Raw genomic sequence first — 72,089 nt, forward strand, 5'->3', positions numbered from 1 at the left:
TAGACTGCGAATTCACTGTGTTTTCTATTTTCTGTGGGAAAATGGGGAAAAGGTCTCATTTATCACCAGGTAACACTCTATCCCCGTTATGAGGAGATTAGTTGAAAAACCTTTTCGGTGACGGATCATTGACCCAAAAACCCCCCTCCATCCGTGTGAAATAACTCAAGGTGACTCAAAAAACATTATGATATTTTAAACTAGGTCAAAATCACTGTGAAAATAATTTGCTGGCTAACGGACGATAAACCTGTGTTCAGCAGGGCTACACTTACCTTTGGCTCTTTGGATCCCGACGGACATCCGTTTCCCCGTTGCTTTTTCAAGAGAAACGAGCCTGGATGCCTGCAAAAAAAGGGAGTCAACGTGTCATTCTTCAGCAACAGTGAATACATAACTAGGGTTACCATATTTTGTCCCCCAAAAAGGAGGACACATGCCCCATCCCCTTTGACGCCCTTGCTCCACCCCCTGTCACATTTTCCCCTCCCCCCTGTCACACACCCCGTCACTCCCCCTCCCCTTACCTTACTACTGCCCTGGTGGTCTAGTGACCTGTTCGGGGCAGGAAACAGCCCCCTATTTCCTGCCCGGAGCGCTGCCCTGCATGCATCCTTCCTGTTCGTGATCTCGGCGCCGATTCAAAATGGCCACCGAGAATTCAAGGCTCGCGAGGTCACGTCAACTCTTGGTGGCCATTTTGAATTGGCGCCGAGATCACGAACAGGAAGGATGTATGCAGGGCAGCGCTCTGGGCAGGAAAGAGGGGGCTCTTTCCTGCCCCGAAGGAGGAAGAGGTCACTAGACCACCAGGGCAATAGTAAGTAAGGGGAGGGGAGGCTAGCAATCTTCCCGTTTGTCCGGATTTCTGGACAAACGGGTAGGCTGGTGGGCGGGCCGTCCCTATACATAACCAACTGACAAAATCTGAACTCACAGTGGCTTCACTCCCACCTTTGACTCCGAGCAGCCCTTCACTGTTCCTGCTCCCAGGCTGGGATCCCCTATTTCCCACCTGCAGCACCCCTTCTCTCACAGTTAATGCTGGAAATTGCAAAAAAACACCTCTTTGGTCAGCCTTGGTTTCTTGAACCCACCCAGGACTCTCCTTTCTCCTCAAGAGCCCCGGCCGGGGTACAGGCAACAAAAGAACTCATGCACTCCCCAAGAACATTATTTATTTATTTATTTGTGTGTTTGTTTGTTTGTTTGTTGCATTTGTATCCCACATTTTCCCACCTATTTGCAGGCTCAATGTGGCTTACAATGCTCTGCCCTGGCTATTGCCATGGCTGAATAGAAATACGATTAATAATAACTACTACTACTACTACTATTTAGCATTTCTATAGCGCTACAAGGCGTACGCAGCGCTGCACAAACATAGAGGAAAGACAGTCCCTGCTCAAAGAGCTTACAATCTAATAGACAAGAAATAAAGTAATCAAATCAAATCAATTAATGTGTATAGGAAGGAGGAGAGGAGGGTAGGTGGAGGCGAGTGGTTGCGAGTCAAAAGCAATGTTAAAGAGGTGGGCTTTCAGTCTAGATTTAAAGGTGGCCAAGGATGGGGCAAGTCGTAGGGGCTCAGGAAGTTTATTCCAGGCGTAGGGTGCAGCGAGACAGAAGGCGCAAAGTCTGGAGTTGGCAGTAGTGGAGAAGGGAACAGATAAGAAAGATTTATCCAGGGAGCGGTGTGCACGGGAACGGGTGTAGGGAAGGACGAGTGTGGAGAGATACTGGGGAGCAGCAGAGTGAGTACATTTATAGGTTAGTAGAAGTTTGAACAGGATGCGAAAATGGATAGGGAGCCAGTGAAGGGTCTTGAGGAGAGGGGTAGTATGAGTAAAGCAACCCTGGCGGAAGATGAGACGGGCAGCAGAGTTTTGAACCGACTGGAGAGGGGAGAGGTGACTAAGTGGGAGGCCAGCAAGAAGCAGATTGCAGTAGTCTAAACGAGAGGTGACAAGGGTGTGGATGAGGGTTTTGGTAGCGTGCTCGGAAAGAAAGGGGTGGATTTTACGGATGTTGTAAAGAAAGAAACGACAGGTCTTGGCAGTCTGCTGGATATGAGCAGAGAAGGAGAGAGAAGAGTCAAAGATGACCCCAAGGTTTCGAGCTGAGGAGACAGAATATGAGTAACATCTATATATATAAAACTCACCCTCAACGTTCTGAAGACAGTGACGTCAGTGAAGCCAAGCCCTGACTTCCTTCAAAAAGGTTCGAAGGTTTGTGGTGGTGAAGCCACCAAAATCGATCCGGGCCCCGCCCTCGAGGGAGGAGCAATGGCAGAACAACCAAGGGGTTGGCAGGGAGGGAGGGAGGCGGGGGGGGGGGGAAATCGCTACGGGCCCTGCTCTCGCGTCAAACATCATGACATTGAGGGCGGAGCAATGCCACAACAACGAAGGGGTTGACGGGGGGGGGGGGGGGTGTTGCCGATGAAAACCTTGCTAGCGCCCGTTTCATTTGCTCAGAAACGGGCCTCTTTTACTAGTAGTGGAATAAAACATTAGGTATAACAAGATCGATAATGAAATAACAATTAAAACAGTAATGTACTAAAGTTCAGGTGATGGGCCGTTATGATATGTTCTGTTGAAGAGATAGGTCTTCAGTGATTTCCGAAAATGTTTTTCACATCGAGTGGTAATGCATTCCAAAGCTGCATTCCTATGTAAGAAAAGCTGGAGGAATGTATTAACTTATATTTTAGTCATTTGCAGCTCGGGAAGTGAAGGTTTAGGAATGTGCGTGAAGATCTTTTAATATTCCTGGGTGGTAGGTCAATAAGATCTGACACGTAGACCGGGGCATCTTCATTTATCAACTCCTAACTCCTCCCACACTGTCACTCATCAACCAGAAACATTTTTCTCAGCGGTTTATTTCTATGACACTCCCTTCTCTCCCATCCAGGGACACCTCTCTCCTTCCCCCCAGTGACTCCAGGGAAAATCTAACGCCACTCAGTAATCCCCATTATAATGGGGGATTACACTTATATGAGATGTGTAATTAGTTACATAACATACATAGTAACATAGTAGATGACGGCAGAAAAAGACCTGCACGGTCCATCCAGTCTGCCCAACAAGATAAAACTCATATGTGTATACCTTACCTTGATTTGTACCTGTCTTTTTCAGGGCACAGACCGTATAAGTCTGCCCAGCAGTACTTCCCACCTCCCAACCACCAGTCCCGCCTCCCATCACCGGCTCTGGCACAGACCGTATAAGTCTGCCCTCCACTATCCTCGCCTCCCCACCACCAACCCCTCTTCCCCCCACCTGCTCCGCCACCCAATTTCGGCTAAGCTTCTGAGGATCCATTCCTTCTGCACAGGATTCCTTTATGCATATCCCACGCCTTTTTGAATTCCGTTACCATTTTCATCTCCACCACCTCCTGCAGGAGGGCATTCCAAGCATCCACCACCCTCTCCGTGAAAAAATACTTCCTGACATCTTTCCTGAGTCTGCCCCCCTTCAATCTCATTTCATGTCCTCTCGTTCTACTGCCTTCCCATCTCCGGAAAAGATTTGTTTGCAGATTAATACCTTTCAAATATTTGAACGTCTGTATAAGGAAGTAACTCTGATCATAGCATTTCTTGTGGCAGTGAGCAATGAGGTTCCTACTGATAATGGCCATTCATGGGGTTCAGAGACCATATACTGAAACCTCAATCTCGCTCCGGAAGTTCTCTCTGGGTAAAAAGCATGTAATTTGAACAAGCCACAGGTCCTAGCTGTCAGGCACAGATTTATTAGCTTTGCCTTTTGATGACACAGCGGGCCACTTGTCTGTTCTGCTGGGTTTTTTTTTCATATCTCGCTTTCGTTATTAGAGTTATTTCCATCATCTGCCCTCACTTTTTGCTTCCATAAAAAAAGAAAGCCTGCCTGATGCTTGAACCTAAAAGTGGAATGTTATCAAGCCAAAAGAGAACAGACCAAATCAGGGGGTTAATTTGCCTAAAGAGCACCATAACGATAACAGGAGCCTTCTCTCCTATAACTTCAGTAATACGTAAGTGTACAAAAGAAAGGAATATTTTGAGTTACATAAGGGCATAAGCACCGCCATACCGGGAAAAGACCAAGGGTCCATGAAGCCCAGCATCCTGTCTCCAACAGTGGCCAATCCAGGGTTCAAGAACCCGCCCCCCCCCCCCCCCCCAAAAAAAAAAAAAACTTAATTCTTAATAATGTTCAATGGACTTTTCTCTCAGGAATCTGTCCAAACCCCCTTTAAATTCCGTAAGGCCAGCTGCTGTCACTACATTTTCCGGCAATGAGTTCCAGAGTCTAACTACTCGCTGAGTATAAGAAAAACTTTCTCCTATTTGTTTTAAATCTACCATATTCTAGCTTCATCTTGTGTCCCCTGGTTTTGCTGTTGTTTGAAAGTGTAAACAAACGCTTCACATTTGTCCGCTCTAATCCGCTCATTATCTTGTAGACTTCTATCATATCACCCCTCAGCCGCCTTTTCTCCAAGCTGAAGAGCCCTAACCTTCTCAGCCTTTCCTCATAGGGAAGTCGTTCCATTCCCTTTATCATTTTCGTCGCCCTTCTCTGCACCATCTCTCTAATTCCTTTATATCTTTTTTTGAGATGCGGCAACCAGAATTGGACACAATATTCTAGGTACGGTCGCACCATGGAGCGATACAACGGCATTATAACGTCCTTGTGTTTGTTTTCCATCCCTTTCCTAATAATACTCAACATTCTGTGCGCTTTCTTAGCCGCCGTAGCACACTTGTCAACAATGACTCCCAGATCCCTTTCTAGGTCTGTGACTCCTAACACGGAACCTTGCATGACATAGCTGTAATTCGGGTTCCTTTTGGCAGAGAAAAGAATCCTATAAATGTCTACAGTAGTTCAGCTCTAGGCACAAGACGTTTTGGACTGTAAACTGGCAGTAACTTCCAAAATCAAGGGGTGAAACAGATAGGTGAGCAGGTGGTGTTCTTGTCAATCCTCCCTGATGAGAGTAAAGGCCAAGGCAGAGAAGCTTGCATCCTGGAGATGACTGCGTGGCCCCACCAACTCGACAGCTTGCTGCAACACCTCAGTATCAGCCACTTCATGACTAGAGCTATCTGTGGGCTATACAGGAGGGACACGTGTCTCAGGACTCAAGGAAACCCTGTCAGATGAAAAAGAAGTACTCACAGTTGGAGCAGTTGTCACCAAGTGTCTGTTCATTGGCCCTTTACCCTTAGGGGTAGATATAACTTGTTTCTTCATCACACCTTTACACTTCTCCATTCTAGCAACTTCCAAGTTTAACCGGAGATCTTCAAACACCTTCAAAGTACTTTGAAGTGTCCCTTTGGTCATGCCCCTTTGGGCACACCCCAATGGCTACATGCCAATGACTGCATGCCAATGGCCATAGGCCTCAGCATGTAGTCCAGATGTAGCAGAGCAAGGGGGTGGAGCTTGATGGTTCACTAATTGCTAGGGAGCATTTCACCAGCATCCTTTTCCTCCATGCAGCAGTTCCCGTCTTCAAACAGTTTCACTCTCTCCCACGGTAATGTTCTATACTTGGGTTTAAGCTTTTTAAGAACGGTGACATTGACACCTGCTCTGAAACAAGAATACATCTGTGCAAGTTTTTGGAAGCAAACATTAATGCATATGCATGGATTTTATAAAATACTAGTAAAAAAGGCCCGTTTCTGACACAAATGAAACGGGCGCTAGCAAGGTCTTCTTCGGCTCCCCTGCAGCCACCCATGTCCAGCGACCCTCCTCTCCCCCTGCAGCCACCCATGTCCAGTGACCCTCCTCTCCCCCTGCACCCACTGCAGCCACCCATGTCCATTGAACCTCCTCTCTCCCCTGCCCCCCCTCCAGCCACCCATGTCCAGCGACCCCCTGCCCCCCCCCCCTGCAGCCACCCATGTGCAGCGACCCTCCCCTCTCCCCTACCCCCCTCCAGCCACCCATGTCCAGCGACCCTCCTCTGGACATAGTTCAGCTGTGAAGCATGTTTCCCCCCCCCCCCCCCGGGTTCTGAAGTTGACATCATAATGGCTACGGTGATGTCAGCCTGATCTACGGAGCCTAGCAGACCAACTCGGAATGAGCCACGGTCTCAGGCAAATCAGAATGTTGGAGGTGAGAATTATTATATAGGATGTTTACATTTATTTGACTTGATATACGTAGAGGGACATTTTGAAAGAACATCCAAATCAGAATTAGGACATCCTGTTCATACGTCCAAAAAAAATGTCTATCTCGCAGTCATTTTTGAAAATATGTGATAAGGGAAATGGGACTTGATATACTGCCTTTCTGTGGTATTTTGCAACTATCAAAGCAGTTTACATATATACAGGTACTTATTTGTACCTGGACAATGGAGGGTTAAGTGACTTGCCCAGAGTCACAAGGAGCTGCAGTGGGAATTGAACTCAGTTCCCCAGGATCAACGTCTGCTACACTAACCATTAGGCTGCTCCTCCACTTGTATAACTTTCTTGCACTGAAAACATTCAAAGTGAGCAGCCATTTTCCAAAAGTCCAAAATATTAATGCCAAAAAAGAAGGTTGTTATCATTTGTATAAAAAAGTGGCCACACAGATGTCCAGCAGTTGGGAAGTAGGATTGGCGCTAGCTATACACAGCTCCCGGATGGTTAAATCACAGGTTCAGGGTTAACCACTAATTTTTAGCAGCACTTAACCGATTAGTGCGCTGAAAATTTGAAAGTGCCAAACCCCTTCGTGAAAAATTACATTGGCTTCCCATCAAAGAACGCATTGCCTTCAAGGTTTGCACTCTGGTCCACAGGATTATTTACGGCGCAGTTCCTGGATATGTGTTGAACCTACTAAATCTGCCGCCCAGCAACAATACCAGTCTATCCCGAACTTATTTAAATTTACATTATCCGGACTGCAATGATCTTCGATACAAATCAACTTATGCATCCAGCTTCTCTTACATAAGCACACAACTGTGGAACGCACTGCCTAAAACCGTGAAATCAATTCCTAACCATCTTAAAGTCACTGAAAACCACCTTGTTTAAGAAGGCCTACCCCTCAGACCCAACTTAATTTTCTACTTCCTGTGATACAGCAAAACTATGGACCGTATTGGACTTTTTATCATATACTTGTTGCCTTATACTCATGCTATTTATAGATTTAATACTATTTTGTGTATTTGTATTTTACCGAACCGGAGCCTACCTCTACGATATTATGTAAGCCACATTGAGCCTGCAACTAAGTGGGAAAATGTGGGGTATAAATGTGTTAAATAAAATAACCAGTTAGCGCCAAACTCGAAACAGGCTATTTCGGGAGTGTTCCAGAGGTGGAGTATTTCAACTCTTGGACTTTTGCCTGACTTGCACTTGGATATAAAACTCCAATTTCCGAAGTACTCTGTTCTCCCTACCAAGTAGTAACATCCGGCCGATCGCACTGTTGTGTTATGGATGATACATTTGTAGTATTACTGTTGTGATCTTTTAATGGAATGGCAGGGCTAGGTTAACCGCATAAATAGGATTGCATAAAATTCAATGCAGTAACCCATCGCCAGTGAAGTGCTGAATATGGCACTTAATGGCTATGTGTTACCTGGCTCCAGAACCCTGGAAATTCAGTGCCGGTGCCTGGACATGGCTCAGCATTGAATTTCTGGGTTTAACACTGGTGACGGTCACCAAAACGTTAATCATCACCACTGAGTATCAGGCCCATAATGCAGTGGCGTAGCAAGGGCGGAGCAGTGGGGGCGGTCCACCCCGGGTGCACGCTGCTGGAAGGGTGAGCAGCCGCGTGCCTGTCGGCTCCGCTGGTTCCCTCTGCGGACAGGTTACTTCCTGTTCCGGGGCAGGGGAGCCAGCGGAGCTGACAGCCGCGCGGCTGCTCCCAGCAGCTAGAAATGCACCGGGGGAGGGGGTTGATGCGCCGTGGGGCTGTCATTGTGCTGGGGGGGAGTTGATGCGCCAGGGGGGTGTCATTGCACCGTGGGGGGTGTCATTGTGGCGGGTGGGGGTGTCATACTGCACCCTGGGGGGACGAACACCGCTGCACCCGGGGGGGGGGGGGGGGTGCGCAGCGGCGATCCACCCCGGGTGGCAGATGACCTAGGAACGCCACTGCCATAATGTTTAGGGTGGGCAATTTTATAACTGGACACGCCCTGTTAGTTGGCCCAATGCTGCACAAGAAGTGCCTACATTACAATGGCATCTGGGCACCCTGAGTCCTTTATAGAATGCTGGCGTAAACCTACATTGGCATACCAAAAGTTAAGCATGCCAACTTATGCCAGGTCAATGGCAGGTGTAAAAGAGGGCACCTAAGTGGGAGATACAGGAAAATCCAACACAGGAGATGGTGCTTAAAAGACGCTTTGTTTGCTGCTCAGACTGAGGAACCCGACACGGGCCGTGTTTCGGCGTAATAAAAACGCCTGCCTCAGGGGTCACAATAGGCTGAAACACGGACCGTGTCGTGTTTCTCTGTCCAAGCAGCAAATAAAGTGTCTTTATTTGGTGCTTCGGCCAGCCTCTGCTCTTTTTTGATTGTACTGTCTACGTAGAGGTCTTTCCTGCTTGCTGTGCCTAAGTGGGAGACACACCCATGCCCCGCCCATATGTAATACCCCTAATCTGTTATGTGCTGAAGCACCTATACACCCTCTTATACAATCAACCAAAACTGGGATGCAAAGTAAATGTATGATGGATTTATGCAGGACGAGTTCCCTTCAGATATCCAATCAACCTTATAAATATCCTCAAAATCCTGCCAGAAAATAAAGATGAATATGTGGGACAATGAACCTTGACAGTACCGCACTGTGTCCACAAACGCTATGCCGAGACTTACATACTCAAATCGCCATCGGTTCAATACCCACCACCTTCCTATACTGTTGTTTAAACATCCAAACTCATAAATTTAATCAAATGAACTTGCTTAGAGGTCGATAAATGCCAAGCAAACTTTTTAATTTGAGGGTTTTGGAGAGCTCACCATACAGTGTAAGGTGGTAACGATGAAATATGTACCTGGGACCTTTTATGTGAAGTCAACTGCACTGTCCGCTAGGGTGCCCCACTGCTCTCTGGGATGTCTGTGTGGCCAGTTTTATTAAGAACGCTGGTCCCCCAATGGTTTGTTTGTATGCGTTTTTCCCTTGGACATTTGTTTTTTTCAAACATGGTCACAAAATAAAAAGAAAACCTTGAGTATCGCGATCACTTCTGGTTGCCGTATCTCAAAATATATATAGCAGAATTAGAAAAGATTCAAAGAAGAGTGACCAAAATGATAAAGGGGATGGAACTCTTCCCGTATGAAGTAAGGATAAAGAGGTTAGGGCTCTTCACTCGACAGAAACAGCACTCTCTAAAGTCTGTAATGACCTGTTCCTTGCCAAATCCAGAGGCCACTACTCCATCCTCATCCTCCTTGATCTATCCGCCGCTTTTGACACTGTGAATCATGACTTACTTCTTGCCACACTGTCCTCATTTGGGTTCCAGGGCTCTGTCCTCTCCTGGTTCTCCTCCTATCTCTCCCACCGCACCTTCAGAGTTCACTCTCATGGATCTTCCTCCACCCCTATCTGTTGGTGTTCCCCAGAGATCAGTCCTTGGACCCCTTCTCTTCTCAATCTACACCACTTCCCTGGGCGCCCTGATCGCAACTCACGGTTTCCAGTATCATCTCTATGCTGGTGACACCCAGCTATATCTGTCCACACCAGACATCACCGCAGAGACCCAGGCAAAGGTATCAACCTGCCTATCCGACATTGCTGCCTGGATGTCCAACCGCCACCTGAAACTGAACATGTCCAAGACCGAGCTCATCGTCTTTCCACCAAAACCCACGTCTCCTCTTCCTCCACTTTCTATCTCAGTTGATAACACCCTCATCCTCCCCGTCTCATCTGCCAGCAACCTCGGAGTCATCTTTGACTCCTCCCTCTCCTTCTCTGCGCATATCCAGCAGACTGCCAAGACCTGCCGCTTCTTCCTCTTTAACATCAGCAAAATTCGCCCTTTCCTCTCTGAACACACCACCCAAACTCTCGTCCATGCTCTCATTACCTCTCGCCTTGACTACTGCAACTTACTCCTCACTGGCCTCCCACTTAGCCATCTATCCCCCCTTCAATCTGTTCAGAACTCTGCGGCACGTCTCATATTCCGCCAAAACCGATTTACTCATATCACCCCTCTCCTCAGGTCACTTCACTGGCTTCCAATCAGATACTGCATTCAATTCAAGCTTCTCCTTCTTACCTACAAATGCATTCAGTCTGCTGCCCCTCACTACCTCTCCTCCCTCATCTCCCCCTATGTTCCCGCCCGTAACCTCTGTTCACAGGACAAATCCCTCCTCTCTGTACCCTTCTCCAACACCGCCAACTCCAGGCTCCGCTCATTCTGCCTCGCCTCACCCTATGCTTGGAACAACCTTCCTGAGCTCTTACGCCAAGCCCCCTCCCTGCCCATCTTCAAGTCTTAGCTCAAAACCCACCTCTTCAATGCTGCATTCGGCACCTAACTCTTACCGTTCACTAAATCCAGACTGCCCCAATTTGACCACCCCTATCGGACTGTCCGTTCACTTATCTCTTAGATTGTAAGCTCCTTGAGCAGGGACCGTCCCTCTATGTTAAATTGTACAGCGCTGCGTAACCCTAGTAGTGCTTCAGAAATGTTAAGTAGTAGTAGTCTTCAGCTTGGAAAAGAGACAGCTGAGGGGAGATATGATTGAGGTCTATAAAATCCTGAGTGGTGTAGAACAAGTAGAATTGAATCGATTTTTCACTCTTTCAAAATGTACAAAGAGTAGCAGACTATGGACTTTTCCTCCAGGAACTCGTCCAAACCTTTTTTAAACCCAGATGCATTAACCGTTGTTACCACATCCTCCAGCTATGAGCTCCAGAGCTTAACTATTCATCGAGTGAAAAAATATTTCCTCCTGTTTGTTTTTAAAGTATTTCCATGTAAGTTCTTTGAGTGTCCCCTAGTCTTTGTACTTTTTTAAAGGGTAAAAAATCGATTCACTTCTTCTCGTTTGACAGCCCTCAGGATTTTATGTGCAACTTTCTTTAAATTAGTCACCTTATTCTCTAACTCCCCTTACTCTCTTACCTATCTGTGTGTTCCATCTTTGCTCATACCCTTCACTGTCAATTAAAATGTTCTATTACGTTCTATTTTTACAGCTGTAATTGTCTATTGCTCGTGTTTTGATTTATTCTTACTATACACCGCCTTGAGTGAATTCCTTCAAAAAGGTGGTAAATAAATCCTCATAAATAAATACTGGCATTGTACCTGGTTACTGAATTAATACAAAAAGATGAAAGGCTGATTTTGCATGATAAGTGCACGAACGAGTTTTGACAAACAGAGCTTGGCGTTGTAAGCAGTAAAGCCCGTGTATTCGCTGATGTCTTTTATACACGGAGCCTAGTTCGATTCCATGAGTTCCATTGTATTTCACCAGGGACATCATAATCCTAAAGGCAGGGTCAGTTCCTCATAACTGAATAAGTACACCGTTCCGTTGTTTCTTGCAATAAAAACTGTTCCACCTGGATAGCTCTTATTCCAAGAGGGAGATTTAACAGATGTAAAACACAGCCATTGAAACTAATGTTTCATATTCTGACTGGCTGATTTCAACTTTTAGCAAAAATACACATTTTGGCATTAATGCATTTTTTTTAATAGTGGCTAGCTCCAGGTGGTATAGGAACCGAGAGATCCATGGCTCAGAAGGTGCTACCAGAATCTCTCTTCTGCTTTTATGTTTAAATAGTTTTTATTGGAGAAATCACAACAGAACATTTACATATGGAACTTATCTGCTTATTGGTCTAACATTTTGATTTGACGTGTTATGCATAAAACACAGTGCTAATCGCACAACCGCAAGTCTCTCGCGTCTTTCATTTCTCCTGTGGTTTTTGACATTTTCATCCCCTTCTCTCCCCCTTCCCCTTCCCCTCCTTCCTCCCATTCCTTATCACATGCTCTGTTCGCAGTCCTGACACTTCATTTGTATAGGTACACTGTCTATATCACATGTTCATTATGTGCCCCCTGGCGTAGGGCGTTAATGTGCTTTTATTGCCGATCTGCATTTGCTAATAATAGGTAGAAGGAATTCTGAAACGCAGATCGCAGGCTGCGCTAACCCAAAGCTGTTAATTACAGAGGCTATGAAAAACCAGCACCGACTGCCCTGTACGCTTTTACACTGCCATTATAATTAAAGAAAAAAAAAAGTTTTACTATGGTTTTGTATTGTAACAACATCTATCAAATTCCATTTTCTGACGTGCTGCAGAAGTAATACGTTCCGCCTAGGTTATTCCTGGAATTCTATTACTTACTGTAATAGAGTCCTGTCATGTACCTCTATTACATCGAATCTACCTGCCGTGACTGCTGCTGCCAATTCAGTTTCTAGTTTCACAGCCCGTGAAGCGTATACACCAGAGGTTTTCAACCCAGTCCTCGGGGCACACCCAGCCAGTTGGGGTTTTCAATGGGGATATCCTGAAAACCCCAACTGCGACAAAAATGATAAAAGGGATGGGACGACTACCCTATGAGGCGAGGTTAAGACAGCTAGGACTCTTAGCCTGGAGAAAAGGCAGCTGAGGGGTGATATGATAGAGGTTTACAAAATAATGAGCGGGATAGAGCGGACAGATGTGAAGCGTTTGTTTACGCTTTCTAACAATAATAGAACCAGGGGACACAAGATGAAATTAGAATGTGGTAGGTTTAAAACAAATCGGAGAAAGTTTTTCTTTACTCAGCACGTGGTTAGACTCTGGAACTCATTGCTGGAGAAGGTAGTGACGGCAGCTGGCCTTGCTGAGTTTAAAGGGGGTCTGGACAGATTCCTGAAGGAAAAGTCTATTGATCGTTACTAAATTTTGGGTTTTTGCCAGGTTCTTGGGGCCTGGATTGGCCGCTGTCGGAGACGGAGTGCTGGGCTTGGTGGACCATGGGTCTTTTCCCAGCGTGGCGGTGCTTATGTGCCTGAGTGTGCCCTGAGGACTGGGTTGAAAACCTCTGATATACATAGAGGGAATCACTGCCCAAAAATCTCTACTGTCCTTCTATTCTTTCTGTCCAGAAAACAGGAGCGTTATCTCCATGTGTCATGTCCCATTGGGACATCTTTTTCAATCCAGAAAATTTATGTGCTAAAAAGACTGCAAGTGACATGATAGTAACGTTTAAATATCTCAAAGGCATTTATGTACAGGAAGAGAGCCTTTTCCAAATGAAGGAGAGCTCTGGAATGAGGGGGCATACGACAAAGTTAAGAGGGAATAGGCTAAGGAGTAACCCGAGGAAGTATTATTTCACAGAAAGGGTGGTGGAGGCGTGGAATGGCCTCCCGGTGGAGATGGTAGAGTCGAGGACTGTTCCAGAATTTAAAAAGGCATGGAATAAGCATGTGGGATCGCTTAGGAAAAGGAAGAGTTAGGGGTTACAGAGGATGGGCAGACTGGATGGGTCATATGGCCTTAATCTGCTGTCATGTTTCTATGTTTCTATGTTAAATTTCTGTGGCGTAATGTCAACATAATGGGCTAGATTCTATAACTGATACCTACAAAATTGGCACTGGAAAAACTTGCATAAACGGTATACTCTAAGCCGTGCCTAAAATTCAGTGCAGTTTATAGAATTAGCACTTAAGCGGAGAGGTCGCACGTAAATTTAGGCGCGGCCATTTTGCACCAATGAAAACATGGTGCAAATGCCTGCGCCTAAATTTACGCGTGGAGCACCGTTATTCTACAATTACACGCGTAACTCAAAACCACACACACACACACACACCCCCATCCATCCTGAAATGTCCATGACGCTCCCATTGGCGTCTTTTTGAGAGGAAAGTCGGATATAGGGAGGGCGTTCCACACCAGGATTTATATATTCCCCTGAAGGCGCAAAGTTCTGCGGGGAAGACCTAACATGAGGGAAGATGTGATAGGAGAGCGATATATGGACTCCAGAATATAAGAGAGATTGGAGTGTTTTTTACAGAACACGAAAGCACCAGCACGGACTCTGTTCACCTCGAACAATTCTTTATATCTTGCTAAAAACAACGCTGACCCGGATCCCCATTTTCAGATAAATGCAATTGCAGTTAATTTATATGAACAAGTATATACGTGTAAAAATAAACTTTATCTTAATGAAAATTGGAGGCAGGGCGGGTTGCAGTGCAATGATGTAAGGCTGACCATATTATACAACCAATCATTCGGGGTGACTGGTAATATGCACAACTGAGCACTGTTCACTTTTAAGTTTAAAGCTACTTAGGGATAGCCTTGTTGGCTGTATTATGTAGCAACTAAATGAAAGAGCATATATAAAAAACCAAAAAATAAGGGAAATTGTACAAAGGTTTCTAATTGATAACATCAGTTTTGAATATACGGAATCGGAATAAGAAAAGATACCCCAGGTGTACATAATTAATCTCATCCCATGGCTTTTCCTACCATCTCTATGCTGATGACTCCCAAATCTACCTTTCTACCCCTGATATCTCACCTTGCATCCAAACCAAAGTTTCAGCGTGCTTGTCTGACATTGCTGTCTGGATGTCTCAACGACACCTGAAATTAAATATGACCAAAACCGAGCTTCTCATTTTCCCCCCCAAACCCACCTCCCCGCTCCCCCCATTTTCTATTCCTGTTGATGGCTCTCTCATTCTCCCTGTCTCCTCAGCTCGAAACCTTGGGGTCATCTTTGACTCTTCTCTCTCCTTCTCTGCTCATATCCAGCAGACCGCCAAGACCTGTCGTTTCTTTCTTTACAACATCCGTAAAATCCGCCCCTTTCTTTCCGAGCACTCTACCAAAACCCTCATCCACACCCTTGTCACCTCTCGTTTAGACTACTGCAATCTGCTTCTTGCTGGCCTCCCACTTAGTCACCTCTCCCCTCTCCAGTCGGTTCAAAACTCTGCTGCCCGTCTCATCTTCCGCCAGGGTCGCTTTACTCATACTACCCCTCTCCTCAAGACCCTTCACTGGCTCCCTATCTGTTTTCGCATCCTGTTCAAACTTCTTCTACTAACCTATAAATGTACTCACTCTGCTGCTCCCCAGTATCTCTCCACACTCGTCCTTCCCTACACCCCTTCCCGTGCACTCCGCTCCATGGAGAAATCCTTCTTATCTGTTCCCTTCTCCACTACTGCCAACTCCAGACTTCGCGCCTTCTGTCTCGCTGCACCCTACGCCTGGAATAAACTTCCTGAGCCCCTACGTCTTGCCCCATCCTTGGCCACCTTTAAATCTAGACTGAAAGCCCACCTCTTTAACATTGCTTTTGACTCGTAACCACTTGTAACCACTCGCCTCCACCTACCCTCCTCTCTTCCTTCCCGTTCACATTAATTGATTTGCTTACTTTATTTATTTTTGTCTATTAGATTGTAAGCTCTTTGAGCAGGGACTGTCTTTCTTCTATGTTTGTGCAGCGCTGCGTATACCTTGTAGCGCTATAGAAATGCTAAATAGTAGTAGTAATAGTAGTAGTAGTAGTAACTGCCAGACCGTTGACCACTCTTCTAACATTTGGAGATCCCTTCTCCTCATTTTTTTTTGTTACATTTGTACCCCATGCTTTCCCACTCATGGCAGGCTCAATGCAGCTTACATATTGTATACAGGTACTTATTTGTACCTGGGCCAATGGAGGGTTAAGTGACTTGCCCAGAGTCACAAGGAGCTGCCTGTGCCTGGAGTGGGAATTGAACGCAGCTCCCCAAGACCAAAGTCCACCACCCTAACCACTAGACCACTCCTCCACTCCATTTCTACTCTCACCAGGGTATCCACTCTATTGGCTATTTTCGTGTCATCCGCAGAAAGGCACACCTTTCCTTCCAACCCTTCAGCAATATCTCCCACAAATATATTAAACTGAATAGGCCCCAGCACCGACCCCTGAGGAACTCCACTGCTCACCTTCCTTTCCTCCGAGCAGATTCCATTTACCACCACCCTCTGCCACCTGTCAGTCAACCAGTTTCTTATCCAGTTCACCACTTTCAGTCCTAAGTTCAACCCTTTCAGCTTATTCACGAGTCTTCTGTGGGGGACCGTATCAAAGGCTTTGCTGAAGTCCAAGTAGATTACATCTAGCGCACGCCCCTCATCCAGTTCTTTGGTCACCCAGTCAAAAAAGTCAATAAGATTCATTTGGCAGAATTTTCCTTTGGTAAAGCCATGTTGCCTCGGGTCCTGTAACCCGTCGGCTTCTAGAAAGTTAACTATCCTTTCTTTCAGCAGCGACTCCATTATTTTTCATACCACCGATGTGAGACTTACCTGTCTGTAGTTTCCCACTTCTTCCCTGTCTCTAAAGATCTATTAAATAAATCTTTAAGAGGTCCAGCCAGGACCTCCCTGAGCTCCTTCAGTGTCCTGGGATGTATCCCATCCGACCCCATAGCTTTGTCCACCTTCAGATTCTCCAGCTGTTTATAAACTCTTTCTTCCGTAAACGGCACAGTATCCACTCCATTCACAGACGTTCCCTCGGCAGCCACCCGCGGTCCTTCTCCAGGGCTTTCCTCTGTGAACACCGAAGAGAAATAATTGTTTAGCACGTTTGCTTTATCTTCATCACTCTCCACATAGCCATTCTCATTATCTTTCAGTCTCGCAATTCCATTCCTATCTCTTCTCCTTTCTCCAATATGTCTGAAAAAAGTCTTGTCACTTTACATCTTTAACCATTTTTCTTCCGCTTGTGCTTTTGCTAGCTGTATTTCCCTCTTCGCTTCTTTCAGTTTAATCCGATAATCTTTTTCGTGATCCTCTCGTTGCGTTCTTTTGTATTTCTTGAACAAAGCGTCTTTTGCTCTTATTTTTTCAGCTACTTGTTTGGAGAACCATATAGGCTTCCTACTTCTCTTGTTTTGTTTACTTTCTTCACAAAAAAGATCAGTCGCCATATTTATAGCAGCCTTTAGCTTGGATCACCTTTTTCCACTTCTCCTACGCCTTCCCACGCCAACAGCTCCTTCTTCAGATATTCCCTCATTTTATCAAAATCAGTACGTCTGAAATCCAGTACTTTGAGTTTTGTGCATCCGCACTCCGCCTTTGCCCTTATATCAAACCATGCGGTGTGATAATCACTATTACATAGATGGGCACCCCAGGATATCAGAAACACTACCTACATTAGTAAGCACTAGATCGAGCATCGACCCTTCACTCTTGGGTTCCGTCACCATTTGTCTGAGCAAGGCACTTTGACAGGCATCCACAATCTCCCTACTTCTTTCCGATTCCGCAGACGGGACGTTCCAATCCACATCAGACAAATTGAAATCTCCCAACAATAGCACCTCCCCTTTCATACCAATCATTGGAATATCTTCTATCAGATACTTGTCTAACTTCTCCATTTGTGCAGGAGGTCTGTAGATAACCCCCGTGTTGATACAGGTTCCATCTTCTCTTTCCAGGATGATCCATAAAGCTGCTTCTTTTCCCCAGGTTCCCCGCATTTCAGCCACTCTGATATTCTCTCTCATATACAGCCACTCCTCCACCTTTTTGGCCCTCTCTATCCTTCCTAAAAAGATTATAGCCTGGTACGATCACATCCCATTCATGAGAATCGTTGAACCACTTCTCCATAATAGCAACAATATCCAAGTTTTCTTCAAACATCAGGGCTTGCAAGTCTTGAACCTTTTTACTTAGTCTACGAGCATTTGTACACATAGCTTTCCATGTGCTTAGTGAGTTTGGGTGTTTTTTTATATTTACATGACCTTTCCCTCTGCCATCATGTTTATTCTGGGGGTGACTTGCTGAAATCCCCTGTTTCCTTTTATCACCCCCACCCTCTAGTTTAAATGTCTAGAAACATACTGTCTGAATTTCTCCCAAGGATCCTTTTTCCCATCACAGAAAGATGTAGTCCATCATTACAGTACAGCCTGTTATTTTTCCACATATTACCCCATTCTTCTATGTATCTAAAACCTTCTTCTTTACACCAAGACTCAAGCCACTTATTGAATTCCTCTGTTTTGCATAGTCTTTCCTCTCCCCTCCCCAATGTAGGAATTACTTCAGAAAAAGCCACAGTCCGAACCAAAGATTTCAGTCACTCCCCAAACTTCCGGAACGCTCTCTGTGCTGTAAACTTGCTATTGTTGGCCGGGTCATTTATCCCCAGGTGAATTACAGCATCAGCGTTAGAGAAGCCTCGCTCTCTTCTCGGATCACTTTCAGTATTTGGTCTGAACATCTTGTAGCTGAAGATCCTGGAAGACATTTCACTAGGTTGGAACCCCTGAACTGTGTTCCTAAGTTAATGCCTCTGATAATGGAGTCTCCGAGCAGTAATAATGTTCTGCTTTTCACCATTCTGTCATTATTCGGGGGATGTTTCTTGGGTTGTGCTACTTTCATTGCCTCTGGTTCTACCACAAAACTTCTTTTTTCGCCATCATAATGATGCAACGCTGCAAAAGAATTTGACAGGGGCAAAGCTTGGAAGGGCGAGTGTTTCTGTGTCACAGATCTTAGTCTACCAGAGCCTACCGTGACCCATCTATTCCTCTGATGTTTCATTCTCTGAGGCAGTGGTGGTGGTAAATTAGCTGGGACATGAGTAATCCTGGACGCTTCTTTAATTGTAGTTAATTCCTTCTTGATCTCTTCTTTCAAGGCTGATATTTGGAGACAGATAGGACAAGCTCTAAGGTTCCAGATAGTTTGCCTTAGGATTAAAGCAGAACATATATTGCACTGAATGGAGGTCATAATGATGTGATTCACAAGTGCGAAAAGGTGAACTATGAGAGGGAATAACAAGAATTAGGATTGACCAATTAAGCGTAATGAAGATACTTGTCCCTTGATTGCCTAAATCCCACGTTGCAGAAATTCTCTGTTGCAAAATACAGCGAAAGCTTTCCTAATGCCTAGAGCAGATGAATAGACCTGACACCCACGGCTGGACTGTGAGTCCACTGGCTGCAATTTTTACAAGGAAAGACCTTAAACCTTCTGCTGTGAAAACAGATTTAAGTACATGAGAACAAAGGAGGTGTGCTCTGGTGGTTGCAGCCTATATAAAGGGAGTTTACCTAGGGGTGGGTGGGACTAGGACACAGGTAACCTCAGTTACCAATCAAACCAAGTCTGAAAATGCCTAGCCCAGCTCACAAGGTAAATTTAGGTTCTACCACACAGCTCAAAACAAAATTGCCCGCCTCCAGAGCTATGAGTCACCAGATGCTATGTAACCAAAATTGATTGAATTACGTGTGGAGGAGTAGCCTAGTGCTTAGTGCAGTGGACTTTGATCCTGGGGAACTGAGTTCAATTCCCACTGCAGCTCCTTGTGACTCTGGGCTAGTCACTTAACCCTCCATTACCCCTGGTACAAAATAAGTACCTGAATATATGTAAACCGCTTTGAATGTAGTTGCAAAAACCTCAGAAAGGCAGTATATCAAGTCCCATTTCCCTTTCCCTCTGGCAGTGTAGATTCAACACACAATTCTAATGAAAACAGACACCAGATTCAATGTCACCAGATTAAGTAACAGGTTTAAAACACTTGGCACAGGTTAAAACACAGTTCCAATGAAAACACCTTTAAGACAATACCAGCATAAAAATATAAAATCACACTGCAATATAGGCAATAGGATAGAGATAAGGAACTTATAGAGGTCAGACCCTCTGCAAAGGAAAGGACAGGTTTTTTTTGTTGTTGTTTTTTGGTGTTAATAGGATAGAATAAAAAAAAGGGGGTGAAATAGAATAAAGGAGTCAATAGCTTATCAGGAAGATAGGTAGTATGGAATGTTGCCACGATTTGGGTTTCTGCATGGAATCTTGCTACTCTTTAGGATGCCAGAATCTTGCTATTCTTTGGGATTCTACATGGAATGTTGCTACTCTTTGAGATTCTGCATAGAATCTTGTCACTTTTTAGGATTCCAGAATCTTGCTATTCTTTGGGATTCTACATGGAATATTGCTACTCTTTAGGATGCCAGAATCTTGCTATTCTTTGAGATTCTGCATGGAATCTTGTCACTCTTTAGGATTCCAGAATCTTGCTATTCTTTGGGATTCTACATGGAATGTTGCTACTCTTTAGGATTTCAGAATCCTGCTACTCTTTGGGGTTCTACATGGAATGTTGCCACGATTTGAGTTTCTGCCAGGTACTTGTGACTTGGCTTGGCCACTGTTTGGAAAACAAGATACTGGGCTAGATGGACCACTGGTCTGACCCAGTATGGCTACTCTTACGTTCAGAGTGGTACCACTAAGGTTCTTGAAATTGGTTTCTAAGGTGTTTATTATTATTAAAGTAGAGTTCTATCTATTGGATGATATAATATGCTGTATTCTTACTATTTGATTATTTTTTGAGCCTATTTGAATGTGTGGCTTAAATCTATGAGTATAACCTTTAAGCTCCAAAATTAAGATGAATTTTCAGCTAAAAAGTTATGCTTCTAAATTTGGCTGAAAATAGGGCACAGCATGTACGAGCTTGACATTTTCTGACTTTCTAGAAGGATTCAAACACATTTTAAACTCCAGAACAGGCTAGGTAGGGGGAGTGGGGGAGTTGAATTTGCTTTTTGTAAGTTCTTGGATTTAAAAAGAAAACTCAAAACTGGAACTAATTGGAATCTAGGTGATGTGCCATAACGAGCACCATTTATAAGAAACTCACCTTGTAATACAATCCTATTCTGAAAACGATTTGCTTCGCCAGACACCTGGGCAAGAAAAACAAAATGGTCTTTTACTCTGATATTTCAAGGCTGTTTGCATGTTTCTCCTTCTGTGATATTTTTATAAATTCAAATGCTAGGATTTGAAGGGATTAAGGCAGCCAGTGGGGGAATGACTGAGGATTAGCAGAAAAATAGCAAGATGGAGCTGCTGCCTTCGCTTCTGTATGCTAAGCAGAAAACCGGACTAGCTTGGAAAATATTCAGCTGAGAAATTGGCTGGTTAGATTTATTATAGTCAGCATAAATGGACTGCTCTTCTTGGATATGGGTATTGCATTTGATATTATATACAGGTGCTTTCTCTGTCCAACTGGTAGTTGGGAGGCGAGGATAGTGCTGGGCAGACTTATACAGTCTGTGCCAGAGCTGGTGGTGGGAGGCGGGGCTGGAGGTTGGGAGGCGGGGATAGTGCTGGACAGACTTGTACGGTCTGTGCCAGAGCCGGTGGTGGGAGGCAGGGATAGTGCTGGGCAGACTTATACGGTCTATGCCAGAGCTGGTGGTAGGAGGTGGGACTGGTAGTTGGGAGGCGGGGATAGTGCTGGGCAGACTTATACAGTCTGTGCCAGAGCTGGTGGTGGGAGGCGGGGCTGGAGGTTGGGAGGCGGGGATAGTGCTGGGCAGACTTATACAGTCTGTGCCAGAGTCGGTGGTGGGAGGCAGGGATAGTGCTGGGCAGACTTATACAGTCTGTGCCCTGAAGAGGACAGTACAAATTAAAAAGTAGTACATAAATTTGAATTTATCGTCTTGGGCAGACTGGATGGACCGTGCAGGTCTTTTTCTGCCGTCATCTACTATGTTACTATGTTACTAACTGGGCTCACAATCTAAGAACCCTGTTTACTAACTCATGCTGTAGGGGGCCCTTTTACTAAGGAGCGTTCAACATGGGTCAGATTGGAACTAACGCTCGGCTACTGCGTGCCCCAGGTGGTAATTCCATTTTTGACGTGCGTCCAAAACACGCAGTAGAAACTTTCTGCCGCGTGACGCTTACCCGGCAGTAAACGTCAGTGTAAGCATGTTGTCAATTACCGCCCGGTTAACGCGTGAGACCTTACCGCTAAGTCAATGGGTGGTGGTAAGGTCTCATGCCGAAAATGGATGCGCGCTGGTTTTAATTTTGCCGCATGTCCATTTTCAGCCACAAAAAAGGCCTTTTTTACAGGCGTGCTGGAAAATGGAACTGCCCGCGTCCAAAACATGCGCCTACACCAACGGAGTGCATTTTTTTGGTGTGCCTTAGTAAAAGAGCCCCTATGGACGCAAAGGTTTTAGCGCGTGCAAAAGGTTGGCGCACGCTAATGATAGAGACACTCATTTCCTATGGGTGTCTCTATCGTTCGCATGTGCTAAAAGGTTTGTGGGCCTACAGCACGGCTTAGTTAAGAGACTTTCACAGTGTCACAAGGAGCTGCAGTAAGAATTTATTTATTTGGATTTTATTCACATCTTTTCCAGTAGTAGCTCAAGATAAGATACATTAAGGTACACTGGGTATTTCTCTGTCTGCCTACATATGTACAGCTGCTTCCTCTGTCCAATTACATAAGCAGACCAAAGGTCCATCAAGCCCAGCATCCTGTTTCCAACAGTGGCCAATCCAGGTCACAAATACCTGGCAAGATCCCAAAACAGTACAAAACATTCTATACTGCTTATCCCAGAAATAGTGGGTTTTCCCCAAGTCCATTTAATAATGGTCTATGGACTTTTCCTTTAGGAAGCCGTCCAAACCTTTTTTAAACTCAGCTAAGCTAACCGCCTTTACCACATTCTCTGGCAATGAATTCCAGAGTTTAATTACACGTTGAGTGAAGAAACATTTTCTCCGATTCGTTTTAAATTTACTACATTGTAGCTTCATCGCATGCCCCCTAGTCCTAGTATTTTTGGAAAGCGTAAACAGACGCTTCACATCTACCCATTCAACTCCACTCGTTATTGTATAGACCTCTATCATATCTCCTTTCAGCCACCTTTTCTCCAAGCTGAAGAGCCCTAGTCGCTTTAGCCTTTCCTCATAGGGAAGTTGTCCCATCCCCTTTATCATTTTCATCGCCCTTCTCTGCACCTTTTCTAATTCCACTATATCTTTTGAGATGCGGCGACCTTAATTGAACACAATATTCGAGGTGCGGTCGCACCATGGAGTGATACAAAGGCATTATAACATCCTCATTTTTGTTTTCCATTCCTTTCCTAATAATACCTAACATTCTATTTGCTTTCTTAGCCGCAGCAGCACACTGAGCAGAAAGTTTCAACGTATCATCAACGACGACACCTAGATCCCTTTCTTGGTCTGTGACTCCTAACGTGGAACCTTGCATGACGTAGCTATAATTCGGGTTCCTCTTTCCCACATGCATCACTTTGCACTTGCTCATATTGAACATCATCTGCCATTTAGATGCCCAGTCTCGTAAGCTCCTCTTGTAATTTTTCACAATCCTCCCGCGATTTAACGACTTTGAATAACTTTGTGTCATCAGCAAATTTAATTACCTCACTAGTTACTCCCAACTCTAGGTCATTTATAAATATGTTAAAAAGCAGCTGACCCCTGAGGAACCCTACTAACTACCCTTCTCCATTGAGAATACTGACCATTTAACCCTACTCTCTGTTTTCTATCTTTTAACCAAGGGGGCATGCAATGAAGCTACAAAGTAGTAAATTTAAAATGAATCGGAGAAAGTATTTCTTCACTCAACGTGTAATTAAACTCTGGAATTCTTTGCCAGGAATGTGGTAACGGCAGTTAGCTTAGCTGAGTTTTAAAAAGGTTTGGACGGCTTCCTAAAGGAAAAGTCCATAGACCGTTATTAAATGGACTTGGGAAGAATCCACTATTTCTGGTATAAGCAGTATAAAGTGTTTTGTACTTTTGGGGGATCTTGCCAGGTATTTGTGACCTGGATTGGCCACTGTTGGAAACAGGATGCTGGGCTTGATGGACCTTTGGTCTTTCCCAGTATGGCAATACTTATGTACTTACGTATAAATGTCTTTTGTCTCGTCATATGATTCTTCTCAAATTATATTTCACTGTCATGTCAGCTGATGACATTAACCAGTTCAGTCTTAGGCGTCTCCAATGATATTTATTATACAATCTCCGCAACTGGTATAGCTTCTCAGCAGCAGCACCACATCTGGTTCCTGACAAGTTGTTTTTTCTCTTAGATGCTTTACCAGTGAGTCCACTTTTGTTATTTTTTTGTATTCTGATGGTGAGACTTTATCACTTAGGTTCTAAGTTCCTGACAATCCCATGCAATATTTATTTATTTATTACATTTGTATCCCACGCTTTCCCACTCAGAGCAGGCTCAATGCGGCTTACATAGTAACAGGGATTACAGAGTATTGATGAAGAAACAAAATATAAGTTAAGTATATCAGAATAATAAAAGAAATAAGTAGGTAGAGACTGGGCAAGAGTGAAGGGAGTAGAAGGGGTATGAGCAAGGATAGGTGAACATTGGAGGAGGGGTAGAAGAGGCGAAAGGGGGATGGGGCATGAGAGAAGCATAGGGAAATTAGGTGGGAGAAGTGGATTAGGTCATTGTCGTTGTCTCCTGGAAATGTGATGGGTAGATGGGTTCGTCATTTGGGTAGGCTTGCTTGAACAGATGGGTTTTTAATGAATTCCGGAAGGGTAGATAGTCACTGATTAATCGAATCATACCCTCCAGATGTGGTGACCCCTGAGGCAGGCACATCTGTGCCAAAACATGGGTCTGTGTCAGGTTCTTGAACTTTATTATCACTTCTTCTGGTGGACACTCACTTTGGATTTTATTTAGTATTGAATGTGTATTTTGCTTTCTTAATAAAGACATTTTGTATGCTACCTTTGGTCCCTCAATTTGTGGAAACCCATTGGTCCATCCCTACTTTGAAGTACCTGGGATGCTTGTTGATTTGGAGGGGCATAATCGAAAGGGGTGTCCAAGTTTTCCTAGGGACGTCCTCACAGGACGTCCCGGTGAAGGGGTGGGTAAACCCGTATTATCAAAACAAGATGGGCATCCATCTTTTGTTTCGATAATACGGTCGGGGACGCCCAAATCTTGACATTTAGGTCATCCCTAGAGATGGTCGTCCTTAAACTTGGTCGTTTCTGATTTTCAGCGATAATGGAAACTAATGACGCCCATCTCAGAAACGACCAAATGCAAGCCCTTTGGTCGTGGGAGGAGCCAGCATTCGTAGTGCACTGGTCCCCCTCACATGCCAGAACGCCAACCGGGCACCCTAGGGGGCACTGCAGTGGACTTCAGAAAAAGCTCCCAGGTACATAGCTCCCTCACCTTGTGTGCTGAGCCCCCCCAAAACCCCCATAAAACCCAATACCCACAACTGTGCACCACTACCATAGCCCTTACGGGTGAAGGGGGCACCTAGATGTGGGTACAGTGAGTTTCTGGTGGGTTTTGGAGGGCTCACATTTACCACCACAAGTGTAACAGGTGGGGGGGATGGGCCTGGGTCCGCCTGCCTGAAGTGCACTGCACCCACTAAAACTGCTCCAGGGACCTGCATACTTCTGCGATGGACCTGAGTATGACATTTGAGGCTGGAACAAAATATTTTTAAGGTCTTTTTTGAGGGTGGGAGGGGGTTAGTGACCACTGAGGGAGTAAGGGGAGGTCATCCCCGATTCCCTCCGGTGGTCATCTGGTCATTTAGGGCACATTTTTGTGGCTTGGTCGTAAGAAAAAAAGGACCAGGTAAAGTCATCCAAGTGTTCATCAGGGACGCCCTTCTTTTTTCCATTATCGGACGAGGACGCCCATATGTTAGGCATGCCCCAGTCCTGCCTTCGCTACGCCTCCGAAACGCCCCCGTGAACTTTAGTCATCCCAGCGACGGAAAGCAGTTGAGGACGCCCAAAATCAGCTTTCGATTATGCCGATTTGGGCGACCCTGGGAGAAGGACGCCCATCTTCCGATTTGTGTAGAAAGATGGGCGTCCTTCTCTTTCGAAAATAAGCCTTATAGTGTTTTGATCTCCTGGTCTGTACTTGTGGATAACAGAGTGCATGCAATTTTGAAGAACTGAACAATTATACTGTAGCACTTGTGATATTCCAAAAAGTTCTCCCATAACAGCCAATTTGTTATTTTATTCACAGAATTATATCTGGATAACTGATGCACAAACGGGTTATTATGCAATCTGAGATATCCATAAATCAACGCAACGGAAAAGAATCATAATTCTGTAAAAGCAAAAGCCTTGATAGTTTCTAGAAATCCTAAAATTGGGCATTTTGTCCATTACTTCATTGCGCCAATGAAATGCAGATTCTTTTTCCAGTATCTGAACATCTGAGAAATGGACATGACATACATTTGCAACAATAGAGCTGGCTTCACATGAACCATAAATCACTTAAAAGTATTTCAATTTAAAACCTGCAAGAACAGAACACTGAGAATGTGTAATTCTGTGATAAAGAAAGCAAATGAAATGCAGACACAGAGGTCAATACTCTAGTGGGTCAAGCCTGCAAAATAAGGACTTCATCAGCTGGATCAAAACCTTGGCAAAAAGACTGGCCTAACTGGCTAAATTTAGCTACCAAGGATGGATTCACTTTGTGGCTAATTTTAGCTGGTCAAAGTTTGGGTGGCCTGGGGTTAGGGTTAGATCAGAGGGAGGATGTTTAAAAGATAAAGTAATAGCCCACAGGAGCAGGGCCGCCGAGAGGCTAGGCCGGGCCTGGGGCAGGGCCGCCCCGCCTCCGCCCCCCCCCCCCCCGCCGTCGCCCCCATCGCTCCCCCTGCCGCTACCACCACCTGTCACTCTCCCCGCCGCTGCCGCCCCCATCGCTCCCCCCGCCGCTGCAATCTCCGGTCTCACCTGCCTGCCTCCATGGCCCCCGGCAGTTCTGAATGTATGTAGAGGAGTTGTATACGTTCACATTGATTGATCTTTGTGGTATGCCTTGTTAAAGAGATGGGTCTTTAGTAGTTTTCGGAAGTTCGTTAATTTGTAGATTGTTTATAAGTTGCGCGGCAGTGCATTGCAAAACTGTGTACTCGGGTAAGTAAAGTTTGACGCGTGCATTAATCTGTATTTTAGACCTTTGCAGCTAGGGAAGTGCAGATCAAGGAATTTGCGGGATGATCTTTTGGCATTCCTGGGTGGTAAGTCTATCAGGTCTGACATGTAGGCTGGTGCATCTCCATGAATGATTTTGTGAACTAGGGAGCAAACCTTGAACGTGATGCGTTCTTTGAGCGGGAGCCAGTGTAGCTTTTCTTGTAGGGGCTTAGCGCTTTCATATTTTGTTTTGGCAGGGATGCTGAGCCCTACCAGCCAATAAATGAACTGCCACCACTCCCAGCTGCTTGTTTCTGACTCTGAGCAGCATGCTGGGACTTCTCTCGCATAGGCACGAGGAGTCCCAGCCTGCTGCTCAGAGCAGGAAACAAGGAGCGGGGTGAAACAGTTGTCTATTTACTTAGCTGGCAGGGCTCAGCATCTCCACCAGTAAAGTACAAGAGAATTTAGGAGGGGGCCCAAGCCCACATTTTGGGAACCACTTGTTAAATTAGCCATGGGGGGGGGGGGCTACTTTAATAACCAACTCCCAACATTCTTAAAAACTTAACAAACGGCTCTCGCGAGCCAGTGAGAGCCCGCTCCAGGACACCACTGCTCCCTGCCCACAATGTTTTGAGGGAGAGAAGAGTCTGTCCTCTAATAGTGAGGGTAGTTTACCCTCTCCAGAAGTTGTTTTGATTGAGGGTGTCTCTCTACCCTCATCTCCCCATACGCTCCTACCTGTAACCTCCGCTCACAGGACAAATCCCTCCTCTCAGTACCCTTCTCCACGACCGCCAACTCCAGGCTCCGCCCTTTCTGCCTCGCCTCGCTCTATGCTTGGAATAAACTCCCTGAGCCCATACGCCAAGCCCCCTCCCTGCCAATCTTCAAATCCTTGCTCAAAGCCCACCTCTTCAATGTTGCTTTCGGCACCTAACCATTATACATCTATTCAGGAAATCTAGACTGCCCCAATTTGATTGACTGCACTTTTTTTGTCCTTTAGATTGTATGCTCCTTCGAGCAGGGACTGTCCTCTGTGTTAAATTGTACAGCGCTGCATAATCCTGGTAGTGCTTTATAAATGTTAAGTAGTAGTAGTAGTAGTAGTTTTGTTGCAGGATCTGGCGATTCTGTTCCCTTGCCAGTTCCAGTTCAGATGCCAGCTTGTTTAAATTCTAAGTTTGAGATAGACTGAAGAGTGTTTTGCAAAGAACTTTTCTCTCAGCTTTGTAAATTCTCTAAAGAAGCTGCAGTAAAAATTACAGGACAGGAGAAATTGCTTGATATGGATATATGTTTTGCTAAATTAAAGACTCGAGCTGTTAGTGTATTGATACATGCAGAGTTACAGCTTACAGAGAATGTATCTAGGGTCAGGAAATTAAGATTATTGAATTTCTCTATGACTCATTATCTTGCCTCTTCAGCTCTTTAAGAGGTATCTGAAAGAAATATTACAGCATCTCCAGCCAGATTCATCCGCTATGGTTAATACTTTCTAGCTGACAAGAGAGTCTATATTGTGTAGTGAAGAGGCTGCCTTAAACTCAACAGCTTCTTCTGAGAGTTTAGATGTTTCTTAGTTTGTAGAAGAAACATCTCAGGATTTTGATTGCAAAGTGGGCCACATTAATAGTAACTTTTAAATCAGAAGCTTAGAAAATATCTATATTGAAGTTATATCTTGCCAAAAAGCGTGCTTCTTTCTGTGTTATCTATGTGCAGGGCCCGCTTGACAGGTGAGCCAGTGAGGCACTGGCTCAGGGTGTGCCAAGGTACCCTGCCAACCGCTGCTGATGTTGCTGCTTCAGGCAGGGCTGGCGCAATCCGGTAAACATGGTGTTCGCAACAGGAGGGTGCCGAAAGCTGCTGTGAGCGCCACTGCTATTTGCTGTGCTGACCCCATGGCAGCAATCAAGCAAGCTACAGTATTAAATGCCAGGAAGCCCTGGAGCCCTTCTGCTGATGAAGGTACTGCTGGTCCTGCCCCTTCTGATGCGTACGGGGGCAGGGACGGTCTATGACTGAAACACACTCCAGCACTACTGTAACAAGAAATAATTTACTTGGGATAGCTCTAGAGCACTCGCTAATGTTTATAATTTTTAAGAGCAGGCGCTGTATTTATAAGTTTTAGGATATTAATTTCTCCACTACTTACCTATAAGGTAAGACGATTCACAATTACACTGAATGAAAGAAATTAAGTATATTCATTGGATTACATTAACCTGCTTTACCAGATTTAAGAAAGAACAGGAACACTATATATTTAGATTCAAAAGGGTTTATTAAGTTACAATTTTAGCAATTAATGTTGCAGCGAGAGATAAGAGTCTTAAGAGATCTTACAGAGAATCTGTGCTTAAGTAAAGTAGCAGGTTTTTAAATCAGAAGTTATAACTTACAGAACAGTTGTTGTTTAGAGCATGCTGTGGTCCAGTGAAGAGCCATGAGGCAGAGGCAGGTCCCCACAGCAGGCAGGTGGGCTACGGGTCCCCAGAGCAGCAGATTTCCAAGAGCAGATTCCCAAGAGCAGGCAGGTCCCAAGAGCTTGAGCTGGGCTGTTTCCAGGCTTTTTATAGTTCATAGTGGGTGCATGTCCTGGATCATTTGCTTCCTGGTTTGCACTGGATATTTTGCAAGGCATTATGGTTATTGTAGCCTGTTCACATGATCACATTATAAGTCTTTCCTTTCTGCGCGTCTTGTCGTCTTCATGTCTGATAGCTGATGGAAGGGGGCAGATATACATATCTGAGGCAACCATGACCAAAGATGGTTAGCAAGCAAATGCCTTGTTTATGGTTTTCCTTTGTTTTCAGTATCTGGATTTACACTTTTCCAGACTCTCTGTCTGCTGGAGGAGATGTCTTGATGGGCCTTCAGGTACCCACCTTAGTCATGCTTTTGTTACCAATCCTTCAAGTGGGCGGAGAAGGAAGTTTTATATCTCTGTGAAGCAGTGCCCTTTTGTCTCTGTTAAGTGTTCCCAAAGGGAGGGGGAAGAGGGATTTGGAGTTCAGATCAGTTTCCCTGTTGCAGTTTCAATAAGTCTTTTAAAATTGTATTTTTATATTGTTATATATTTGTATCTGATTCAGCACAATCAATAATTATACTACATATATTTCAATAATCCTGACAATTTAAACTGATACCATTACACTACCACTTTTCTCTCTCATGGCACACAGGATTGCCCCCCCCCCCCCCCCCCCCCCCCCCACACACACACACACAGGATTGCTGCGCCCGGCGCAACTGGAAATACCTTGGCTGCTACTACTACTACTACTACTACTACTATTTAGCATTTCTGGCGGGGATCCCAAGGCCCCGCCAGCAGAAGAGTCTTCTCCTCCACTCCAGCGCTGCTCTTCTTCAGAGTTCTGACGTGTGTGGCCTGCCCCCGCGGCTGCTTTTTATCTCAGGTCGTGCATGCTCGGTTTCAAAACCGAGCACGCGCACCTGAGGGGAAAATCAGTCACTTGGAAGGCAATGCGGCAGTCGACTGCGAAGAAGATCTCTTCTGCCTGCTGTATCTGCTGTTCCTCCGAGTCCTCCCCAGCCTCCAAGGGGGGGCCCAGTGCTGGAGTTCTCTCTCCTACTCCTGTCAGGACGTAATCACCCGGGTCCCATGAGGAGCAGCAGAAAAGGAGAGACCCCAGAGCTGGGCTCCCCTTGAAGGCTCAGGCCCGGGGAATTTTGACCCCACTGCCCCCCAACCCCCCTCGGTGGTCCTGCTTTAAGCATATGTCATACAAAGACTTTCACATGTATCTCAGAAACAAGCCAAAGTCATTGAGGAATATTTACTCTTCTGATAAGTACGCTTGGGCTCAAACTCAGTCAACTCAATCCAGAAGTTATTGTCTACTGCTGTACTGTAAGCAGTGGCTTAGGAAGGGGGGGGCGGTGGGGCGGTCCGCCCCGGGTGCACGCCGCTGGGGGGGGTGTCAACTTTGCTGGTTCACTGCTTTCTCTGCCCCGGAACATGTTACTTCCTGTTCCGGGGCAGAGAGAGCAGGGAACCAACGGAGCCGACGCAGCTCCCAGCGACGACGTGCACTCGGGGTGGAGCGCCAGTGGTAAGAATGAGCTCCGAGTGGGGGTGCACGCGCCGAGGGGGGGTGCACCATGCTGCACCCGGGGGGGGTGCGCAGCGGTGACCCGCCCCGGGTGTCAGATGCCCTCGCTACGCCACTGACTAAGTCTCCGTTTGATGTGTGTTCCTTTACTAAAAGCCATTTACACATTTGCTATGATTAAATATTTATTTAGCAAGGTAGCAACTATTTTTATTTTTCCTGTCCTCTTTTTTTGTCTCCGCAAATATGGTAACCCTACCTCTGAGCAGTGTCGTTCACCTCAGATTCCAACGTCATTCACACGTCTTCAGACAGGTGCCTTCACATTTATACCCCACATTTTCCCACTAGTTGCAGGCTCAATGTGGCTTACATAGAACCGTAGGGAGGACTGCAGTACAGAAAGTATCATTATACAATGTAAAAGTAAGGTGTTAGGTTGAGTCTGGGAAGTAAGCCTTCTTGAACAGGATGGTCTTCAATAATTTTCTGAAATTTAGATCGTTTTGGGTTGATTTTATGGATTTGGGTAATGCATTCCATAGTTGTGTATAAAATAAAAGTGGGAGGACAACCAAGGATACCAAAGACTGAGAAGATGTGTAATAATAGAAAAGTTTATTGAAGTATGGAGACTCGACACAACGTTGTGTTTCGGCCGTAAGGCCTGCATCAGGAGTCTATAGTCAATGTAAATATATAAATTATAAAAACAATATACAGATAGATGACATACTGTAAGGAGGTTGGAGGGTCTGAGCAGCTCAGGAGGAGGTATGGGGCCAGACTACATTCCCCACAAGGCCCTGAGAGAAGGGATTGGGGTGGTAGGTCCCAAAACCCGGTATGGCCACCACGTGGAAGGGAGGGGGAAAAGGACTTGAAACAGCAGCTGCTATGGCAGGCGAGGGCCAGAAGGGGGAGCAGGGATGACAAAGCTCAATACCCTTGGGTTAGAAAGCAGTACAAGATTCCTTCCACCGGGGAGGGGAGGAGGTCTCCACCAACAGCCTAGCAGAGAAGGAGAGTTAATGGAGTGTTTGGAGGAAGGAGAGGCTGGAGAGGCCAACACACCAGGTTGGGAGGACCAGTGGACATGGACTGTAATTGTACTTTGGGGCAGAGTTGCAGGGACTGAAGGCAGTGGGTGGTCACAGGAGGTCAATTAGCTGTGTTGTGGGCGGTGTACTGCCATTCTGCAACCACCCAAGCGGAAAGACTTTTAAAACTGAAACCCAGGCTGTTGAACTGGGGGAGAACTTGGATTTAAAGGGAAGTTTTTTCTTGTTGCTTTGTTTTGGAAACTGAATGGAACTTAACCCACTTGAACTGAGATTTGTGGAGGAGGGGGAAATAAACTGTTTGGAACTAAAAGCTGTGTTGTCTGGAAGGACTTGTTTGTGGCCTGCTGAAGGGAGCCTACCACCCCTGAAGGTTTGCTACCGGGATTACAGATATTATAATACATACGTTAGAATATATAAAAAAATATATAAAACATTATTTTTTAACTATATATATGTATGTAAAGTGTAATAATAACAAAATAGTATATAACAAACAACAAAGCAGTGGAATCAAATGCATTTATTGGAATAATACCCAACGTGGCCACGTTTCACAAAGCAGTGGAATCAAGTGCATTTATTGGAACAATACCCGACGTGGCCACGTTTCACAAAGCAGTGGAATCAAATGCATTTATTGGAACAATACCCGACGTCGCCACGTCGGGTATTGTTCCAATAAATGCATTTGATTCCACTGCTTTGTTGTTTTTATATACTGTTTGTAAGCAGTTTGTGTGCCTTTTGTTTTTTTGTTTTATAAAACAAAATACAAATCCATTATATTTAATTCACTTAAAAATCAATCTTAAGGCATATATAGAAAATGACAGATCAATATCAAACTGGATTAATGAGGATTGCGGTACCACCCCTAAAAAGTATGCTCGGCTCATTGAAATGTTCAGCCAAAACGGAGGCGGATACGCTAATCTGACGGATCCTATTATGATTCTCCGATCCTACTGACCTGTATAATATAAGATGTAAGTGTAAAGAAGTTGAGCATATTGAGAACTAATATAACATACATAGAGGCATATTTTCAAAGCACAGGCCCCTGTTTACTAAGGTACGTTAGCATTTTTAGCGCATGCTAAAAATTAGTGTGTGCTAACGCTAAAGCGTTGTCTGTATTATTTTAGATTGTAAGCTCTATTGAGCAGGGACTGTCTCTCTATGTCAGGTGTTCAGCACTGCATGCGTCTGGTAGCGCTATACAAATGCTAATAATCCTATATAATAAAAAGCACCTCCAATATTCTAATGAAGCCTCCATAAGTCCAAACATTCTAAATCTGTGGTGGTGTAGATCAAAGTATGCCCATGAGTATTTGCCCTGCCCTCGCGTCCTGCAGGCACGCAGGCAGACAGGCGGCCAGCCTGAACGTCGGAGGGAGACAGCCAGCCACCCAACCAACCAACCAACCAGCCAGACAGCCAACACACTCTCACACAGACAGCCTCACTCTATGTCACACACACACACTCGCACATTCACTCTGTCTCTCTCTCTCACACAGTCACTATCACACACACTCACTCAAACATACACACTATGATGAAAACCTTGCTAGTGCCCGATTCATTGGTCTCAGAAACGGGCCTTTTTTACTAGTAATCCTATATAATAAAAAGCACCTCCAACATTCTGAAGCTGACTCCGTGGCACTGTGGCAGTGTAGGGTTCGTAAGTCGGTAGTTCAGGTTTCATTGGCTCTCACTGTCAATGATGAACCAATCAGACAGAACGGAACTTGGAGGAGGGAAGTGGAGTGGATTGAATCTCTAACAAACAATCATATACAGGGAGGTAGGAACATCAGTGGAGGCAAGTGCACAGAACGGAAGGGAAGACAAACATTTAATCACTGTCACTGACACACATCACACACACACACACAGACATCACTCACACACACACACACAATCACTCTGTGTATCTCTCTCTTACACTGTCTGTAAAACACACCGTCACTCTCAATCTCTCACATGGGCAACTGTATGTTGCATTCTCAGGAGTAAGGAGCTCTTCTGATGTGATTGTTAAACTGATTGAAGGAAAACATTTACCACATTGTAACACAGTTTACACCAAAAATATTGTATATAAAGAAATCTTACACATGTAAACAACAATTATATTCAGAATACAACCGTGGAAACATTAACGGCAGGAACTCATTACATTGCTAGCGCCCGTTTCATTGCGTTAAGAAACGGGCCTTTTTTTACTAGTAATAATAATAATAAAGACAACCATAGGAATATATGGGTGTCTCTAGCATTACCGTGCGCTAATTTTTAGCATGCACTAAAACCGCTAGCACGCCTAAAGGGTGGCTTAGTAAACAGGGCCCTTTGATTTATAATGTTACAATAGCAACCTGTGGAACTTTGTAAGTCTAAGTGCTTTGAAAATCAGCCCCAACATATAATATTAATACAATATAATATTCATGAAAGTTATTTTAGAAAGGAATCAAGTTTTGTGAGGACCTGCGGTTGTGTTGTAACATTAATTGTGAGACGTTAATTGATGTGTGAAAAACTGATTGACTTTCCTTTCCAGAGAGTTTGATGGCAAGTATCTGAGCATTTAATGTGAGTACTGGAGAGTGAAAAAATATTTACCATCAAAATATTAATTTCTCTGAGAACGGGGTATGAATGGATATGAGAACCTGAATTTGGTTATTTCATTCTGAGTTAAAAATAAGTGTGGCAAGAAAGTTTATGAGAGAAAAATGTGATTTAAACCTTCAGTTATTGGAACAGGAAAGTATGCACAGGACAAATTCCTCCTGTCAGTTCCCTTCTCCACCACTGCCAACTCCAGGCTCCGCTCATTCTGCCTTGCCTCACCCTTTGCCTGGAACAATCTTCCTCAACCCCTACGCCAAGCTCCCTCCCTACCCATTTTCAAATCTCTGCTTAAAACTCACCTCTTCAATGCCGCGTTCGGCACCTAACCTCTCATGAAATATAGTATTACCTACCAGACGGACTCTACACTTGTCTTTAGATTGTACACCTGTCTTTTTAGATTGTAAGCTCCTTGAGCAGGGACTGTCCTTCCATGTTAAATTGTACAGCGCTGCGTAACCCTAGTAGCGCTTTAGAAATGTTAAGTAGTAGTAGTAGTGCTGTACAGAGATATAGAGTCTGGGGGATTTTCACGGTTCCTTTACAGTGTCCTGAAAAATCTCCACAGTCTCAACCAATAGAAATGAGAATTATGTATGCAGTGACATCACTTGTCACTAAGGGGTCCTTTTACTAAGCTGTGGTAAAAAAAGTGGCTTTAGTTTGCCCTTTCTGTGGGTCTTTTCCACACACTAAGGCTACCTCAGCTGTAAAAGTAACTTTTTTCTATTTTTTTTTTTTTTTTTGCAGTAATGACCACGCACTGTCCATTAGTGCATGGCCATTTTTTAAAATTACAATGAAAACCAAACACAAAACAATCCACTAAATATAAATATATGGAGCATACATATATGTAATACGTAATGATTTACATCCCATTCAAACAAGATCTAAAGGAAATTCCAGTGACATCACCCAAAGTCACCACATCATGCATTCATGGGCGGATGCATTTCGGCTGAAACTTAATGCAGAAAAAACCCAATGCCTAATACTCACCTCTCAACATAACAAGAACAAATTCACAGCCATTAACACACCAAATCTGAACCTTCCAATTTCAGACACCCTGCAAATTCTTGGAGTTACCATCGATCGACACCTAACACTCGAGAACCATGCGAAAAACACAACCAAGAAGATGTTCCACTCAATGTGGAAATTAAAAAGAGTAAAACCTTTCTTCCCAAGAACGGTTTTCCGTAACCTGGTACAGTCAATGGTGCTCAGTCATCTGGATTACTGAAATGCACTCTACGCCGGGTGCAAAGAGCAGATAATCAAAAAACTTCCTGTTCCGGGGCAGAGGGAGCATGGAACGAACGACGCCAACAGGCGCATGGCACCCCCCCCCCCCCGGCAGGTAAAAACACGCCCGGGGGGGGTCTCCTTTCACCGGGGGGGGGGATCGCGCTGCACCCAGGGTGGGTGTCCTTTCACCGTGGGGGGGGGGCGCTGCACCCGGGGGGCGCATTGGCGACCCGCCCCAGGTGTCAGCAACCCTAGGAACACCACTGCAGGTAGGGAAAATTATAGCTAGCTCTAGTGTCTTGGGAAGCAAGAGATGCATTTTTCCTGATGCAATAAACTCCTGGAGCTTCTTTGCTGGCGTTGTTTCTGCTCCGTGTGTCCCTCATGGGTTTCTGAGCCAGAACCTGCTCAGACGCTTTGATTGCATTCTTAGGTGCCTTACTCACCAGTCCTGTCTTACTAACCCCCTACTGCTTTCACCTGGATAACCATCAAGAAGTTACCTTTATTTATGCTCGCTCATCTTCACAAGCTCAAAAGGAAGGTCAGAATAAGACATTATAGCAGAATAGATCAGCAGAATTATCATTTTAATAGCATGACACAAGGCAATCAGACAAGCATTTACAAACAAAACATAAGCACTGGTACATTAGAAATGCTCATTAATTTTATAATAGATTACATTAATGCTATGCCTGTGTCAGTCGAATAAAGCAGCCAGGGATTTTAAACATAGCCACTGGGTGTTCTCCTTATGAGAGAAGACCCCTGCTCAACCTGTAGTCTTAGACCTAGTTATAAGTACATAAGTATTGCCATACTGGGACAGACTGAAGGTCCATCAAGCTCAGCGTCCTGTTTCCAACAGTGGCCAATCCAGGTCACAAGTACCTGGCAGAAACCCAAAAAGAGTAGCAACATTCCATGTAGAACCCCAAAGAACAGCAAGATTCTAGAATCCTAAAGAGTAACAAGATTCCTTGCAGAACCATGTTTGTGCAGCGCTGCGTATGCCTTGTAGCGCTATAGAAATGCTAAATAGTAGTAGTAGTTTAACCCCAAAGAATAGCAAGATTCTGGAATCCTAAAGAGTAACAAGATTCCATGTAGAACCCCAAAGAGTAGCAACATTCCATTCAGAACCCCAAGTACATAACTACATAAGTATTGACATACTGGGACAGACCAAAGGTTCATCAAGCCCAGCATCCTGTTTCCAACAGTGGCTAATCCAGGTCACAAGTACCTGGCAGAAACCCAAAGAGTAGCAACATTCCATGTAGAACCCCAAAGAGTAGCAAGATTCTAGAATTCTAAAGAGTAACAAGATTCTATGTAGAACCATGTTTGTGCAGCGCTGCGTATGCCTTGTAGCGCTATAGAAATGCTAAATAGTAGTAGTAGTAGTAGTAGAACCCCAAAGAATAGCAAGATTCTGGAATCCTAAAGAGTAACAAGATTCCATGTAGAACCCCAAAGAATAGCAAGATTCTGGAATCCTAAAGAGTAACAAGATTCCTTGCAGAACCCCAAAGAGTAGCAACATTCCATTCCGAATCCCTAGTACATACAGTGGTGGAAATAAGTATTTGATCCCTTGCTGATTTTGTAAGTTTGCCCACTGACAAAGACATGAGCAGCCCATAATTGAAGGGTAGGTTATTGGTAACAGTGAGAGATAGCACATCACAAATTAAATCCGGAAAATCACATTGTGGAAAGTATATGAATTTATTTGCATTCTGCAGAGGGAAATAAGTATTTAATCCCTCTGGCAAACAAGACCTAATACTTGGTGGCAAAACCCTTGTTGGCAAGCACAGCGGTCAGACGTCTTCTGTAGTTGATGATGAGGTTTGCACACATGTCAGGAGGAATTTTGGTCCACTCCTCTTTGCAGATCATCTCTAAATCATTAAGAGTTCTGGGCTGTCGCTTGGCAACTCGCAGCTTCAGCTCCCTCCATAAGTTTTCAATGGGATTAAGGTCTGGTGACTGGCTAGGCCACTCCATGACCCTAATGTGCTTCTTCCTGAGCCACTCCTTTGTTGCCTTGGCTGTATGTTTTGGGTCATTGTCGTGCTGGAAGACCCAGCCACGACCCATTTTTAAGGCCCTGGCGGAGGGAAGGAGGTTGTCACTCAGAATTGTACGGTACATGGCCCCATCCATTCTCCCATTGATGCGGTGAAGTAGTCCTGTGCCCTTAGCAGAGAAACACCCCCAAAACATAACATTTCCACCTCCATGCTTGACAGTGGGGACGGTGTTCTTGGGTCATAGGCAGCATTTCTCTTCCTCCAAACACGGCGAGTGAGTTCATGCCAAAGAGCTCAATTTTTGTCTCATCTGACCACAGCACCTTCTCCCAATCACTCTCGGCATCATCCAGGTGTTCACTGGCAAACTTCAGACGGGCCGTCACATGTGCCTTCCGGAGCAGGGGGACCTTGCGGGCACTGCAGGATTGCAATCCGTTATGTTCGTAATGTGTTACCAATGGTTTTCGTGGTGACAGTGGTCCCAGCTGCCTTGAGATCATTGACAAGTTCCCCCCTTGTAGTTGTAGGCTGATTTCTAACCTTCCTCATGATCAAGGATACCCCACGAGGTGAGATTTTGCGTGGAGCCCCAGATCTTTGTCGATTGACAGTCATTTTGTACTTCTTCCATTTTCTTACTATGGCACCAACAGTTGTCTCCTTCTCGCCCAGCGTCTTACTGATGGTTTTGTAGCCCATTCCAGCCTTGTGCAGGTGTATGATCTTGTCCCTGACATCCTTAGACAGCTCCTTGCTCTTGGCCATTTTGTAGAGGTTAGAGTCTGACTGATTCACTGAGTCTGTGGACAGGTGTCTTTCATACAGGTGACCATTGCCGACAGCTGTCTGTCATGCAGGTAACGAGTTGATTTGGAGCATCTACCTGGTCTGTAGGGGCCAGATCTCTTACTGGTTGGTGGGGGATCAAATACTTATTTCCCTCTGCAGAATGCAAATAAATTCATATACTTTCCACAATGTGATTTTCCGGATTTAATTTGTGATGTGCTATCTCTCACTGTTACCAATAACCTACCCTTCAATTATGGGCTGCTCATGTCTTTGTCAGTGGGCAAACTTACAAAATCAGCAAGGGATCAAATACTTATTTCCACCACTGTAACTACATAAGTATTGACGTACTGGGACAGACCAAAGGTCCATCAAGCCCAGCATCCTGTTTTCAACAGTGGCCAATCCAGGTCACAAGTACCCAATAGTAGCAACATTCCATGTAGAACCCCAAAGAATAGCAAGATTCTGGAATCCTAAAGAGTAACAAGATTCCTTGCAGAACCCCAAAGAGTAGCAACATTCCATTCAGAATCCCAAGTACATAAGTATTGCCACACTGGGACAGACCAAAGGTCCATCAAGCCCAGCATCCTGTTTCCAACAGTGGCCAATCCATAAGTACATAAGTACATAAGTAGTGCCATACTGGGAAAGACCAAAGGTCCATCTAGCCCAGCATCCTGTCTCCGACAGTGGCCAATCCAGGTCAAGGGCACCTGGCACGCTCCCCAAACGTAAAAAACATTCCAGACAAGTTATACCTAAAAATGCGGAATTTTTCCAAGTCCATTTAATAGCGGTCTATGGACTTGTCCTTTAGGAATCTATCTAACCCCTTTTTAAACTCCGTCAAGCTAACCGCCTGTACCACGTTCTCCGGCAACGAATTCCAGAGTCTAATTACACGTTGGGTGAAGAAAAATTTTCTCCGATTCGTTTTAAATTTACCACACTGTAGCTTCAACTCATGCCCTCTAGTCCTAGTATTTTTGGATAGCGTGAACAGTCGCTTCACATCCACCCGATCCATTCCACTCATTATTTTATACACTTCTATCATATCTCCCCTCAGCCGTCTCTTCTCCAAGCTGAAAAGCCCTAGCCTTCTCAGCCTCTCTTCATAGGAAAGTCGTCCCATCCCCACTATCATTTTCGTCGCCCTTCGCTGTACCTTTTCCAATTCTACTATATCTTTTTTGAGATACGGAGACCAGTACTGAACACAAATACCTGGCAAGATCCCAAAACAGTACAATACATTTGATGCTGCTTATCCTAGAAATAAGCAGTAGATTTCCCCCCATTGTCTAGCCTCTCCAGGTATGTGCATCATTTTCCAGTGACCGGACGCATCCTGGCAGTCCTGTAGAAGCAAACAGTATTCCATCGTAATGAAATACAGGAGCTGAACGTAGTACTGTGGATAGCAACTCTACATCTTGCTTTCCCCATTCTTTAAAATTGCAAAGCACTTTCACTGTGCAATATGTAAGGGCAGCTTTCTTGGCTTGTTTGTTTTTTTTTCATTTTCACCTGCTGTCCTCGGTTGGCCACTGCAGCATAATCTCCTCTGCCTTGCCAGGAGTAGGATCAGGAGGCTTCAGGCCAGTCTTGCTCCTTGGCTACCAGTTAATGAGAGCAGAGATCCTAAAGCCAGAATATTAAGGTCCCCTAATTCACAACCCACGCTCTGCCCTCCTGCTTCAAGGCTATGTTTGTACTATTCCGTTCAACCAGATAAGCTTCCAGCTGTTTTGGCTTTATTTGTACTTAAGATTTATGATTTTTTTTGGACACTGCTAAATTCCAAAGGAATAAGATGCATTCCAATTACCAGGCAGCAAACATGCCCTGCTTTAGAAAGATATGAATCGATATATAAGGTGTTAGTTCTGGAGGGTAAATTTAAAATCATACAGGAAAGAAGGAACTAGAGCCAGTAACTATCGGATTGAAAAGGTAAGGGACTAAACCAAAGACCTCAGGACGGACAATTAATTAGAGGATGTTTTTTTAAGTTATTCAACTGGATAACAAGCAAAGTAAAACTGGCCTGCCCGAAAACCACCATCTTCTTCCTAGGTAAATGCGTATGTGGCCTTTCATGGCATGTAAGCTTTAAGCAAGGTGGCAAGAAAGAAGAACAGTTTCAAGGAAGCAATGCATCCACACGACATTTTCAAAAGAATGCACGATACTCCCCCCCCCCCCACCCCCACCCACCAAACACTACCTTCTGCTGCCTGCAGAAATAACAAGAGCAATGCAAACAATAAATGTTCTCTATACCAGTTAATTTTCAAAGGGAAATGACCCTGATGGTTTTCCATTGAAAATTAGCCACAGTGTAGGAGTGCTGAAGAATAACCGCATACTTTAATTTAATTTAACATGAGCATTTATGTTCTGTTCTGCCCCTGTCACACTTCACACAAAACACTGGATAGTGAGCCCTTGGGCCACTGCCGAGGGACGGCAGCGGCAGGAGGAGCACTCACCCCACACCAGCACAGGCAGAGCTGACGTACCTGGATCTGGCAAGGTTTCTTAGGCAGGCAGCAAGACGAAGCAGAAGTCAGGTCCAGGCAAAAGTTCAAAAGGCAGGCGGCAAATAAAAGCAAAGTCAGGTCCAGGCAGAAGTCTCTATGCAGGCGGCAAGCAAAAGCAGTAGTCAGGTCCAGACAAAAGTTCAAAAGGCAGGCAGCGAGCAAAAGCAAAGCCAGATCCAGGCAAAAGTTCCAAAGGCAGGCGGCAAACAAAAGCAAAGTCAGGTCCAGGCAGAAGTCTCTACGCAGCGGCAAGCAAAAGCAGTAGTCAGGTCCAGACAAAAGTTCAAAAGGCAGGCAGCGAGCAAAAGCAAAGCCAGATCCAGGCAAAAGTTCCAAAGGCAGGCGGCAAACAAAGCAAAGTCAGGTCCAGGCAGAAGTCTCTACGCAGCGGCAAGCAAAAGCAGTAGTCAGGTCCAGACAAAGTTCAAAAGGCAGGCAGCGAGCAAAAGCAAAGCCAGATCAGGCAAAAGTTCCAAAGGCAGGTCCAGGCAGAAGTCTCTACGCAGCGGCAAGCAAAGCAGTAGTCAGGTCCAGACAAAAGTTCAAAAGGCAGGCAGCGAGCAAAAGCAAAGTCAGATCCAGGCAAAAGTTCCAAAGGCAGGCGGCAAGCAAAGTCTAAGTCCAAGTACAGGCAAAGTTCCAAAAGCAGAATACTGAGGGTAGCAAAGGGAGCGCAGCAACAAACACTCGCAGAAGAAACACCTCTGAAGACCTCTGTTGCAAGGCAAACTAGGGAAGCTTCCAGGAGGTTAATAAAGGCCAACAGCCAGGGAGTACACCAGGTACGGAAACAGCTCAGTTCCAAAAAGTCTCAAGACCAACTGGCAGGCTAGAAAATTCGGACCGGACCGGACCGACATGACTTCTGAAACCGGGAAAGCCACAAACAGACAGTCCATTGCACCCACCAGGTCTGACCACTAGAGGGCGAGCTGAACAGCATGCCACCGAGGCAGAGACATAACAGCCCCCATGTTCATCAAAGCAAGGTGTATTGTTATGTATATTTAGCATATTTGTATTCAGTTGCTTTCTCTCTGTAATAGATAGCACTGTGCTGCTTTCACTATAGTTTGCCGTTTCCTGTGATTGACTCCTTGTGAGCTTTCCCTGTCGGCTTTTAGCTTTGGGCCAGGGCCAGCCCTCCCTTTCTCCCCCTAGGGGCTGTGATTGAGAGTCCAGTCTTCCTAACGTATCTTTGTGATCAACCTGTTCTAGGGGTTGATACCTTCTTAATCTTTTATTTTTATTATTTTATTTATTAGGGTTTATTTACCACCTTTTTGAAGGAATTCGCTCAAGGCAGTGTACAGTAAGAATAGATCAAACCTAAGCAATAGACAATTACAGCAGTAAAAATATTCAAATAACAATCTAAAGTATGGCATTGTATACTTACAATGTCAACACAATGTGTAATAGAACATTTTAATAGACAGCGTAGGTTATAAGCAAAGATGGAACATATAGATAGGTAAGAGAGTAAGAGGAGTTAGAAAATAAGGTGACTCATTTAAAGAAAGTTGCATGTGAGGTCAGCCTTTACATAGTAACATAGTAGATGACGGCAGAAAAAGACCTGCACGGTCCATCTAGTCTGCCCACGATAAACTCATATGTGTATACCTTACCTTGATTTGTACCTGTCTTTTTCAGGGCACAGACCGTATAAGTCTGTCCAGCAGTATTTCCCGCCTCCCAACCACTAGTCCCGCCTCCCATCACCGGCTCCGGCACAGACCCCGTATAAGTCTGCCCTCCCCCATCCTAGCCTCTCAACCACCAACCCCTCTTCACCCCGCCACCCAATTTCAGCTAAGCTTCTGTGGATCCATTCCTTCTGCACAGGATTCCTTTATGCCTATCCCACGCATGTTTGAATTCCGTTACCGTTTTCATCTCCACCACCTCCCGCGGGAGGGCATTCCAAGCGTTCACCACCCTCTCTGTGAAGAAATACTTCCTGACATCTTTCCTGAGTCTGCCCCCCTTCAATCTCATTTCATGCCCTCTCGTTCTACCGCCTTCCCATCTCCGGAAAAGATTTGTTTGCGGATTAATGCCTTTCAAATATTTGAACGTCTGTATCATATCACCCCTGTTCCTCCTTTCCTCCAGAGTATACATGTTCAGGTCAGCAAGTCTCTCTTCAAACGTCTTGGAACGCAACTCCCATACCATCCTTGTAGCTTTTCTTTGCACCGCTTCCATTTTTTTAACATCCTTCGCAAGGTACGGCCTTCAAAACTGAACACAATACTCCAGATGGGGCCTCACCAACGTCTTATACAGGGGCATTAAAACCTCCTTTCTTCTGCTGGTCACTCCTCTCTCTATACAGCCTAGCACTGATAATTGTTTGTCAAACATAACAATAAGTGCATCATTTTATAACACGGCACTTGTAACATTTTAGATATTTTATTATTATATCGCACTTAAGTGTTTATATATGTGACATTGCTGTGCCATGACGTTGTTTTGATTGCAAGACGTTTTGTATATAGTATTTTTTATAAACACATTGCAGTAGTCATGTCAATACACAATGTAGTGTCAATACACCCTATGATACCTAAACTAATGTCATATTATTAGTCTTGATCCGCTCTAATTTTATTTTTTGCTTTTTATTAATTCTTTTTGATTTATGATTATAGGGATTCCCGTTTGAGCTGGGCTTTTCTTGACTTTTATGCACCATATGTGAGTAATATTTTTATTGTTTACATTTATCTTCATTTTTTATCTTCATTTATTTTTATTTTCATTATTTATCTTTCATTTTGTCATAATTTTTCTTTTTCCTTATTTATTTTTAATTCATTTTTCTTTTTTTAGTTCCATACATACTACCCCATTTCTCATTTTTGGTAACATAGAATATTATTTGATTGTGTCCATGTTCACTTTTTTATAGTTGCCCCTTTACGAAGGTTTCAAATTAGGTATGTGCCTTTTATTATCTCATTTATTAATTTTTTTATACATTTTTTTATACATATTTGTATTGAAGTTCGTAACCTATACCAATGCCCTTGCTTTGCTGTTATGTGATGTCAGATTTTATTATGCTTTTATATATATGTTTATATGCACTGTCATACAATTGTTGCATTACATACACTTCTTTTATATATATATTTTCTTATATATGCTCTTTTATGCATATGTATATATATATTATTTATATTGGACAGGGCGTAGCGATATGTTTATTCATGTAATTATTCTAGTATACTCTCTATGTATACCTAGTAATATTCCATATTTTATTAATTGTTTTTTGTCAATTTATATATTTGATATATTATGCTTGTATGTGTGTTATATTTTATTTATTATGATCTATGATAATTATTATATACTAGTAAAAAAGCCCCATTTCTGATGCAAATGAAACGGGAGCTAGCAATGTTTTCTTCTGTGTGCATGTGGGAGTGTGTGTGTCCCTGCCCTCTGGCCTCTCTCCCCTCCCCCCTCTGAGTCCTTCAGAGCCAGCAATTTGATTTCGTGCTCTGCTGTTTTCCTTCACTGACTGTGTTACAGAGAGGGCAGGGCAGACACTCATAGGGAAACCGGATATCTCGCCCCCTTCACACTTCCGGCTGGAGGCTTCATAGAACGTTGGTGTTGCTTTTTATATAGAGAGATTTGTTCATTGTAGCCCCTGACGCAGCCCTAGGTGGGCGAAACACGGCCTGTGTCAGGCGATTTGTTCATACACGGTATCTTCAATAAAATCTTTTTGTTGTGACATTGATCTGCTGGCTTTCTTTCCCTGCTGCAGTATGTGCAGCCTGTGTCACTCCTTGTATGTGTGAGTGAGACTAACAAGTTAGTTACTTCTTCCATTAAAGGCCTGGTTGAAGAGCCAAGCTTTCACCTGCTTCCTGAAGTAGAGACAGCCTTGTGTTAATCGGAGCTTTTTAGACAGTGCATGCCAGAGTGTGGGGGCTACTCCGGAGAAGGCTCACTTGCAGGTATCACATTGTGCAATGTCTTTTGGAGAGAGTGTCGGGTGTGGTTAGTAATAGTCCTTGAGAGGACCTTAGTGTCCTTGGTGGTGTATGGAGGATCATCCTATTCTTCGGGTACTACTACTACTACTACTACTTAACATTTCTAGAGCGCTACTAGGGTTACACAGTGCTGTACAATTTAACAAAGAGAGACAGTCCCTGCTCAAAGAGCTTACAATCTAATAGACAAGTGAACGGTCGGTCCAATAGGGGCAGTCAAATTGGGGCAGTCTGGATTCACTGAACGGTAAGGGTACTCTGGGCCATTTCCCATAAAGGCCTTGAAGATCAGACATAGAGTTTTAAATTTAGCCCTGTATTGTACTGGTAGCAAGGAAAGTTTTTGCAAAAATGGTGTGATTTAGTCATATCACTGCAACCTTCTGTTAGTCTTGCTGCAGCATTCTGAATCAAGATCATACCTAAACCTACACTACCCAAATTGCAAAGGACTGAAATACAAAACAACTTACACATCCGGATTCTCCTACATAAGCGCACAACTATGGAATGGCCTCCCAAAAGCTGTGAAAACAATCCATGACCACCTGAACTTCAGGAAATCACTAACAACCAACCTCTTCAAAAAGACCTACTCCAATGTCCCCACGTAAACCTCTTCATCCAGAAACACAGCATGCCTAATGATCGTACTGGACAACACACAATCTTCATCCCTTCCGACCCGCTAGATGTACCTCATTTGATCACTAAACAACCTTGTATTTGCTATCAACCAACTGGGCAAACGCCTTGACGGTACTATGTAAGCCACATTGAATTTGCAAATAGGTGGGAAAATGTGGGATACAAATGCACAAATAAATAAATAAATTGGAGCTAGGGCAGGCCCTTTGTAATCTGACCATTGTAGACTGCATTACAGTAATCCTGTCTTGATTTTATCATAGCATGTACAACTGGGATAAGATTTACCTTCTCAGTGTTAGGAGAGAGGCAGTGTAGCTGTTGCAAATAGTACAAGCAGCTCTTGAAGATTGCTTGAATTTGGGGAATTAGAGTAAGTGTTGAATCTAACTTTATTCCAAGGTTACTGACTTGTGATTTGAGGGGGAGTTCGTACTTCCCAAAAGAGATTTTGATGTCAGGTATGTATCCACTTGTGTTAGGGACCCAGAGAGGCTTGGTTTTACTTGGGTTGAGGCAAAGTTTTTGTTAGAGTGTATAACTGCGATAAACTTTGAATGAAACCCAGGTTTTGTTTTTGTACATCACAGCAAGGAGACATTTTGTGGATTTCCTAGCCCAGACATCCTGGAGTCATAGTTTCCTTTACAGAATTCCACAGGTTGCAGACTGACTAGAATAACTAGTGTGGTTTTTAGAGACCTGCAACTTCTAGAATTTCAGGAACTGCACTTAGAGCTACCAGAGCATTGGGACTGATTTCCCCTGTTGGATGTAGGAGCTGCTGTGACTTTAATTGCCTCTGCCACCATGGTCTAGTGTGTGAAATCAGTGGCTTCTTGTTTCAGTCCTTTCTGTGCCGAGCTATCTACTGTATTTGTTCTGCTTAGAAATTGACAATATTCCTTTCATTTTTGCTAATATCGGTTATGGGTGGCTTGCAACTACTCAACATGGTGGCTTTCAGGCTTGTTCCTCTTTGAAACCTCAAACATTTGTTGCTCCACCTTCAACCAGAGCTTGTCCAAGGCATAAGGCAGCATGGCAGAGATAGCCAGTTTACTCATATTATCACAGAAGAATCTGCCCAGCAAACTGCAGCCTATGTGAAAGTCCATACCCTGGTACACAAAAGCGCATAGTTACAGTCTAACTGAGAAGAGTTATCAGATTCTGAGCAATGACATTCCTCCACACCAGAGTCTCACTCGCCTGAAGAAAGCAAGCCTAAGGCAAAGCACACCATGGAGGCAAGCAGCCACAACGGTGATCCATATGCTCACATGTATACAGAAGTACTACCACTGGTTCTTGCTCCAGGAAAGTACACCGAGAGAAATTCTATTTCACCCATAGACTCTGGGTGCCACCCATGAACTGGGCTCAGATAAAAGTTGAGCAGTTACGCTTAGCAAAATACCCTGAGATTAAGAACCACCTGACCAGCCACACTCCATGGCTGACTTTAGATAAATCCCAGCACACAGCCAGCCACAGGTACCTACTGCCAGTATGCTAGAAACTTCAGATAGAGAAGATCTAGCACCATAAATGGCTCACAAAGAGTGATGCCCTTCAGAAAATCACAACTCTATTTCAGCTTTTAATATTTGGCTGCATACAGCATACTCTTATGCAGCGTGGAGAAATGAAAACAAGTAAAAATGGAAAACATGGAGGAAAAAGCCACAAAAGGGAAGCTCCTACTTAATGTGGCAATTAGCCTTCCATATCAAGGAACATACAATCTCATCATAGGGAAGACACCTCCATCCGCCATTAACTGTTCATGCCAGAGCCAGGGTTGGGAGGCAGGACAGACTTGTACGGTCTGTGCCAGAGCCGGGGTTGGGAGGCAGGGCTGGGGAGGTGAGGATAGTGCTGGGCAGACTTATACGGTCTGTGCCTGTGCCAGAGCCGGTGGGTGGGAGGTGGGGCTGGTGGTTGGGAGGCGGGGATAGTGCGGGGCAGACTTATACGGTCTGTGCCCTGAAGAGCATAGGTACAAATCAAAGTAGGGTATACACAAAAAGCAGCAAATATGAGTTATCTTGTTGGGCAGACTGGATGGACCGTGCAGGTCTTTTTCTGCCGTCATCTATTATGTTACTATGTTACTATGTTATAACTCAATTTTAATTCATATATATCTTTTAATAGCAAAACTTATCTGTACTCGTTGCTCGGCGTTATCAATGTGCCACGGCCGAATGGCCAAAGTTTCAAACCTTCTTCAGGGTTCATGGTGAACGTTTTCACTGATCTGTTCTGTTCAAGTACCGGATGGCAGAACAGTGAAAGCGATCTGATATGACAAAAATGATAAAGGGGATGGGACGACTTCCCTATCAGGAAAGGCTGAAGCGTCTAGGGCACTTCAGCTTGGAGAAGAGACGGCTGAGGGAAGATATGATAGAAGTCTATAAAATAATAAGTGGAGTGGAACGGGTAAACGTGAATCGTTTGTTTACTCTTTCCAAAAATACTAGGACTAGGGGGTATGCGATGAAGCATTTGATCCCCTTTTCCCCTTTTCTTCCCTTTCTTTTCCCCTCTGTCCTTTGTTTATTTTTTCCCTCCAGATTATCATTTATTTTTATGCATCTTCCATTTTTGTATATCTGTTGTATACTTAATTCGATTTTATGATCTGTATCAGCAGATCATTTGGGTGGGCCAGCGGGTTGGATGGGTGGGCACTACAACCCCCCCACCCCCACCCCCACCCCCCCACACACACACGGTCCAGCACATTTCAAGTTATCGGCGCTGCCTCCACTCACCTTCTCCCACCATGGCGCTGCCTCCTCTCCTGCACTTCATGGTCTTCGTCTCTGCTCCGGGACCTTCCCTCTGCCGCGTGCAATCCGCCCTGCGTAAACTGGAAGTTGAATCAACGCGGCAGAGGGAAGGCCCCGGAGCAGGAGGACGTCGCGCCACGTCTGTCAGCTGTCAGACAGGCAGCGCTGATAGCAAATTGAAAGCGCTGCCGCGAGGGTGGGAGACAGAGACCGTGAAGTGCAGGAGAGGAGGCAGCGCTACGGCGGGGGTGGGAGAAGGTGAGGATGGGCCTGAGACAAAACTGGGTGGGCCTGGGCCCACCCAGGCCCACCCGTAGCTACGCCCCTGTGTACCAGTGTTATAGTTATATGTTTGATATCTTATGGTTCTTCTTATGGAATGGCAGTTACTTTGTACTTTGTAATGCATTTGGATGGATGTTACACTTAAAACTAATAAAAATAATAGAAATGAAGCTACAAGGTAGTAAAGTTAATATGATTCAAAGAAATTTTTCTTCACTCAACGTGTAATTAAACTCTGGAATTTGTTGCCAGAGAATGTGGTAAAGGTGGTTAGCTTAGCGGGGGTTTAAAAAGGGTCTAGACGGCTTCCTAAAGGAAAAGTCCATAGACCATTATTAAATTGACTTGGGGAAAATCCACTGCTTATTTCTGGGATAAGCATCATAAAATGTATTGAGCTTTTCTGAGCTCTTGCCAGGTATTTGTGACCTGGATTGACCACTGTTGGAAACAGGATACTGGGTTTGATCTGTTCCAGTGTGGCAATACTTATGTACTTATATACTTAAGGACGATGACAAACCAATGCTTTCAGTAGAAGACAGAGAATTATTGAGAATCACGGACAAGGAATTCTGAGTCAAACAGCTGAGTGACTCCTCTACCATTTTGGATACCCAGATCAACTCCCTAACAACAGAGAGCAAGCTCTCTATCAGCTCACTTCTTTGCAAAAGATTCTGAGAAGGAAACCAGAGACAAAACAGCACTTTATAACGTTCATGCTAAACATGCTGGATAATAGCCATGCAGAGCCAGCTCCTTCATTAAAAGACAACAAAGAATGTTGGTACTTACCTATCTTTGCTGTGTATCGTCCACAAAATCCAGGCAGATAAGGATTGTGTTCAATTCCAGTGCTCCATTTTTAGAAGGAATCTCACTCAACAATGTACTGCTTTCTGGGCCTGATATCATCAACAGCTTATTAGGAGTCTTGATTCGTTTCAGAAAGGAACCTATTGCCATAACAGCAGATATCCTGCAAATATTCTGTTGCTTTGTTGTACATCCATGCTAGCAGTCTGAGACTTCATAAAATCACCTCCAACAGTCCAGAAGTAATGAGAGCGTTTCCTGCAGAGGATCACGTCAAAGATTTAAAGAATCTAGATCTAAGAGTAGATACCCCTACGCTTCAGAGAAGCCTTAGATTACATTGTTTTGCTTCTCGTTCTGGGAAGGGGAAATTTGTGTTGAGTTCATGACTTCAGCACCCATAATCATTTTGAAAAGTAGGCTCCTATGGCAAGAGAAAAAATGTTAGCCTGTGGGATGGAGGGTGGAAGGTGAAGAGGGGAGGTGCTAGACTGGAGGAGGGCTGAAGAGCAAAATGGGAAATGCTTGCAAAGGAATACAACAGTCATATCTTTCCAAACTCACACTCCAAATGCACCATGAGAAAAACCTCACTTACTGGTCTTCAGTTTCACTCATTGGAGCGGTTTACCTCACTCTTTGGGATGGACCACCCTTGGCATTTCTATAATGTTTAGAACATAACATAGTTAACAATAACTTTAACATGCCAAATGATCCAATCTGAGGAAGCACATTATGGAGCAGTCCTGGAATTTTGATAACCTCCATCCAGATGCATCTTAATACCAGCAGTGCTGATTTCAAATAGTAGAAGCATCTCAAAAAAGATATAGTGGAATTAGAAAAAGTACAGAGAAGAGCAACGAAAATGATAAAGAGGTTGGGACGACTTCCCTATGAACAAAGGCTAAAGCAGCTAGGACTCTTCAGCTTGGAGAAAAGGCAGCTGAGAGGAGATATGATAAAGGTCTATAAAATACTGAGTGGAGTGGAACGGGTAGACATGAATTGCTTGTATACTCTTTCCAAAAATACTAGGAATAGGGAACAATGAAGCTGTTAAGTAGTACATTTAAAATAGATCAGAAAAATATTTCTTTACTCAACATGTAATTAAACTCTGGAATTCATTGCCAGAGAATGTGATTCAAGTGTGAAGCGCTGCGTATGTCCGGTAGCACTATAGAAATGATAAGTAGTAGTAAAGCAGTTAGCTTAGCAGGGTTTAAAAAAGGTTTGGCTAACTTCCTAAAAGAAAAATCCATAAGCCATTATTAAGATGGACTTGGGGAAAATCCACTGCTTATTTCTAGGATAAGCAGTATAAATTTATTTTACTGTTTGGGATCTTGCCAGGTACTTGTAACCTGGATTGGCCACTGTTAGAAACAGAATAGTGGGCTTGATGGACCTTTGATCCGTTCCAATATGGCAACACATGTTCTTATGTCTGAAAGGAGACCTATGACTGGATAATATTAAGAATTAGTATATAATAGCTTCAGATGTTGATGTCCAGCATTCTGCTGAAAGTGTAAATCCTGTCACAGTTCTTTCCCTCTTCCCCACCCACAGAAAACAAAACTTTTAGCAAACTTTCCAAAATGTCACACTCTACAAAACGAACATTATCATTCAGAGAGCATTTTAAATGTGTCTTTAACAGTACACCATTATCGCTTGCACTGAGCTCATTCCAATAATAAAATATGTTGTATCTGGGCTGAAAGAGAGATTTTTTTTTTTTTTTTTTTTGCTAAGGCTCATTGACTCTTGGAAGGAACATTTCAGAGCTGCCTTGAATTAAAGCAGAAGTCGCATCGCAGTACTGAACCCAGAGGAAAAGAGGAGCCTTGTCACAGTCATGCTGAGCTCTGACTCCCAATGGAGCGGGGGAGGGGGGGGGGGAGCGTGAAAATTAATCTGCTGTTGCAAATCAAGAACATTACTTCACCTAACCAAGAAAGAGCAAAGGGGGTCATGTCAGTCACGGAACTTGACAAGCATCTTTCAAGGGAACAGAACTAAGCCTGAAAATATAAAAGGCAAAAATTCGGCCATAGTATTTTGCATCTGCTGTGATAGTTCCAAAAAAAAGGAAAGAACTGCATTGTGTAAGAAAATAGAAAATCCAGAAAGTACTTTTATAACAGGGCTTCTATTTATTTATTTATTGCATTTGCTTCGGCTGGCGGGGGTTGGGGACCCCGGGCGGGGCCGCCCAGAGACTGGGCCGGGCCCGGGACAAGGCCGCCCCCGGGCCCCCAGCCCCGCTCCCTGGGCCCCACCCCCACTGCCACCCCCAGGTTGTCGCCGCCCCACCACAGTCCTACCCACCTCCGCTACCGGGCCGGGCCCCTTCCACCCGAATCCCCGCCAGCAGAAGTGCTGTCTTCTGACTCCGGCGTGCGCGGCCTACACAGACTCGCTCCTCTCAGCTGATCTTCGCTGTACGCTGCAGACGCACAGAAGCCCTGCAGCGTACAGCGAAGATCAGCTGAGAGGAGCGCGTCTATGTGGGCCGCGCACGCCGGAGTCAGAAGACAGCACTTCTGCTGGCGGGGGTTCGGGTGGAAGGGGCCCGTGGTGGTGGCGGGTGGGCCTGCGGCGCCAGGCCCCCCTTGGAGGCTCGGGCCCCGGGAATTTTGTCCCCCCTGCCCCCTCCCCTCTCGGCGGCCCTGACCCCCGCCAGCAAAGGTATTTGCTTTTGTGGGGGGAGCGACAAGGAGGTGAGAAGGAGCGGCGAGGCAGTGGGGGCGGGGCGGCAGAATAAAATTTACCCACCCCCCCCACCTCGGGCTCTGGCTCCCTCCCACCGCGAGGTCTGCCTACGCCCTTGGCCAATATATATTAGAGGCCACACCTTTTAAGCCATATTGAGGAAGAGAGATTTTCACTCAGCCAGTTTATAAAAACAAAGCCTCTATTTATCAGTCTGCCTGGCTTGGAAAACTGTGCTCTGTGAACTCAAAAGCTCAGTTAGAGCTACTGTTCTAAAAATATTAGCTGCTGGATGTATTAGAGAAAAGAAATACTGCATTTCGTCTCTTCAAGGTATTGCTGGTAATCATGGCCTTCCCTCCCCTCCATTAGCTAGAAAGGAAGAGGGCTCAAGAAATGCTTTTAAAGCAAAACATGGATTTTTATTTGTACCTAACAAATCTATCTCATTTGTTGTGGGTATCCTGAAAACCTGACTGACTAGGTGTGCCTGAGGACTGGGTTGAGAACCACTGCACTAGACTATTTACGGAAGAACCAAAATTTTTAAAAAAGGGGGAGGGGCTATTCTAAGACCCTTCTTTCCTTAGATTGGGCTTCTGTTTTTGGAGTGTCTGAATTCTGATTAGAATTATAATGTTCTCCCAGCAAATTTTTTGCACTTCATTTGCAATTTTTTTGTTGTTGTTGTTGTTACATTTGTACCCCGCGCTTTCCCACTCATGGCAGGCTCAATGCGGCTTACATGGGGCAATGGAGGGTTAAGTGACTTGCCCAGAGTCACAAGGAGCTGCCTGTGCCTGAAGTGGAAATCGAACTCAGTTCCGCAGGACCAAAGTCCACCACCCTAACCACTAGGCCACTCCTCCACTGTTGGTGCTATTTGAGATTCTACATGGAATGTTGCTATTCCACTAGCAACATTCCATGTAGAAGTCGGCCCTTGCAGATCACCAATGTGGTCGTGCAGGCTTCTACATGAAATGTTGCAAGTGGAATAGCAACATTCATCTCCAATAGTAGCAACATTCCATGTAGAATCTCCAATAGTATCTATTTTATTCTTGTTACATTTGTACCCTGCGCTTTCCCACTCATGGCAGGCTCAATGCGGCTTACTTGGGGCAATGGAGGGTTAAGTGACTTGCCCAGAGTCACAAGGAGCTGCCTGTGCCTGAAGTGGGAATCGAACTCAGTTCCTCAGTTCCCCAGGACCAAAGTCCACTACCCTAACCACTAGGCCACTCCTCCACTGTTGCTACTATTGGAGATTCTACATGGAATGTTGCTATTCCACTAGCAACATTCCATGTAGAAGTCGGCCCTTGCAGATCACCAATGTGGTCGTGCAGGCTTCTGCTTCTGTGAGTCTGACATCCTGTACATGCAGGACGTCAGACTCACAGAAACAGAAGCCTGCGCAGCCTTCTACATGGAATGTTGCTAGTGGAATAGCAACATTCCATGTAGAATCTCCAATAGTAGCAACATTCCATGTAGAATCTCCAATAGTATCTATTTTATTTTTGTTACATTTCTACCCTGCGCTTTCCCACTCATGGCAGGCTCAATGCGGCTTACATGGGGCAATGGAGGGTTAAGTGACTTGCCCAGAGTCACAAGGAGCTGCCTGTCCTGGGAATCGAACTCAGTTCCTCAGGACCAAAGTCCACCACCCTAACCACTAGGCCACTCCTCCACTCCAAAACGATAAAGGGGACGGAATTCCTCCCATATGAGGCAGTGGCGTAGCCACAGGTGGGCCTGGGGGGCCAGGGCCCACCCACTTTGGACTCAGGCCCACCCAAAATTGTTACATTCTTGCTGTGGCTGGTGGGGATCCCCAAACCTTGCCAGCTGAAGATTTTTTCTCCTTGGGCAACCCTCGCTCTTCCAAATGTCAGCTAACAGCACTTGCCTTGAGCTGACGCTGAGACCGGCCCTTCTGCACATGCTCAGTTTTTGCACATACAAAAGTATTGAGTATGCATGGCCTGCTGGCAGCAGCATCAGTGTGAGGCAAGTGCTGCTGGCTGCCGTTTGGAAGAGTGCTGGCTCCTCGAGAAGGAGGAGGAAATCTTCAGCTGGCAGGGTTTGGGGGATCCCCACCAGCTCAAGTATTTAATATTTGGGGTTTGTGGGCAGGGAGGGGTGGAGAGAGGAACAAACCAGAGGGGGATGGGGGGGGGAGTGAATTCTATGCCCACCCACCTTGGGCTCAGGCCCACCCAAAATTGTCCATCTGGCTACGCCCCTGATATGAGGAAAGGCTAAAGAGGTTAGGGCTCTTCAGCTTTGAAAAGAGATGACTGAGAGGGGATATGATTGAGGTCTATAAAATCCTGTGTGGCATAAAACGAGTAGAAATGAATCCATTTTTCACTCTTTCAAAAAGTGCAACGACCTGGGGACACTCAATGAAATACATGGAACTCGCTGCCGGAGGATGTGGTAACAGCGCTTAGCATTATCTGGGTTTAAAAAAGGTTTGGACAAGTTCCTGGAGGAAAAATCCATAGTCTATTATTGAGGTGGACATGAGAGAAGCCACTGCTTGCCCTGGGGATTGGTAGCATGGAATGTTGCTACTATTTGAGATTCTGAATGGAATGTTGGTACTCTTTGGGATTCCGGAATCTCTTTACTCTTTAGGATTCCAGAATCTTCCTATACTTTGGGGTTCTACATGGAATGTTGCTACTAATCAGGTTCTGCCAGGTACTTGTGACCTGGATTGGCCACTGATGGAAGCAGGATACTGGGCTAGATGGACCATTGGTCTGACCCAGTATGGCTATTCTTATTTATTTATTTATTTACTAGCCGTTATGCCCGTTAAAATGGGCGAGATTTCCAGCTACCCTCCTCGCCAGGTCGCTGCCGCACCTCCCCCCCCGAGGTCGCCTCTACCGTTCCCCCTGCCCCCCGGAGTTGCCACCGCCCCCCTCCACCCGGGCCGGGCGCTCTGTTTGCCACTGAACTTAGAGCGCTGAAAACGCAGCAGGCACATCAGCTGAGCTCCCGTCGGCCTTGCTTCTCTTCCTGTGTCCTGCCCTCATGTGATGTAATGTCGGCGAAAGCGGGACACAGGCAGGGAAGGAAGGCCGACGGGAGCTCAGCTGATGTGCCTGCTGCATTTTCAGCGCTCTAAGTTCAGTGGCAAACAGAGCGCCCGGCCTAGGTGGAGGGGGCGGTGGCAACTCCGGGGTGCGGGGGGAACGGTAGTGGCGACCTCGGGGGGGAGGTGCGGCAGCGACCTGGCGGTTCCCTCCCTCCCTCCCCTTCACGCAGTTTCCCTCTCTGTCCCGCCCCCGTCATCACGTATTGACGCGGGGGCGGGACAGAGAGGGAAAGTCTCTACTGCGCATTTGCGAGTGAGTATGGTCACTCGCAATTTATATGTTTGATTTATTTATTTATTGTGAACATTTATATCCCACAAATTCCCACTATGGCAGGCTCTATGTGGCTTACAACATTTTATGAAAAGAACAACATAGTAATTCTAGTTATGTTCTTATTTATTTTTTTAGTTTTGTTTATGGTCATTATTGATCATTTTCTCTAGGAATATAGCGACATGTACATCCGAGCTAAGGATTAACGTGTGCGTCCTCTTAACAATACTCTAGCATTGTCATCTATGTAACACGGGTTTCACCGTCCAGCTCAGTTCTCCCTCTGATACTGACCCGGGCCACAAACAGATATCCTTTTCTGCTTTCTCTCCACTCACCCTTTCCACACAGTCCAGTCTGTCTCACTCGAGCTTGGGCGCAGGCCAGGGCCGGATAAGGATCCGGTAGGCCGTAGGATGTTTAGCTGGGCTTTATTTTTGAGTATCCTGTAGCGGTCCGGAAGCAAGGAATTAACTTGGAATTTTGTAACAGGCAGTAAGTCCAAACTCTAAATTCCTATGTACAGTCAGCATTTGGTTTAAGAGGTTTTCTGTATATCCAAGACTATTTGGTACAGTCATCCACTAATTTAAATGGTTTCTTATAGCAGTCCCACATTAGGTACTAATATACAACTTCTCCAGTCCAACACTCATCCCTTGGGCTATATAACCTAAAGCTGTGCTGACAAGCATTGGTTGTCACCAGCAAACTCCTTCAGAATGAGACATATAGTACATGGGAGGCGGGGATAGTGCTGGACAGACTTGTACGGTCTGTGCCAGAGCCGGGGTTGGGAGGCAGGGCTGGGGAGGTGAGGATAGTGCTGGGCAGACTTATACGGTCTGTGCCTGTGCCAGAGCCGGTGGTTGGGAGGTGGGGCTGGTGGTTGGGAGGCGGGGATAGTGCTGGGCAGACTTATACGGTCTGTGCCCTGAAGAGCACAGGTACAAATCAAAGTAGGGTATACACAAAAAGCAGCAAATATGAGTTATCTTGTTGGGCAGACTGGATGGACCGTGCAGGTCTTTTTCTGCCGTCATCTACTATGTTACTATGTTACATAAGTATATAAGTATTGCCACACTTGGACAGACCGAAGATCCATCAAGCCCAGCATCCTGTTTTCAAAAGTGGTCAATCCAGGACACAAATACCTGGCAAGATCCCAATAAAGTACAATACATTTTATGCTGCCCATCCCAGAAATAAGCAGTGGATTTTCCCCAAGTCCATTTTAATAATGGTCTATGGACTTTTCCTTTAGGAAGCCATCCAAACCTTTTTTTTTAAACCCCACTAAGCTATCTGCTTGTCTATCCTCTCCTCCAGAGTTGCGCTTCACTGAACTGCACCCTCCGACCTTGACCGGGCCCTTCCTTGTTCCTGCTCGTCAGCTGGACTCCCCTAGCCCACCCAGAGCACTCTTCTCAAACAGTTACTGCTTTTGGCTGACAATAGCTCCCCCCTCAAATCAGCCTTGGGTTATCTGGCCTTTCCAGGATACTCTCTGTCCTCCTAGGATCCTGGCGGGGGTGAAGGCAATGAAAGACCGTGTGCCAGTGTTGCCAGGTAGTCGCAGGAAAACAAGCGTGTTCTGCTTAAAAAAACAAGCGATATCAGTTCAAAAATAAGCCCAAATTTTTTACATACTGTGAAGTTTAATCATACTGTCTAAAACACTCTCTTCAACATATATGAAAATATAACTCAAGTACATCAATTGCACGTTCTCAGCCGAGGCCAATCTGAATCTATGTCAGTCAATCAAAACATTAGTGCTTAACGTATGCATGTACAAGCATATTTATGGAACTCTACCCAAACTCTTTCCCTTAGCATGCCCGCTCTCAAGTGCTCGCCTACATGTATTTTTATTTTAGTTACATTTGTACCCTGCGCTTTCCCACTCATGGCAGGCTCAATGCGGCTTACGTGGGGCAATGGAGGGTTAAGTGACTTGCCCAGAGTCACAAGGAGCTGCCTGCAGGGCCGTGCCTAGGGTCTCTGGCGCCCCCCTGCAGACTATCAGTTGGCGCCCCCCCCCCCCCCCCCCCCCCGTGAAAATGATCGCTCACCACTTGCCACACTGACAGGAACTGTCAGCAATATTCTTAGAAACAAATTGCTATACATTGCAAAATAAGATAGCAGATGTAAATTCTCAAAGTGGACATATTCCAAACGCTAAAATGAAAATAAAATGATTTTTTTTTACCTTTGTTGTCTGGTGACTTTCTTTTTCTGATCATGCTGGCCCAGTATCTGATTCTGCTGCTATCTGTCCTCTTAACTCCATTTCCAGGGCTTCCTTTCCATTTATTTCTTTACTTTCCTCCTTTCTTCTTCATTTCTTGCTCTATATCCATTTCCAGCAATTTCTTCTCTCTCCCTGGGTCCTGCCCTCCCATCCATGTCCATTCTTGTCTGCCCTTCTTCTCTGCCCTTCCCTCCTCCATCCATAGCCAGCAATCCTCCTCTCTCCCCTCCCCTCCATTTCCAGCAATTTGTCCTCTCCCTGGGCCCCCATGTCCATCCTTGTCCCTCTCTGCCCTTCCCTCCTCCATCCATAGCCAGCAATCCTCCTCCCCTCCCCTCCCCTCCATTTCCAGCAATTTGTCCTCTCCCTGGGCCCCCATGTCCATCCTTGTCCCTCTCTGCCCTTCCCTCCTCCATCCATAGCCAGCAATCCTCCTCCCCTCCATTTCCAGCAATTTGTCCTCTCCCTGGGCCCCCATGTCCATCCTTGTCCCTCTCTGCCCTTCCCTCCTCCATCCATAGCCAGCAATCCTCCTCTCTCCCCTCCCCTCCATTTCCAGCAAATTGTCCTCTCCCTGGGCCCCCATGTCCATCCTTGTCCCTCTCTGCCCTTCCCTCCTCCATCCATAGCCAGCAATCCTCCTCCCCTCCATTTCCAGCAATTTGTCCTCTCCCTGGGCCCCCATGTCCATCCTTGTCCCTCTCTGCCCTTCCCTCCTCCATCCATAGCCAGCAATCCTCCTCTCTCCCCTCCCCTCCATTTCCAGCAAATTGTCCTCTCCCTGTGCCCCCATGTCCATCCTTGGTCTTCTCTGCTCTTCCCTCCTCCATCCATAGCCAGCAATCCTCCTCTCTCCCCTCCCCTCCATTTCCAGCAAATTGTCCTCTCCCTGGGCCCCCATGTCCATCCTTGTCCCTCTCTGCCCTTCCCTCCTCCATCCATAGCCAGCAATCCTCCTCTCTCCCCTCCCCTCCATTTCCAGCAAATTGTCCTCTCCCTGGGCCCCCATGTCCATCCTTGTCCCTCTCTGCCCTTCCCTCCTCCATCCATAGCCAGCAATCCTCCTCTCTCCCCTCCCCTCCATTTCCAGCAATTTGTCCTCTCCCTGGGCCCCCATGTCCATCCTTGTCCCTCTCTGCCCTTCCCTCCTCCATCCATAGCCAGCAATCCTCCTCCCCTCCATTTCCAGCAAATTGTCCTCTCCCTGGGCCCCCATGTCCATCCTTGTCCCTCTCTGCCCTTCCCTCCTCCATCCATAGCCAGCAATCCTCCTCTCTCCCCTCCCCTCCATTTCCAGCAAATTGTCCTCTCCCTGGGCCCCCATGTCCATCCTTGTCCCTCTCTGCCCTTCCCTCCTCCATCCATAGCCAGCAATCCTCCTCTCTCCCCTCCCCTCCATTTCCAGCAATTTGTCCTCTCCCTGGGCCCCCATGTCCATCCTTGTCCCTCTCTGCCCTTCCCTCCTCCATCCATAGCCAGCAATCCTCCTCCCCTCCATTTCCAGCAAATTGTCCTCTCCCTGTGCCCCCATGTCCATCCTTGGTCTTCTCTGCTCTTCCCTCCTCCATCCATAGCCAGCAATCCTCCTCTCTCCCCTCCCCTCCCCTTCCAGCAATTTGTCCTCTCCCTGGGCCCTGCTGCTGCCCTCCCATCCATGCCTCTCTGCCCTCCCATCCATGCCTGTCAGCAATTCTCTCCCCTGCTCTGCCCTCTCCCCTCCTGTCCAGTGATTTCTTCTCTCTCCCTGCCCTGCATCCATACATGGCCAACAATTCTCCTCTCCCCTGCCCTCCCCCCTACATGTGGCAGGCTGCAGCGTTTTTGCGAGGCAGCTCTGGCTCTCCCTCCTTCCTTCCTTGGTTCCCGCTCTGGCTCCCCGATCAGCAGCCCCCCCCCCCGCGTGTTTTAACCTTTACGCGATGTCAATCAATGAAGAACGCACAACAGACTCGTTTCCAGCTTCTCTCTTCACACAGTGTCCCGCCCTCGCGGGAACAGGAAATGCATCATCGCTGACGCTGAAGGCGGGACACTGTGTGAAGAGAGAAGCTGGAAACGAGTCTGTTGTGCGTTCTTCATTGATTGACATCGCGTAAAGGTTAAAACACGCGGGGGGGGGGGGCTGCTGATCGGGGAGCCAGAGCGGGAACTAAGGAAGGAAGGAGGGAGAGCCCGAGCTGCCTCGCAAAAGCGCTACACTTGTGAGGGCAGCAGGGACGTCCGAAGTCCACGATTGGGCTGGGGCGAGGGTAAGCACCGCGGTGGCGCCCTCCAGAGGTGGGCGCCCCCCTGCGGCGCTTACCTCGCTTACCGCATCGGCACGGCCCTGGCTGCCTGTGCCTGAAGTGGGATTCGAACTCAGTTCCTCAGTTCCCCAGGACCAAAGTCCACCACCCTAACCACTAGGCCAGTACAGTGCTGCATGTACTTTTAAGCTTGACCCGATTTTATAAGCATTTTACACTCAAAAAAGATTTATAAAATCACCTTCAAGTTATATGCGGTTGCCCAGCAATATTCCTGAACAGAAGGTGCCGCTGAATGCGTGTTTGATTTGAGAACATCTAAGTTAAGTATAATACATTCACCAGATGACTAAATACTGACCTGATTCTGCTTAATTCTGTATCATGTTGAGATTGTGTCAACTTCGATTCACTTAAGGTCCCTTTTACTATATGTCTGTTAAATCAAATGAAAGCAAAACATACATGCGGTAGGTTACTTTCCTTTCATGAGCTGGGGAGTAACAGAATGATAATTTGGGTTTTATTTATTTATTTTTATTTATTTGCATTTGTATCCCACATTTTCCCACCTATTTGCGGGCTCATTGTGGCTTACAATACGTTGTAAATGATGCAAGTACAATTATTACAGTACAATTATGGGTTACATTGTGATGAGTTATATAAGACAGAGTAAATTCAGGATATCATTAGGGGATAGAACAGTGGGATATAACAGTGGTGAGTTGAGAGGGGGACAAAACAGTATCGAGGGAAAATGGAGGTCTGACGATTTGTCTGTGGGTAGGGTTAAAGAGTGGTGAGAGCGCGGGAGAAGAGATTACAGAGAGTGTATTGGTGCGTGTCTATTAGATTGTATGGGCTTCATGTGTTTTGATCCTTGCCGTAGATTTTCTCAAAGAGATGGGTCTTTAGTAGTTTGCGGAAGTCGGTCAGTTCGTAGATCATTTTCAGGTTGCGTGGTAGTGTATTCCAGAATTGCGTGCTCTTGTATGCGAAGGTCGATCCGTGCAGTACTTTGTATTTTATGCCTTTGCACTTAGGGTTACAACCAAAGTTAAAGAATGGCTTTAATTTTAATGGAATATGCCATCTCTACAGCAAGAAGACAAAACGTACAAATCAAGTTGCTAGCCTCTTGAATTCAATTGCTTTTAAAATTGATCTAATATAAAACGTGAACAAGATGATGTGTGCATACACCAAGAAGGCTTTATATCTCCGTTTATTACCTGTTTACATCTAGCATACAGGTAGAGGAGCTTCTCCTTGCTGGCTACCTGGATCAGCTGTTGCAGGTGATCAGGCTGCCAGCTTGAACCATTAGACTCCTCCTCCTCTGAACAATGGTAATGCAAAGGTGGAAATAAAAGGGGAGGTGAATATGCTGGAAAACAGAGGGTAGGGTTAAATGGCCATTTCTCTCAATGGAGGAGGGTGAATAGTGCAGTGCCACAGGGGATCTGTACTGAGATCAGTGCTATTTAACATATTGTGATAAAGTCACATCCAGGGTAGTTGGGTTAAGGCAGTTTCAGTCTGAAATACAAGTCCCAGAAGGCATTGCAGGCAAGGAGCCAGAGGATGAGATGAAGAACCCGGACTGGACTCCTAGCTGCAATCGGGGAAGACATGGGTGTAAGCTGGCAGGCTGTGTAGAGTGGCTGCCACTAGGCGGAAAGAGAGTTAGGAAACCCTGTGTGCAGGAGCTCACCATTGGTCTCATTAGTCTAATGCTCAACTCAGCTGGTTTGGGTGTGAGGAAGCTAATGGAAGGAAGCTAATGGTTGTGGTAGCTCAAGCCAGGGATTGATTAGGCAGGTGGGAAGGAGTCCCAGGAGTGCAGTTCAGTTCAGGAGAGAGAAGCAGAAGGAGAGAAGCAGTTGCAGGCTGAAAACCCTTGGGCAGGGAGGTCCCTAAACTATTTGCAGGCTGAAATTCCTTGGGTGAGAGGAAGTCCCAAAAGTATTGAATTCACTGTGAAGCTGATGCAGGGGAAAACCCTTGGGTAGAAGGAGTCCCCAAAATATTGAACTCTCCTGAAGGTAAAGAGGATAGAAGGTAGAAAATGCTGCTGGGTGACTGAACTGTGAGGATGAACTGAAAGAACTGTTTGTCTTGGGAATTGAATTACTGTTTATTGTGCACTGGATAAAGAGCCCAGACTGGAGCCTGTAAGCCTGTATTGAATCCTGGTATGTGCTATGCTGCTATTGGAACTGTGTACTAGAAACCTGCATAGAATAAAAGTCCTTAAGATTGAAGTTACTGGTGGACATCTATTTCTTCATTGTACCGGGAGCCTGTGGCTGAAGGAGATTGTTCTATCCTTGGCTGCACAAGAGAGGTACCTGGTTACAATATTTATAAATGATCTGGAAATTAGAACGACAAGTGAAGATAAGTAAATTTGCAGATGACACAAAATTATTCAAGGTTGTTAAAACACATGTGGACTGTGAAAAATTGCAGGAAGACCTTAGGAAATTGGAAGAGTGGGCATCCAAAATGGTAGATGAAATTTAATGTGGACAAATGTGGGAAGAACAATCCAAACCATATTTACCTAATGCTAGGCTCCATCTTGGGAGTCAGCACCCAAGAAAAAGATCTAGGTGTTGTTGCAGATACTACGTTGAAAATTTTTGCTCGGTGTGCGGCGGCAGTCAAAAAAGCAAATAGGATGCTAGGAATTATTAGGAAAGAGATGGTGAATAAGACTTAGATTACTTTAATGCTTCTGTATCGCTTCATGGTGCGACCTCACCTAGAGTATTGCTTTCAGTTCTGGTCACCGTATTTTAAAAAAAAAGATAGAGCAGAGTTATATAAGGTTCAACGAAGGGTGACCAAAATAATAAAGGGGATGGAACTCCTCTCATATGAGGAAAAGCTAAAGAGGTTAGGGATCTTCAACTTGGAAAAGAGGAGGCTGAGGGGAGATATGATTGAGGTCTACAAAATCCCGAGTGGTGTAGAATAGGTAGAAGTGAATCAATATTCTTACTCTTTCAAAAAGTACAAAGAAAAGGGGAAACTCAACGAAGTTACATGGAAATGCTATTAAAACATATAGGAGGAAATATTTTTTCACTCAATGAATAGTTAAGCTCTGGAACTCTTTGCCAGAAAATGTAGGTACAAACTTCAGAATGTCCAATACCATAACTACATTCATCGCTGTTGCCGTTGCTGTTGGTATGGCGGTGTTGAAGAAATAGCACTGTTTCCCTGATCCCAATCTTATATCTCCTCTGTGGGAAAGATCCAAGTCTTTAATTTCTTTTTTAAACAGCTTAACATTCTGTAACTTGTAATCACAGCTGTAGTTCATTCCACCATTGTACAGATATTGCAAGAAAATCTTTTTTTGTTCCCTATAAACATTCTTTCTGAACCTCAGTAAGTACATAAGTAATGCCACACTGGGAAAAGACCAAGGGTCCATCGAGCCCAGCATCCTGTCCACGACAGCGGCCGATCCAGGCCAAGGGCACCTGGCAAGCTTCCCAAACGTACAAACATTCTATACAATCAAGCCATTGTGACATCACTAATGAGGTTGGCTCTTATTGGTGGAATGAGCCACTATGACATCACAATAGGTTAAATCACTGCTCTATGTAATAAAAGTGAGCCAAGTAGAGGACATAAGTACATAAGTAATGCCACACTGGGAAAAGACCAAGGGTCCATCGAGCCCAGCATCCTGTCCATGACAGTGGCCAATCCAGGCCAAGAGCGACCAAAGTGATAAAGGGGATGGAACTCCTCTTATATGAGTAAAGGCTGAAGAGGTTAGGGCTCTTCAACTTTGAGATGGATGAGGGGAGATAGGATTGAGGTCTACAAAATCCTGAGTGCTGTAGAACAAGTAGAAGTGAATCCATTTTTTACTCTTTCAAAAAGTGCAAAGACCAGGGGACACTCAATGAAGTGACATGAAAATACTTTTAAAACAAACAGGGGGAAATATTTTTCACGCAACAAATAGTTAAGCTCTGGAACTCGTTGCCGGAGGATGTGATAACAGCGGTTAGCGTATATGGGTTTAAAAAAGGTTTGGACATGTTCCTGGAGGGAAAATCTAGAATCTGCTACTGAGATCTATCCCAGGGGAAACCACTGTTTACCCTGGGCTTGGTAGTATGGAATGTTGCTGATATTTGGGATTCTGTATGGAATCTTGTTACTCTTTGGGATTCAGGAATCTTGCTATTCTTTGGGGTTCTACATGGAATGTTGCTGCTATTTGGGATTCTGTCAGGTACATGTGACCTGGGTTGGCCACCGTTGAAAGCAGGGTACTGGGTTAGATGGACCATTGGTCTGACCCAGTATGGCTATTCTTATGTTGATAAACACATACACCTTTATTTATTTAATATACCTTGTCTTTTCTATTATTGTGCTATCATTTATGCAGTGCCTTCTACACCTTCTTCAGTTTGCCCTGACAGACTTTATTATTGTCAAACTTTATTTTCCTTATTTACATATCCTTTCAATTTGGTTTTAGCTATTATGCAAATTACTGTTATTCTGGCTTGTGCTTTTATGTTCATGGTAAGTTTATTAAAACAAAAGGAAATGAAATGGAAAAGCTCTAAGGGGCAACCAAATTAAACGGGACACTTAGAAACAAATGAATATCAAAATGCAATTTTCGGGGTTCCTCTTGTGTTTCCCTATTTTTTTTTTGTTTTATTTGCTTTAATAAACTTTTGATGAAATGCATTTTCTCATCTGGTTGGTAATTCACTCTTGCAATCTTATTACGAGAAGAATAAGGGAGGGAGCTAAATAACATTTTCCAAGGCTGCCTCAGTTTGGGGCTGCAGACTGGAAATGTGCATAGAAAAGACTTATTTATGTATTTATTGCATTTGTACCCCACATTTTCCCACCTATTTGCAGGCTCAATGTGGCTTACATAGTACCGTCAAAGGCGCTTGCCCAGTCTGTGGATAGCAAATGCAAAGTTGTATAGCGATCGTATGAGGTAGTGGGTGACAGTAGGAGAGATGGTGTTTAGTAAGTTAGTGGGATGGGCTCAGAGGAACAGGTGGTGCATTTCGAGGAGGAAACCGCCCACCTTCTTTCCTCCTCGAAATGCACCACCTGTTCCTCTGATCCCATCCCCACTAACTTACTAAACACCATCTCTCCTACTGTCATTCCCCCCCTATCTATCGTATCCTCAACCTCTCTCTCTCCACTGCAACTGTCCCTGACTCCTTCAAGCATGCTGTAGTCACACCACTCCTCAAAAAACCATCACTAGACCCTACCTGCCCTTCCAACTACCGCCCCATCTCCCTCCTACCCTTCCTCTCCAAGATACTTGAACGCGCCGTTCACAGCCCCTGCCTTGATTTTCTCTCCTCTCATGCCATCCTCGATCCGCTTCAATCCGGTTTTCGCCCTCTACACTCGACAGAAACGGCACTCAAAAAAGTTTGTAATGACCTGTTCCTTGCCAAATCCAAAGGTCACTACTCCATCCTCATCCTCCTTGACCTATCCGCCGCTTTTGACACTGTCAATCATAATTTACTTCTTGCTACACTGTCCTCATTTGGGTTCCAGGGCTCTGTCCTCTCCTGGTTCTCCTCTTATCTCTCCCAACGTACCTTCAGAGTACATTCTCATGGATCTTCCTCCACCCCCATCCCGCTTTCTGTTGGAGTTCCTCAGGGATCTGTCCTTGGACCCCTTCTTTTTTCAATCTACACCTCTTCCCTGGGCTCCCTGATTTCATCGCATGGTTTCCAATATCATCTTTATGCCGACGACACCCAGCTTTCTCTCTCCACACCAGACATCACTGCGGAAACCCAGGCCAAAATATCGGCCTGCTTATCCGACATTGCTGCCTTGATGTCCAACCGCCACCTGAAACTGAACATGGCTAAGACCGAGCTCATTGTCTTTCCGCCCAAACCCACTTCTCCTCTCCCTCCACTCTCTATTTCAGTCGATAACACCCTCATCCTCCCCGTCTCATTTGCCTGCAACCTCGGAGTCATCTTCAACTCCTCCCTCTCCTTCTCTGCCCATATCCAGCAGACAGCCAAGACCTGTCGCTTCTTTCTCTATAACATCAGCAAAATTCGCCCTTTCCTCTCTGAGCACACCACCCGAACTCTCATCCACTCTCTCATTACCTCTTGCCTTGACTACTGCAAACTACTCCTCACTGGCCTCCCACTTAACCATCTATCCCCCCTTCAATCTGTTCAGAACTCTGCTGCGCATCTTATCTTCCACCTAGACCGATATGCTCATATCACCCCTCTCCTCAAGTCACTTCACTGGCTTCCGATCAGGTGCCGCATACAGTTCAAGCTTCTCCTACTAACCTACAAATGCACTCAATCTGTAGCCCCTCACTACCTCTCTACCCTCATCTCCCCTTACGCTCCTACCCGTAACCTCCGCTCACAGGACAAGTCCCTCCTCTCAGTACCCTTCTCCGCCACCGCCAGCTCCAGGCTCCGCCCTTTCTGCCTCGCCTCACCCTATGCTTGGAATAAACTTCCCGAGTCCATACGCCAAGCCCCCTCCCTACCCATCTTCAAATCCTTGCTCAAAGCCCACCTCTTCAATGTCGCTTTCGGCACCTAACCATTGTACCTCTATCCAGGAAATCTAGACTGCCTCAATCTTGATTGACTGCACTTTTTGTCCTTTAGATTGTAAGCTCCTTTGAGCAGGGACTGTCCTTCTTTGTTAATTGTACATCGCTGCGCAACCCTGGTAGCGCTTTAGAAATGTTAAATCGTAGTAGTAGTAGTAGTATAAGTGGAGGGTCGGAATGGATGAAGATTGCGTGATGTCCTTATATATGCCTAATCTGTTTTACTATGTTTTTATTTTCCCCTCAAAGTCACCGTTTTGTACCTGCCAGGAACTCCGAGCCAAGGTGTGCCAGAATGCAAATACGATACAACAGAAACACTTTGCCCAACACAAAATGATGCAGTCACACATTACATCATACCATATGTAATGAGTTTATCTTGTTGGGCAGACTGGATGGACCGTACAGGTCTTTATCTGTCATCATCTACTATATTACTATGTACTTTTGTAAGTTTGTACAATAAAGAATTGCTGTTTGTAGACTACTTGCTCATCTGTCTTGTTCCCGCCCGTAACCTCCGTTCACAGGATAAATCCCTCCTCTCAGTACCCTTCTCCACCACCGCCAACTCCAGGCTCCGCTCATTCTGCCTCGCCTCACCCTATGCTTGGAACAACCTTCCTGAGCCCTTACGCCAAGCCCCCTCCCTGCCCGTCTTCAAGTCTTTGCTTAAAGCCCACCTCTTCAATGCTGCGTTCGGCACCTAACCCTTACCGTTCAGTGAATCCAGACTGCCCCAATTTGACTGCCCCTATCGGACTGACCGTTCACTTGTCTATTAGATTGTAAGCTCTTTGAGCAGGGACTGTCTCTCTTTGTTAAATTGTACAGCGCTGCGTAACCCTTGTAGCGCTCTAGAAATGTTAAGTAGTAGTAGTAGTATCTCACTCTGTGTTTTGCTGCCATTTGTGCTTTCTCCAGGGGTTGTGCTGCACACGGCACAGAAACAGTATTACTCACCCTGACATCCAAGTTCAAACATGAAATTTCAATTGGCAACAAAATACTTCTTCTGCAATTCGACCTATCCAGTGCATTTGACATGGTAGACCACGATAGTCTCACAAAATTACTGGACAAACTAGGGATCGGCGGAAACATCATTAAGTGGATAAAAAGTTGTATCACCACTAGATCTTATCAGGTCAAATCAACCTCTTCAATATCGCCTGCGTGGTCATCAAAATGTGGAGTCCCCCAAGGCTCACCTCTATCCCCGATCCTCTTCAAACTTATGATGATTCCTCTGGCCAAATCCCTATCCAAATCTGGCCTAAACCCCTTCATATACGCTGATGACATCACAATATTCATCCCTTTCCCATCCAACCTTACAGAAATCTCTGAGAAAATAATCACTGCCATGAACATCCTAGCATCCTGGGCCAACGCTTTCAAGATGAAAATGAACAAAGAAAAAACTCAATGCCTAATCCTTTCTTCATAACACTCTACTCAGCTCCAAACCACCCTGAGCACCCCCGACGTTACAATCCCAATATCTGACAATCTAAAAATCCTTGGAGTGACATTAGACAACCATCTAACTTTAGAAACTCACGCCAAAGCCACGACAAAGAAGATGTTCAACATGATGTGGGTATTGAAGAGAGTAAAACCATTCCTCCCACAGAAAACTTTCTGCAACCTAGTACAATCCACAGTACTCACCCATGCCGACTATTGCAACAGCATCTTCATTGGTTTCAAAACCCAAATCATAAAAGAACTCCAAACCGCCCAAAACACAGCAGCCAGACTCATCTTTGGCAAATCACGATTTGAAAGCGCAACACCACTTCATGAAAAACTTCACTGGCTCCCTATCAAGGAGCGAATATACTTCAAAGCCCACAAAAGGGCGACCAAAATGATAGCGGGGATGGGATGACTTCCCTATGAGGAAAGGCTAAGGAGGCTAGGGCTTTTCAGCTTGGAGAAGAGACGGCTGAGGGGAGACATGATAGAGGTATATAAAATAATGAGTGGAGTGGAACAGGTGGATGTGAAGTGTCTGTTCATGCTTTCCAAAAATACTAGGACTAGGGGGCATGCGATGAAACTACAGTGTAGTAAATTTGAAACAAATCGGAGAAAACTTTTCTTCACCCAATGCGTAATTAAGCTCTGGAATTCATTGCCGGAGAACGTGGTGAAGGCGGTTAGCTTGGCGGAGTTTAAAAGAGGGTTAGACAGTTTCCTAAAGGACAAGTCCATAAACCGCTACTAAATGGACTTGGGAAGAATCCACAATTCCAGGAATAACATGTGTAGAGTGTTTGTACGTTTGGGAAGCTTGCCAGGTGCCCTTGGCCTGGATTGGCCGCTGTCGTGGACAGGATGCTGGGCTCGATGGACCCTTGGTCTTTTCCCAGTGTGGCATTACTTATGTACTTATGTACTTAATGATCCACAAGATCCTCCATGGCGAATCTCCAAGTTACATGACTAACTTGATCGATCTTCCAGCCAGAAACGGGTCCAAATCTTCTCGAACATATCTCAATCTTCATCTTCCCAATTGCAAAGGCCTCAAATACAAAACCTACTTCGCATCCAACTTCTCTGTTATAGGCAGCCAACTTTGGAATGCCATACCTCAACACATCCGAACAACCAATGAACACCTACCCTTCCGAAATCTGCTGAAAACTTACCTCTTCAAACAAGCCTACCCAAAGAACCCAACTTAATTCTCGAACCTAATCCATACCACTATCACTAGCCATACCCCAATCCTTTCCCCCACATTTCTTCCTATTGACTTACTCTAAATAACTGTGTTATCTCTGTGATACTTTGTACCATACTTTGTGTTATCTCTGTGATACTTTGTACCATACTTTGTAAGCCGCACTGAACCTGCTGAGTGGGAAAGAGCGGGGTATAAATGCCACAAATAAATAAATAAATTTTCTTTTGGTTTTCTCTTCTTGCTAATTAACACATCATTTACACGCAGCAGGTATCTCATAGTAACATAGTAAATGACGGCAGATAAAGACCTGTATGGTTCATCCAGTCTGCCCAACAAGATAAACTCATTTTACATGGTATGTGATACTTTATATGTATACCCGAGTTTGATTTGTCCTTGCCATTCTCAGGGCACAGACCGTAGAAGTCTGCCCAACACTGTTCTTGTACTAAAAGTTCTGAAGCTAACATTGAAGCCCCTTAAAATTTACACTCCAGCCCATCCATATCTATTCAGTCACAATCAGGGCATAGACCGGAGAAGTCTGCCGAGCACCGGTTTCGCTTCTCAATTACCGGCGTTGCCACCTAATCTCTGCTAAGATTCCGTGAATCCATTCCTTCTAAACAGGATTCCTTTGTGTTTATCCCACGCATGTTTGAATTCCATTACTGCTTTCATCTCCACCACATCCCATGGGAGAGCATTCCACATATCCACCACCCTCTCTGTGAAAAAAATACTTCCTGACATTACTCCTGAGTCTGCCCCCCTTCAGAATACAACAGCAATATGCAGGCGAATCTAATAAAATACAATGTGCATGGTATAAAAATTAGGCAGAAGGGGGGAAGAGACCTCAGACGACAAACAGCAAAATTGCTCAAATTCCTCATAGAGGGTCACTGCTTTCTTTAATCATTGGTCTTAACACCTACCTCCTCCCTTTGTGTAGAAATATATTTTTTTCAAAGAAAATGTTTTTTTAAACAATATGCTCAGTCCGCTGTGTATAACAACATTTTGACGACAGCAAAGTGCAGAAAACCACTTAGCTGTTAACAGCGTCTTGAATGGGCCTCCCCACTCAACGGACCCGTTTTGCCGAGGGTCTTCCTCAGGGTGTACAGGGTATAAAAGACGCCGGCTTTTTGCGGCGCTTTGTGCAGCAGCCTAACTTCGAGCCGCCAGTCAGGCCGACAATTTGAAAGTGTGGTATTTCATTTTTTCGTTTTTCAGTTCAGACCTAATTGACTTACCTGCACGAAACATCAAAGGTTCATCACGTACCTTCTTAAACCTCCACTACCCCAATTGTAGAGGACTCAAATACAAATCACTACACGCATCTACCTTCACATACCTCTGCACAAAATCATGGAATAAACTACCGAATGCTATAAAAAACAACGCATGACTTGACAACCTTCCGGAAGTTATTGAAGACGCACCTGTTCGAAGAGACTTACAATCAAAATCCTCCTTAATGACTTGATTCCATTCTACATCTAAACCAACTAATACTGATCCCTTCTAATTTGATTTTGTCAATCACATTATCACTATTGGTCATTATATCTTACCTGTTTTATTTTGTGTTGTGTAAATAATTCTACTGACCTATGTACCTAATTTCTTACACAGTAATATGTTAAATTATTATTTATACGGTCTGTGCCGGAGCCAGTGATGGAAGGCAGGACAGGTGGTTGGGAGGCAGGAAAAACTGCTGGGCAGACTTATACAGTCTGTGCCCTGAGAAAGACAGGTACAAATCAAGGTAAGGTATACACATGAGTTTATCTTGGGCAGACTGGATGGACCGTGCAGGTCTTTTTCTGCCGTCATCTACTATGTTACTATGTTAAATTAGACCATACCTCTTACTCTGTTTATGATTATACCTTTTGCAACATGGTGTAAGCCACATTGAGCCTGCAAATAGGTGGGAAAATGTGGGGTACAAATGCAAATAAATAAATAAAATATTGTTGTGTGACAGGGTGATGTGGGTTATCTGTCTGTTTTTCACGATTTATCTTTTTTGTAGGACAACGATTAGCCACTACAGCAGTGATTTTCAGCTGGACGTCCTTTTCCCCTAAAGAAGCCCCTCGGCGAAGCGGGTCTGTTGGGGGGGGGGATACAAATG

Source organism: Microcaecilia unicolor, chromosome 3, assembly GCF_901765095.1.
Source record: "Microcaecilia unicolor chromosome 3, aMicUni1.1, whole genome shotgun sequence".
Lineage (NCBI taxonomy): Eukaryota > Metazoa > Chordata > Amphibia > Gymnophiona > Siphonopidae > Microcaecilia > Microcaecilia unicolor.